This window comes from Bubalus bubalis, chromosome 2 (genome assembly GCF_019923935.1).
Source record: "Bubalus bubalis isolate 160015118507 breed Murrah chromosome 2, NDDB_SH_1, whole genome shotgun sequence".
In the NCBI taxonomy this organism is placed as follows: Eukaryota; Metazoa; Chordata; class Mammalia; order Artiodactyla; family Bovidae; genus Bubalus; species Bubalus bubalis.
This window is the reverse complement of record NC_059158.1, coordinates 24,269,436-24,331,858: the sequence shown is the minus strand read 5'-3', so window position 1 is coordinate 24,331,858 and position 62,423 is coordinate 24,269,436. Positions and strand designations below refer to the sequence as shown.

The 62,423-nt window shown below is 48.8% G+C and overlaps 2 protein-coding genes across 4 annotated transcripts; one reads left to right on the top strand and one right to left on the bottom strand.

The window, feature by feature from the left end:
* Nucleotides 1-1,807: 1,807 nt before the first annotated feature.
* DDR1 (discoidin domain receptor tyrosine kinase 1) lies at nt 1,808-16,012 on the bottom strand. 3 transcript variants are annotated; one of them, XM_025296511.3, is made up of 18 exons: nt 15,868-16,012; nt 12,963-13,089; nt 12,770-12,872; nt 12,329-12,557; nt 10,861-11,008; nt 10,490-10,598; nt 9,806-9,992; nt 9,348-9,594; nt 8,358-8,453; nt 8,084-8,235; nt 7,116-7,281; nt 6,251-6,361; nt 4,962-5,206; nt 4,676-4,803; nt 4,290-4,505; nt 3,607-3,841; nt 2,912-3,061; nt 1,808-2,799 (listed from the first exon to the last, which is right to left on the bottom strand). In XM_025296511.3, the coding sequence occupies exons 2-18, from the start codon at nt 13,045-13,047 to the stop codon at nt 2,659-2,661; spliced, it is 2,748 nt and encodes a 915-aa protein (XP_025152296.3). In that variant the 5' UTR covers nt 13,048-13,089; nt 15,868-16,012; the 3' UTR covers nt 1,808-2,658. The 3 variants fall into 3 exon arrangements, with proteins under 3 accessions (XP_025152296.3, XP_006052377.3, XP_044794260.2); XM_006052315.4 differs by lacking the exon at nt 15,868-16,012 and adding an exon at nt 13,597-13,752; XM_044938325.2 differs by lacking the exon at nt 6,251-6,361.
* On the top strand, nt 15,177-29,830 carry LOC102402119 (WAS/WASL-interacting protein family member 1-like). The gene is made up of 3 exons (XM_044925005.1): nt 15,177-15,193; nt 15,725-16,937; nt 25,134-29,830. Exons 1-2 carry the CDS (start codon nt 15,177-15,179, stop codon nt 16,608-16,610), a joined length of 903 nt encoding a protein of 300 aa, XP_044780940.1. The 3' UTR covers nt 16,611-16,937; nt 25,134-29,830.
* The last annotated feature ends 32,593 nt before the right edge of the window (nt 29,831-62,423 follow it).

Below are 62,423 nucleotides of genomic sequence, written 5' to 3'. Positions count from 1 at the left end.
GGCAAGTCAGGGAAGGTTACTGAAGAACAAGCAGGCGTTAACAAGGCAAAAACACTGGGGAAGTATGTTCCAGGTGGAGCAACAGCAAGCTGCAAATGCCATGTGGCAGGAAGGACTGTGTCCATTGGAGGGACTGAAAGAAGGCCAGTAGTGCACAAAGTAGGGGTAGGGGAGCAAACTTGCCCAAAATTTTGTTCTATTTTGAGGTCCATGGGAAGCCATTAAAGGGTTTGGAATAAAGGAGTGGGTTTAGATTTGCATGCCTAAAGATCACACTGGCTTAAACAAACCAGAGAGGAACAGAAACAGATCCTGGGAGCTTACTGGAGTGGTCCAGGCAAGATGGAGGTAGCATGTGCCCCGATGGGGATGGAAACAGAAATGATGTATTTAAGGGGAATTGGGGAAGCAAAGGCAACAGAGCTTCTTGGTAGACTGGACTTGGGAGATGAGAGTAGGGGAAAAGGGGTGTAAGGATGATCCCCAGTTTTCTGTCTTGTGCAGCTCTCAGAAAACCACAGACAAGCAGCAGGTTTGAACCTGCTGAGACTTAAATTCAAATGAACCCAAGGTGATTGCATAGGTGTAGAGCTTAAGACTTACAAGGTCAGAGGTTTGGGAGTTCTTCGTTCTGTCAGTGCTTATCTTAAATTGTGGGTCGTAGTGATCTGACCTGTGTAGTTTCCAGCAGGACTCAGATCTGTGACCTGGAACCCCAAGGGCCTATTAATACAACCTAAGATTAAATTATCTTTATTGTCACTCCATTATCCAGTTAACTCATTTTGTGAATGTCATCAACTGAGACCCAGGGTCTTTATTTCACATGAACTGCCATCAAGATGGGTCTGCCTTTTCCAATATTTGCAGTGAATTTTTTTGTTTTCATTCCAACCAAATTTGAACTCTTTGTTAAACATTTTCCTGGTGGCTGTGGCTCATTCTTCCAGGCCTCTGAGATCATTTATGCTCTTGGTTTGGCTCTCAAATAGTTCACACCTGTTGGGTTATTTGCACACTTGATCAGTCTAATCCAGGGATTCTCTACTTGTGGCTTCCAGACCCAGGGATCCAAGACGTGGGAGGGTTTCCTAGAATCTCGGCAAGAAAAAAATTACACCTCTATTTTTATTATCCTCTAACTGAAACTTAGCATTTCCTCCAAGTATGACTGAGCAAAAGCCCCAGTATATTAGCAGTACCTGTGACTTGTCACTGATAGACACCATGGCTATTTTCCTATCCCACTACAGCTGTAGAAATCTCAGAATATCATTTATGCTCATTACTTTTTTGAAAATGTCAGTAATTATTATACCTGCTGCTAGGTCTTCTTCTTAAGTATTTTTTAAAGCAGCAAACATTACTATATCTTTTATTAACATTTTGGTCAACTTTCAATTGCTTTCCTGTTTTATATACATGTAGTCATAATTGTATATGTGTATATATATTACATATATGTATGTACATATATATGTAATGTTTTTTAAACAGGTTTTAAAACATAATTCTGAGGAAGAATCAGTAGACCTCTCCAGACTGCCAAAGGGGTCCCTGGGTCAGACAAAGGGGTCCATGAGTCAGGCCTCCCTCTAGGCTTCCTGCAGACCTCCATATTCATGTGGGACCTTAGGTCCCACAGACAAGGGTCTGGCTTTTGAAGAAACAGAACACTCTGCTGGGCAAAACACGTTAGGAAATGGAATGGGGAGAAGAAGGAAAAAAGCAGGGAAGGAAGAAAGGAAATGGGTTGTGGGGGAGCGGGAGGCAGATTTTGACGAAACCCCAAGAAGCCACTCGCAGCTGTGGAAAACTCAACCTTTATTATTACCTGCCTAGTGCAGGGGATTAAAATAGCATTGAGCTAGATCCATATATTAGTGTAAAAATCTGTGTCTCTCCCCCCCAAAAATGTACAAACCCCAAGTGATTATAGAAAAACCAATGTGGCAGCTACGATAGAGATGTCCAACCCCAGGGCCACAGGCCGTTGTTCTCTGTTTCCCCGCTAATCCCAATACTTATTCCACAGAAACATACAGGCTTGGAGAAGTTCTAGCTACAACACGGCAGGTGGGAGGTGGGGAGGCGGAAAGGTGGGGGTAGGGATCACCCCCTAGTCCAGTGTTTCAGAGGATGGAGGAGGGAAAGACCAAAGCTGAGGGCAATTCCAGGAGGAGATACAAGGGAACCCCCTTCTCCCTTTCTTGTCCTCCTCACTTCCCAAATTCTCAGCCAGTGGGGTCCAGTGTGTGACGGAGAGAGAGAGGCTGGGGGCAGCAGCCTTCTCTCCAAGTACCAGTGTTGTCCAGTGGGGGCCCAGGTGCGCTAGTGGGCCAGGTCCAGTGTCTGCCCTATATCTTCTCCCAGCCTCCCCAAGGGATGGCTCAAGGAGGTCAGAGAGGATCCCATCCACAGGGCCAGCTGGGTGGGCGGCAGGGGCTTCTAGGAGAGGAGCAGGAAGGAGGCATGAGGGCGTGTCCGGGGAAGGGAGGGCATCAGCTCCCTGGCAGGCCCAGCCCACCTTCAGCCACACTGCCTCAGAGGTGAAGGGAGGTCGGGAGGGGGAATGGAGTGGGGGTGCCGTAAGCTCCTCTTGTTTAGTGCCACTGGCCTCCCCTGAATCCTCCCCGAGGGGGGTGGCTGGGTGTTGAGTCACACTGTGTTGACCGCATCTTCTGCCAGGAACCGATGCAACTGGGAAAAGGGTGGTCGCTGCTCAGGCTCCCGGCTCCAGCAGCGGAGCATCAGCTCATACAGGCTCAGCGGGCAGGCCGGAGGCTGGGACAGGTACACCTGCATTGTGGCAGCATGGATGAAAGGCAGGCAAATGGTCTTTAGTCCCTAAGATGACAGGCTCTGGCCCTCCTGGCGCCTCGGGCCCGCCTTCCCTCCCCTCTGCTCTCACCTGCCGGCCCTGGTCCCGGAAGAACTCCCCTGCATTCTCGATGACGTGCTCGTCGGTGAGCTGTCCAAAGGGCTGGGCCCTGCAGAGCATCAGCACCTCCCATAAGGTGACCCCAAAGGCCCACACGTCACTGGCGGTTGTGAACTTACCCTGGTGTGTGGTAAGGCAACAGAGGCAGAGAAAGCCATCAGATGACAGAGACCCTCCTCCTCTCCCCACTGGGACCCTGTCCACTCAGCATCACCACCCACCCCACTCACTCCCTCCCCGCCGACACTCCACCCTCCTTAGCTGGCCCTCTTTCCCACCAAGCCCACTCCTCTCCTCTGGCTCTGCCTTCCTTCTGCTGCTCTAGTCCTCGCCTCACCTCTTCCCGTTTCTATCCATCTTTCTTTCCATTTTCTGGCCCTGATTCCCAATCTGTCTCTAGCTTCTTTAGCTTCCTTTCTCTCTGCTACCCTGACTCCATCTCTCATACTTGATCTTGGCTCCTGGACTGCTCCCCATCACACCATAACTCCCTCTTCCTCAAGTCCCTTGAGACCTTGTAGAACATTAGCCCAAACCTTCACTTTAGTGATGAGGAAGACTGCAGTCCAGGGAAGGCAGGTGACTGAATGGATCCCAGGGCTCCTAGTGGCAGTCAGTGCTGCCCCCGCACCCCCTCCCTGCCCGCCTCTCTGAGGGTCTCTCACCATGAGGATGCACTCCCAGGCCATCCACCGGATGGGCAGCACCGCCCGGCCCTGCACGCGGTAATAGTCCCCAGCGTAGAGGTTCCGGCTCATGCCAAAGTCGGCGATTTTGATGGTGAAATTTTCCCCAACCAGGCAGTTCCTCGTGGCCAAGTCCCGATGCACAAAGTTGAGTGTGGCCAGATAGCGCATGCCCGAGGCGATCTGGGCCGCCACGTGCAGCAGCATCGGGTAGCTGGGTACGGGAGCCGACAACAGAAGGTCATGGGGCAGCCCTAGACTCGTGCCCACTTCACAGATTGCTGGGAGATGAAGGAGAGCCCGCTTCCCAGGACTGGGTTCTCCCTCCTCCTGGGGCGGAGATGGAAAGTCCAGGTGGAGGCCCACTCAACCTTTCTCTACGCTCATCTGACCCCAAAGAGATACCATGTTTATTATGCTCCCATCTGCACTCAGGGGCAGAGAGAGAGTGAGGGAGAGAGAGCACAGGGCAGTTCCTGACCTGCACCACCCTCACCGTCGTCATCTCCGGCCTTCCTGCCCCTCGAGTGCCAGATGAACATGGCCATGTGTGTCTCATCCCAGGCCCCCTCCTGGAACCTTGCCTGCCTGCCCACCCCGTGCTTCCCCTTTCTCTCTAAGCTGGGGCGAGGGGAGCAGATGAGACCCCCTTGTGTGTGTACCTTATGGTGGGCCCCTGGGCCGCCTCCCCATCCCCAGGCCCCTCCATCGCCTTGTCCTCTAGCTGGTGGGCACTGAGGAACTGGTTGAGGTCGCCGTTCTCCATGTAATCGGTTATCATGCAGAGCGGGTCATCCTGCACACACACGCCCAGCAGCCGGATGATGTTTGGGTCCTTCAGCCTCGACATGATCTTCACCTCCTTCAGGAAGTCATTCCTGGAGAAGCAGGGAGAAGGTGGCAGGTCACCGAGGGGCTGCCCTGCAGTTTCTAAACTAGCACCCCCGCATCGCGGCTCACTAGCCCCCAGCCACTCTCCCCACTGTTCCAGGTTTCCTCTCAATCACTTCTCACTCTTCCCCTTCCAGACGCCATCCCTGGTCCTCACCTGGCGTTCTTGGTGGCATCTGGCCGTAGGATCTTGACCGCTACCAACAAAGGGTGTCCCTTGTGCACATTGAGGGGGAAGTCCAGACTGACTAGATCCTGAGGGCTCTCTACCTCACACAGGTGCACCTAGAGGAAGAAGGCGATTTGCCAGGAGCCTCGAGGTTCACCAAGGTGACAGGGCCAACTGGGACAACACAGCCACGGAGGACAGGCTGCTGGCCAAGGGGAGGCCTGGCTGTGGCATGCAGCCCCGCTACCGACGGCTGGAAAGGAATCCTACTTACCTCCCCAAACTGGCCCTCGCCGAGCTTCTCCTTGAAGCGGAGCCTCGACCGAGGGAAATCCACTCTGGGGGGCCCATCCCCAGCCGCCCCTGGGGGCAGCGCGGGCACAGCATAGGTGTTGCCCCCGGTGACGCCCTGCAGGGTGACAATGTCAGCCTCGGCATAATGGGGGACGCTGTTCTGGGGAGGTGGGGGCAGAAGCGGGGCACCTGGCTTCTCAGGCTCCATATAGTCCCCACTGCAGGCTGGAGGGGTGAGGGAAAGAAGACAGAAAGAGGCATCAAGAACAGCCCCTGAGAGCCAAGGTTCTCCACATCCCCCGCCGCCCAGAGGCCCCATCCCCTGCCTCTCAGGTGGGCGAGAGATGGGGCCTACCCTCCACCTCCTGGTATTCCACCCAGCAGCCTCAAAACAGAGGAGGCGCTGGCACGGGATAAGAGCTTCTTCAGAGCTTTCAAGGCAGTGGAAATGGATAAGCAAAGAAGGCCATGAACTCACGTTCTCTAGGGATCCTAGCACAGTCCAGGACCATGAAAAAGTCTTGGCTGAAAGTGGAATTCCTCTACCCACCACTAGAAGGATGGTCCCAGCCATCTGGTGACTCTCCAATTTCCAAACCCTTGTCCCACTCACCACTGGCCACTGCCATTCACGTTGCTGGGCTACCCCCTGCTTTCATCCTTTCATCCTCTCTGCCATGGTTACCCAAACCCTCCCTGGCCCAACACACCAAGCTCAGAGACAAGGAGAGACAGGGGCACATGGAGGGAGAGAACAGTGCCTCCCAGCCCGCACAACATGGAGTCTACAGACAGGAGAGGAAGCAGAGCTGTCCCCGCTTAGCCCTGGGGAAGGGGCGACAAGAAGGCAACACAGGGGAGAGGAGGAGCAGACAGAAGGGCGGGGGCGGGAGCAGAGAGAGGACACGTGGGGGAGAGGGCCTCCTTGCGGCTCTAGAGAGGGGAGAGTGAAGGAGGGCTTACACAGAGCCTGGAGCCGCCGCAGCATCCTCCTCTCTGGCTCTGGGAGCTCAAGAGATGGGCGCGACAGGAGGAGGGGAACCGACCTGAGAACCAGGGAGCTTTCTACTCCTCAGCTCAAGGGGGTGGCCTTAAAAAGGACCAAGCAGCAGCAGAAGAGTGCTATGGGCATAAAAGCTTCCTCCTTGGGAGCTCAGGAGAGCAGAAGAGGCCACAGTCGGGAGAGGAGGGAGAGCAAGGTCTGAGGACTTTCCCTGCCCCAGTAGAGGTACCAGGAGCCTGGCAGAGCCTAGGGGTGGAGGGGCTTACCCTGGGTGTTGGTGGGTTTGGCCCAGGCGGGTGTGGGGGGGCCCGGGCCTCGAGGGGGGCGGGCGTAAGTGGCCAGAAGGAGACGGTAGGCTGGATTGGAGAGCAGCAACGCTGTCGGGAGAAGGAGAGGGGGAAACACGGGGAAGGGGTGAGACTCAAGGCTAGACAGAGGGCAGGCGGGGGGAGACAAGGGGAAGGGATGAGACTCAAGGTTAGACAGACAGGGAGACACAGAACAGGGCAAGACTAGGGTTGATGAGACCGAATGTACTGAAAGAGACGGTGTAAAACAAGGATCTGGAGGGTGCTGGATAACTGGATGGATAGGTGATGGATGGATGAATAGATGATGAATGGATGGGTAGATGGATGGATGAATATATGTGGATGGATGGAGAGTGAGTGCATGGATAAATGATGAAAAATGAATGTTAATGAATGGATGATGGATGGACAAATGGATGCATGAGTATATATGGATCGATGGACAAACAGATGGAAAAATGACAGAATGGGTATATAAATACAGATAGATGGACAGAATGAACATGGTGAGTCTAGGAGAGGAGAGGAGCCAGGAAGACACAATGAGAAGACACAACAGAGAAGAGAGTGGGGTGTGTGGGGGACACAGTAACAAGATGAGAGCACTGGGAACTGTAGGAAATTCCGGAGGGAAATTATACGGTAGGGACATGAGTAACGTAGAGGGCTGGGACCAGGGACACAGAAATAAGAAAATGAGTTGAAACTGGGAAAGACAGTTTGATAAAGGAAAAGAAAGGAATGGTAAAGGAGAGAGGAAAGGACACACTAGGAAGACAGGCAGAGGATGGAGGTGGGACTGGAAAAAGGCAGGTCTTACCCGAGCTGTTGGGGACACCGGGAGCAGAGTGGGGTGGATTCCCACGAGGCCGCGGCTCCTGATAAGGGGGTGGCTCTCGGGGGCCTGGGCGGTTGTTGATGAGGATGGTATCCCCGGGGACAGAGAGATGAACCGTCAGCTCCTCTTCTAATACCCTACGCTCGGCCTTGTCGTGGGGAACAGGAAACGTTAAGCGCAGCTACTGCTCGGCTGTTTGTTAAATGCTCTACACATGTGCCCTCCTTCAGTCCTCACTACAGGCCTGTATCGTGTCTACTATTACTCCATCTCACCGGCAAAAAAACAGGCTTCAGTGCATTTAAGTCTCACAATGTGGTTCCAACCCAAATCCTACCAGCTCGTAACTATCAACTTTAACGCGTTATCACCACCACTGGACTCTCGCCCTGAAGATGTGGGCAGGGGTGGTGGTGTGCCCCACTTCTTCCGGTCGCCCCCTAGCTCCACTCGCCACCTTTTCCCACTGGGCTTCTGCCCCAAGAGGTTGATGTGTGGGCCACATCAGCGGGCTGGGTCTGGGTTGGCCAGAGAGGGTCCCCAGCAGGAGTTTGGAGAACAGGCAGGAAGTGAGGTCAGGATGTTTAGCCTCCCAGCCTCGCCCCAAGGGATGGACCCAGGTGAGCTGCCTCCTGGCACCCATGTCCGTTGCCCGTCTCAGGCGCCCTCTCCGCACTCCTCCTAGATTCCTCCTGGGCTCCCCTCACTGCGTCTTCCTCTCACCCACAGGCCCAGGGATGGGGGCAGCACTGCAGGGAGCAGGCCCTGGGAACTGCACTGCTTCTCCTGATTTACATACCCCCTGCCCACGTCTCTCGATGTGGGCTTCTTACTAAGCCTCTCTCCAATTATTCTCATCTGACTGCGCTCTGTGGTCCCTGCTGGACCCCAAACTAACACGGTAGCCCCACTCTCCGCCCCCGCATCCCAGCCGTCCCCCCATCGCCCACCTTGCTGAGGAGGCGGCGCCAGTGCAGCCGCCACAGCATGAGGGCAATGATGAGCAGCAGCAGCAGGATGATGGCCACCAGGCAGCCGATGAGGATGGCGGTCGGGCTCCCCTCGGCCTTGGCCACAGGCTGCTGGCCCCTGGGCTCCAGCTCTGGCGGGGGGAACACAAGGGTCAGGACCATGAGAGACCCCCCCACCCATGCTGCGGGGGCCCCAGGGATGACTGGTGGCACAGGACCCACACGCCTTTAAGGGGGCCCGAGGGCGGCTCACCCAAGCTGCTGAAGTTTGTGGGAGGGGGGCCGGGTGGCCACCAGGGGGCTGGTGGGAAGGTGCCCCCCAAAGCCAGGGAGGAGTCATTCACAACATCTGGGGAGAAGGGAGAAAAAAGAGGGAGTCAGATAAGGGGGCAACCAAAGGGAGGCACACATGCACGAGAGCCAGGAATGATCTGCTGTTTGGTTAGAAGCAGGAGCAGGGCTTCCCTGGTGGCTCAGCAGTAAAGAATCCGCCTGCAATGCAGGAGACCAGGGTTTGATCCCTGGGTCAGGAAGATCCACTGGAGAAGGGAATGGCAACCCACTCCAGTATTCTTGCCTGGGAAATCCCATGGACAGAGGAGCCTGGTGGGCTACAGTCCACAGGGTCTCAAAAGAGTCAGACACGACTGAACAACTAAACAACAGGCAGTGGGGCTGATACTCAGTGTAAGCAGCAACCCACTGGGAAGCGTGGTAGAATAGGATCCTGGAGGATTGTGGCTGTGTAGGTGTTAACCTTTTAGTTGCTGGATTGTGGGGAGAAGCTGGACTCAGGGGGAGCCCAGGGTGGGGCTCAGGAGGCTCAGAGAAGAGGCTACTTCTCAAACAGCACAGAATATTTCAATATTTTAACAACCACAGTCGTACTGCTCACCATCAGTCAAGAGTGAGGAGCTCATAAAGGAAAGACTGAGATAGGCAGGGAGAAATGGGGAAGAGGGGTTCAAATTAGTTAGGGCCCCCTGCTGGGTTCAATCCCTGGGTTGGGAAGATCCCCTAGAGAAGAAGATGGCAACCCACTCCAGTGTTCTTGCCTGGAGAATCCCATGGACAGAGGAGCCTGGTGGGCTACAGTCCAAGGGGTCGCAAGGAGTTGGACTCGACTGGGTGACTAAGCACAGCCCTGCTTGGAAAGGCTCGTTGCTGCCAAGAATGACTATTTGGGGTCACTACGGGTTAGCAATCCCAGGGACCTGGAACTGGGCAGAGACCAGGGGCTTACCGGAAATGAAGGAGATTTCGCTGAAGAGTAGCCAGGGCCCCGCAAAGAGGAAGCGGCATTGCAGGAAGCGGCCCATGCGGCCGCCCAGGGGCACTGACACAGTCCGGGCTCTGGGGTCCCCCAGGCTGCCCCCCAGAGCATGGCGCACAGGCTCCCCCTCCCAGGCCATGGCCGGGCCCCTCTTGAAGCGACACTCCACCCCACCGGGCAGGCGGGCTCCCAGCGTGTGCATGTTGTTACAGTGGACCTGGGGGAAAGGGAGGAGGGACACAAGGTCAAGGCCAGGAGAGCCCGAGCGAGCACCCCGGGGCACCCAGCCTGGTCTCAGAGCCCTTCCTGGGAGCTGGCCACACCCACCTGCATGGCCTGGAAGGACCTCAGGCAAGGAGAGCCCAAGCGGGCACCCCAGGGAACCCAGCATGGTCTCAGAGCCTGCCCTGGGAGCTGGCCGCACCCACCTGCATGGCCTGGAAGGCCCTCAGCCGGTCAAACTCAAACTCCATCTCCACATAGCCACTGGGGAAGCTGTGGTTGCTCCAGCCCACATAGTCGTAGCCCGGCCAGACCCGTAGCTCCTGGCTCTTCCTAAAGTCATCCAGCCCCACCACACCATCTGCCAGTTGGCCCAGCCCTCCGTACTGCAGCCTGGCAAGCAGGGGGCCAAGAAAGAAGAGGTTGGAAGAGAAGAAAGTGTCACCTGTCTGGGTGCTCTACAACCCTGCCTCCCAGTGGTCTGGCCAGCCTGGCCCAGCAACACCCCCACCCCCGTCCCAACCTCACACAGCTCTCTCTTCTCCACACCTGGGGAGGAGGGTGGGGTGGAGCACCTTGCAGTCACATGCTACACCAAGGCTCCGCCTCTAAGGGACACCGCTCAACCCACAATGTGTGTATTTACTGTGACGATTTACAATGGAGCTAAGTGTCTTCACCTTTTCCTAATTCGCACCAAGTATCATATGAGCTAGTGGTCACCCTGCTACCCCTCAATCCTGGTCCTGTCCCTGGAGGCCCCACCCAAGCCATCCCTCTCTGCAGTTCCGCCCTCTCCCTGCCCAGACAGCTAACCACACCCCTGCCCCACGCACCCCGTCCACCCTCCCACCCCAGGCTCCGTGTCCTGCGGGGCCCGCTTCTTTCACCCGCCAACAGTGTGCGTGGTATATCCATCGTAGGTGGAGTCATTGAGGTGCACGGCCTCAGATAAGTACATCGTCTGCCCCACAGGGGCCGTGTAAGACAGGAGTCCATCTGGGGTGGGGGTAGGAGGGGCGTTAGGGGCACAGAACCTCTAGCCTCCCTCCCCCACCCGTGTCAGGCTTGGGTGGGTTTCAGGCCCCTCTCTCAAGTGCTGCCATAGGCCACTGGCATGGCAGAAGCAATGCTTGCCCCTCCCCTCCTCACTCATAGGGACAGCTTCCCAACAGGAGAGAGGATCCCGGACGCCTCGCTCCCCCGTCCCCGCTCCCCCATCCCCAGGACAGGAATGAATCCTCGGGGTCTGAACACTCACCCTTCCAGAGGCAGCCATAGAGCTCTACCCGCAGACACACGCTCATGACCCGGTCTGCCCGGGGATAGAAGCGAACTAGTCGGGCCACCATGGGGGGCCCAAGGTCCTTCAGCACCACTCCCCCAGGATCCTCATTACCTAAGATCACCTGTGGGCCAAGACATGGGATAGATGAGAGAAGAAGGCTCCAGATCAGATCTAACTTCCCAGCCCACAGCGGCCACAGAGAGACCCACAAAGGGTGGCACCAAGCACCCGGGGCCATGGAGTACAGCCGGGCCTTCAGTAAGGCAAGGGGCTGCAGCAGAGCCCTCTGACACCCCTCCCAGCCTGACCATCTGTCCTGACCTCCAGCGTCAGCTCTCCCATCCCTTCCTTGCCTGGCTCTGCTCATCCTGTTGTGCCAGGATTCCACCCAGGCCCTCGCAGCTCTGCACCCCTGCTCTGGCTTCCCTCTTCCTTCACCCCAATCCCTCTATTCACTCAGCAGCCACTGGCTGAGCACTCACTGTGCACCAGCCAGGCACAGCCTCAGGGAGTGAGCATCCATCCCTCCCCTGTAGGACTGAGAGTCCAGGAGGAGAGACAGCTGTACAAGCAAGAGGCAGCAGGAGGTGGGGAGTCCAAAAAGGCTCTGAGGAGGTGATATCTTGGGGGAGAACTGAATGGAGGGAGGAGAGCCTGGGCACAGCTGGGGAGGGAGAGCTTTCCAGGCACAGAGCCTGGCAAGTGAAGGTATCTTGAGACTGTGGGGTGAGCCCTAGAGTGTTCCAGGAACAGCAAGAAAATCAGCATGGCCTGTATGAACAGGGAGAGGACTAAGGGGTGTGGACAACAGCCAGCCTGGGCTGAGCTTCTGCACCCAGGAGGGAGCTCAGCTTTTGTGCTGGCGGGGAGGAAAGCCAGCAGAGGGAGTGAGCCAGGCATGAGGCATCTGCTTGGCATTTTCTCAGGCACCCTGGATGTAGCCTCCAGGTGAAGATGACTTCAGGAAAGAAAGAAGCAAGGAGAGCCATTTGGAGACTACTGCATTTGTCTAAGCAAGGGATGGGAGGGCCTAGCCTGGAGCAGTAGAGATGGAGGTGCTAAGAAGTGAGCAGATTTCAGGAAATATCATGGAGGCAGAACAGACTTGCCTTGCTGATGCTTTAAAGTAGGAGGTGGGAAGAAAAGAGGAATTGGGGATAGCATCTTAGCTTACAGTGGTACCATTTCCTGAGTTGGAGAATGCTGGGGGCGGAGCAGGTTTGGGGTGGGAATGGGGATCAAGTTCAGCCTGAGAAGTTTATGGTAAGTTTGAGAAGCCTATTATACATCTAGGTGGAAGTGGTCAGGTTTGCAACACTTGATGAAGCTCAGGGGAGATGCCCAGGCTAGAGACGGCATACACTGCAGAGTCATTAGTGTATAGCACACAGCTGGGGCACAGAGGGGACCTAGACTTCCGGGGCTATCCCCCCAGCCTCACCTCCTGGCCCCAGCGGTCCCTCCAGTCCATCCAGCGGTGGCCATCCCGGGAGTAACGCAGTCGGTAGCTGGGAGAGAACTCCTTGCCCAGGCCCCCTGCGTGCCGTCCCTGCGTGCCCACCAGTGCCACCAGGTGCAGCCGCCGCAGGTCCACCTGGAGGTATTCCTCCTCCTTGGGGAACACCGGCCCTGCAGGGCACCAGGCGCCATCTCCGTCGCTGCTTTCAAGCCTGGGAGGGGGCAGGAGGTCACAGGGGATACCTGGCCCTAGGTCTGCCTCTGTCTCCAGTATTTAATCCCCACCCGGACACTTGAAACTGGGCCAGGGGGTTGCCATTGGCATTGGCCCTCTCAGAAGCCTCTTGACTTGGTCAGAGGGCTGGAAGCACACGCAGCAGCCCCAGGGGTTTCCCTCCGGGACAGCCCCAGGTGTGCCAGGTACCTGCTGTGGCGAGCGGCTGTGGAGTCTGACCAGGAGCTGGAGGCAGAGATGTCACCATCTGGGATGGTCCGGTCCTGCATGCCCAGGGCATAGCGGCACTTGGCTGGGTGAACACAGGCATATGGAGGGTCAAGGCCACCGACTCAGTCTCCCAAGCCCCATCCATCAGGGACCCAACAGCCAGTCTCCTCACCAGGGTCAAAATGTCCCTTCATGTCAGCATCTCCAGTTGCCACCAAGAGCAGCAGCAGTAGAAATGAAAGGGCCCCTGGTCCCATTGCTCCAGATCCCTTGGGCCTATGGAGGCGGGGGCAGCATCACTGCAAGGGACATAAGGGTGGGGGGAAGGTTAGTGTAAGGGCAATCAGGGAGACTGGCTCACAGCCAACAGCATGGGAGAGACAGAATGGATTGCTCTGGGGATAACTGGAGCAAAATGACCACAACAGTCGCTGTTTAACAGCATCAGCGGTATTTTTAGAATGCTCCCCATATGCCAGACACAGAGCTAAACGCTGGTTTCCCTCCCCACTTAGGAGACCAGAATTCTCAAGCAAGTGGGGGACCCCAGCACCTCCCAATCTCAGTGCCCGCCACAGCCCTGCTGGCCCCTGACCCAGCAGCTTCAGCAACACCTGGGTGCTTGGCGAAATGCAGACTCTCAGACCCACACAATCAGAATCTGCATTTTAACGCAATCCCCAGGTGACCTGTGCCTGTTACAGTTCAAGAATCCTGGGTCTTCCTCACTGGGCCCCAGGCAGCTTGCCCCACCCCACCCCTGAAAACCATTTCAACTACAATTCCTTATGAACCCAGGTACCTACCCTCCCCAGCCTCAGTCCCAGGCCCAGAGCCAGGCCAAATTATCTTGACCTGTCTTCTTCCCAGCAGAGGTCAGCACTCAGTTCTCCAGGCTGTGGAATTCTTTGGGACTCCTAGTGCCACCCCTCCGACCTTTACCCTCTCTGCCATCAGGTCCCCTCTGCCTGCTCTGCCTTCCCTTCCTAAGATCTTGACATCCTATTCCCCCAGTTCCAGTTTCTGAAGAGGGCTGCCTCAGAAGGAAGAGCCCAGGGCAGAGGGAAAGGCTGAGTTGCCTTGGAGATGAGGGCGGTTCTAAAGACAGGGAAGCCAGGTCACCCCAGGAGGTAGGAGGAGTGGGGGGACACTCCCCCATCCCTTTGTCCTCCTCCAGCTGCTCCCACAATGCTCTAGGGCAGGAATGTAAGAGGCAGCTGAGACCCCACAGCTCTGCTGCAGCAGCAGCTGAGGGGCTACTGAGTTGTGGGGGGACCCAGCTATCAAAGGAGAGCTGGAACCAGAAGCATCACACCTGGTCCCTTGGGGGTCAGGGAGCCAACACCCAGAGCAGACTGCCGGAGCCCCAGGCAGGCAGCCTGGCGTTCCTGGGTGCTGCTCTCCACCCCCCACCTCCCCAGGGAACAGCGGGGCCCTTGTTCCCCTGAGTAACCTTCATGCCTACCCCAGATGAGTCATCGCAGCCAGACGGAGCAAGCAAGAGGAGCCTGGGGCAGAGATACAAAGACAGGCAGAGGAAAGAAGGCAGGGGGAGACAGGGCGAGAAACACAGAGCAAGAGGTAAACAGAGCAGGCTTCGAAGCGCAGGGCACAGAGCCAAGCAGAGAAATGCACAGAGGCGTCTGGGGCAATCTGTTCTCTGACACCCTGTCACCCCACTTCTCTCCACTGGGTCAGAAGCACCAAGGACAGGCCCAGAAGACCTTTCCCAACCCCATCACAACCAATTACAAGCCAGGGGATAGAACACTCTGCTGCAAGCCCATCACCCTCTTCTCCCAATTCCCAACCCCCACTCCAGACAACACCCACAGAGCTCTGTACACACACACACACACACACACACACACACACACACACACATACACACGTGGTCACTCAAACTTAGAGAGCCAGATGTAAACACTGGGGTTAGATGTAGGGTACACGCACACACATACACAAACCTCTGTCTCACAGACTTTCAGAGACAGTCTCATAAATCCATTACATACATAGACATCCCCCCAACCTGGGGCAAACACAGACACTTGTGCACACATCAGCTCCATCCACACCTCTGCATTCTTTCAAGTCCACTTAGTGACTAGCCATCCTCCAACACCTGTGAACCGGACATGATAAACACGTTCCTATGATCAGAGGACAGTGTGAGACACACATACTCGGGTCCTCGGGCACAGGATCCCAAGAGAACTGGAGCCCACCCACTAATACTCAAGGTGACCATAAGGAAGTCAAGAGAGTGGGGAACAGAAGGAAACTTGGGTGGCTGGAGTGACAATAAGAAAAAGCCATTTCTCTGCTTTCCCATAGGCTCAGCTTTCACCTGTCTCCACTGTACCACTCAATTCTGGGCACACCTATGTGCCAAAAGCAACAGTGAGTCTGGCTGGGGGTGGAGGTGCTGGAAAGGAATGTCCACCCAGCAGGGGACCTGTAGGGTGAAGGCTGGAGAGGAGGGAGTAGGGGAGGGACACTGAGGATGGTGCTTACTGGGCAATGACAGTATCTCCTGGCAGAACCAACTGACCATCCAGCGTGAATGAGCGCCTGTCGCTGGCAGGGTAGGGTGTCAGGCCCTCTCTCTGCTGGGCTGAGGCCAGGCTGCCCAACTGGGAGCTGGCTGGGTGAGCAGGCTTAACAGTGAGTAGATGCCCGCAGAGACTGGCCCAGTGGGAGGACAGGCCCACTTCTCCAGGAAGTTGGGAGATGATTGGGGGGGGGGGGGGGCGGTGTGTGGAACATATTAACACCTGTTTTCCTGGGGTGCAGTTCCTTCCAGACTGAGTTAGGGGGTCCTTCCTCAAGACTGGAACACACTTTCTCGGAGGTCAGGGGTCCCCCCACCCTCCGCCCGAATTTTCAGGCGGTAAGCCAGAGCGCTGGGGAGGCGGGCAGGGACTGACTTAGCAACGCTGGACAACCAAGTCCAGCCCGGGAACGTCCTGCCTCCCGGCCAGGCCCTCATCCTTGGGCCACCGTGCGCCCCCGGAGTCCCGGGCCGCCGCCCTCGCCCCTCCACCCCGCCGGCGTCCTCCCGCCGCTCTCCCTACCTCTCATCGCTCTTCGCCGCAGACCCGGGCGTCCGACCCCGAAGCGGGGCCTCCTCGGCGGCGGCGGCGGCGGCGGCGGCGGCGGCGGCGGGGCGCGGGGAGGGGGAGGCGGAGGGAGCCAAGAGCCGGGAGCGCGAGGCGCCGGCGGGGCTCGGGTGTCGGGAGGCGGCTCCCGCGAGCAGCTGTCGGGGGCCTGTTCCGGGGAGAGGAGCCAGGGCTGTGGCGGCTCGAGCCCAGGCGCCGCCTCCCCCTCCCCGCTCCCCCGCTTCGCCGGCTCTCCGCGCGCCCGGGCCGCGGCCCTCCCTTCCCCCGCCCGGGCAGGACCGTCCCCGCCCGCCGCTCCCACGCCCGGCGCCGCCCTCCGGGCCCCGCGCTCCCCTCCGCCCCGCCACGCCCACCCGCATTCCCCTGCGCGCCGCGGCCTCCCCCAGGTAACCAGCTCGGCGCGCCCACCCCCCTCCACCCGCCCACGGCCCACCCCCCGGAGCCCCACAAAGGAGGATCGCTGTAGCGAGGGCCAGCTGTGGACCGCTCAGGGCCTCCCTCTCTCCCTGCCTCCACGACGGGATGGCCCCCCGTTCCACCCACCCACCCCCCTTTTCTGGGCTCAGTTCCTAGAGAGGGAGGTGAAGGGGAGCAGCCCCAGGGCACAGGGAAGGAGCGCGTTCCCACAGGCCCGGCGCTGCGCCGGAGTTTGCATGGGGGAAGGGAGCGGGGCTCACCTGTCCAACCCGGCCTCCTAGACCTACTCTTTTCACATCACCAGGCTAGGCTTCTCTCTGACCGCTCTGAGTCTCCGGTCCTCTACACCCCAGCCCAGTCTGAGGCCTGGCTCCTCCTCTCCCAGCCCCTTCCTCGACTTCCACCCTCCAGTTCCTCCCCATAAGCCAGCAAGTCCCTTCCCAGTCTCTCTCAAGGACCCTAGCGTCCAGACTCCGAGGCCCTGGTTCCCCTGGCTACCTGCTCAAAGCCTCGGCGTCCTCCTCAGGACAGGGCCCCCTCAGGCCCAGGCAGCTCTGACCCTGGTGGGGTCGGAAGGTCTGATCGCTGGAAAGGACAGGCCCGGACAGGTGAGCTGCGGGGGGTGAGGAGGAGGACAGAGAGGCAAAGAGAAAATCACACAGTCAAAAAGGAGCGGTACAGAGAAGTTGGGTGCCAAGAGACTGAGTAAACAGATCCAGTGTGAGAGAAAGAGCAGAGAGCTGCTGGGTGAGGTGGGCAGGACACAAGAGCTGTGCGGGGAGGTGTTCCACCCCGTTCAGGGGCTACCAGGGGCCCACCACCTCTCTCCACACCCCACACCTGCCAATCACCTGCAGGGTAGGGTAGGGCCTCACGCCACTGCAGATCTCTGCCCCATTGCACCTCACAGCAGGTAGATAGAAACTCACCCTACGTGCAGACCCAGACAACAGTCCCATGAAAGAAACACGACGTCCCGGATAAGTACACAAGGGCACTACCAGGAAGAGACGGGCCCTTGGGAGAGGCGAAGGCACACATGGGCACGTACTGCAACCCCGGGTCAACCCACAAACCTTCGGGAACCCCAACTGCTAAGGGACTCACTAACAGACAGCCCCGTAGAATTGCCTCTCCGTCCCCTCCCACCGAAGCCCCAGGGTTCCCCGGCGTACTTTCCCCCTCCGCAGTCGGCCGCAGGGGAATCTGGGCCCGGAGAGGCCGGGCCGGGGGTGGGGCCCGCCGGGGGTGGGGCCAAGGTTTCCCGGGTAACCTCACCTGGGTGGACTCTCGGCCCCTCCTTCCCGGGGCTGTTGCTCCCGGGAAGCCCCAGGCGGGCAGCCGGGCTGAGCTGCCGCCAGATCCCTCAGGGAAGGAGCCACAGCCCTCACACCCCAGTGGGACATTCCACACCCCAGGCGCACGCTGACCCTGGCCAGGTGGCATGGCGGTGCCAGACCGAGCAGTCCATTGCAGAGAGTCAAAGAAACCATAGACTCCTGAAACCCTTGCTCCCTCTTGTCCCCCAGGAGACATTCCTAGTTGGTGATGCCCACCTCATCCCAGCCCAGAGCTAAAGGAGTGGGAGGGATGCGGGACTGGGGCCCAGTGGAGTCAAGTGACAGCGGAGAGGGGGCTGGAGCCGGCTGGAATGCAAGGCTCTGAGCCGAGACTCTCAGGGGCCAGAGAGGGAAGTCCCTGCCATCCAGGCCCCCAGCGTAGTACTCAAGACCGAGTGTATCCACACACCTAGTGTATCCACACAGCCGTCAGTGGTCCCCAGAGCCCGCCCACGTCTCCCAAATCACTCCCAACTCCAGTAGGCCCCCATGTCCTCCTGAGCCCCCAGAGGACCCTCTAACCCTCCTCCCTCCATGTCCTTCCATTCTGGGCTTCCCTCCCCTTCAAGCCAATGGCCTCCTGCTGCCCAGGAAAGAGGAGGAACAGCTGGGGAAAATGTGAGGAGAGGCATGTAGGAGAGAGCAGCTCCGGCCTGCAGACTACTGGGCCACTACAGGGAAGCCCAGCAGGACCAGTGAGAGACAGGATGGGCCCTCCACACAAGTCGCTGTCCCCTTCCTGGGAGAGGCAGCTGCCTCTGGGACAAGCAGGCTGGGTCAGCAGCTGGGGAGAGCGAGAATCCTCTGGGGGGTGGGGGGCAGGGTGAGGGGGTGGAGAAGGCCCCGGGTGTGAGAGCTTGATGCCAGCAAGTCCACTTGGGAAACTGAGGCCCGAGGGGAGGAGGAAGAGATGATGTAGCACAGGGAGAAAGATGAGACAGAACTCAGCTGTGGGCAGCCTGGGGGATGGAGAGAGATGAGGCCACGGTGAGAGAACTCTGAGAGCAGGGGATAAACTAGGCTGCGGTAGAGGGGAAGTGGGGATCAGAGAGAGGAAAGGGAGAATGAAGACAGAGGGTGCATAGCAGAAGATGGGAAGACCAAGACCGGAGTTTGGGGAGAAGGGCTGGGCAAGCAAGAGAACTGGAGTGGAGACAAGAAAGGGTGAAAGTGATGCTCAGAGAGGAGGACAGAGAAAAGAGGGGGCCTCAAAAGGGGAGCAGATACACCAAGGGGAAAAAAGGCGGCTGGAACCCAGAGATGGGAGAAGAGGAAGATGGAAAGATAGGGATTGAAAGGAAGGGACCTGGGAGAAGAGAAGAGTAAGGGGCTGAAATGGAAAGGGAAAACTAAGGGACAGACCAGGGGGACAGGGGCCCCAATTCCAAAGGTTGAAGCAAATCTGCCTCTGGGTGTCAGGGCACAAGGGTCCCAGAACTCCCCTTGGAAACAGCCTAGCCCTAGCCCATCTGCCACACCTCGGCCCCAACTCTGTTCTCCATCCTTTCCCTCCTCCCCACCCCGTGGGCTCAGCCGCACTCCCCTCCTCCCACCACACCTCCAGCCTGGACCGCCCGGTCGCTCCCTGAGAAGGGAGGGCCCAGCGCCAGTCCCCACTCCTGTCCTCCCGGTTGGGCTCTGGCTTCCTCCCTCTCACCTCCAGCTCAGGGTTCTCCTGGGTCGCAGTCCCCCCCTGCCTCAGGGCTTTGGGGTTCCGGCTCTGGGGCTGCCAAGGCCGCCTGGCTTTGTCCGCCCATCCGGAGCCCCAGGAGCAGCTGCCCGGGCCAGCTGCGGCAGGCTTCGATGTGACCATGGCAACCCAGCCCGCTCCCCTCGCCGAGCCTCCCGGCCCCCGCAGAGAGGGAGGGAGCAGCCAGGCCGGGGAGAAAGGGAGGGGAGGCCGAGGACTGTGGACCGCAGGGACCACAGACAAAGACCCCAGACAAAGGGAGGCGAAGGAAGGTCGCGAGGCAGCGAGGGAGAAAGCAGCCGTGGCAGCCTGAGGCTGAGAGCTTAGGCAACAGGCATTACGTCCTGCTGAAGGAGAGAATCCAGGCAAGACAGACAGACAGACAGGAGGTGTGAGAAGAGATTAACAGTGGTCCATCCAAGGCCGCCTCCTGGGTCCCTAGCAATTCATTTCCTTCCCTCAGGAATTCTCTCTTCCCTTCTGGGGAGAACAAGAATACCAGCATCCTAGTTGGCTACCCCCAAAGTATTATACGGTGAGTGCCCCCCACCAGTTACACCAAAGCATAAGAGGCACCCAGGCCCTATAGGCACACTCAGGTTTTCAAGAACAATCCCACTTTCAGACATATTCTGACCTATCATCTTTGAAGTACAAACATCAGCATCAGTGAACATGTACTCTTGACCTGTAAAATATGCTCCCCAAAGCCAAAGGGGCCTGATTAGCCCTGGAGGGAGTGGAACCAGGAGGGAGCAGTGATGAGGTCTCACGTGACAGGAAGCAAAGTACCAAAAGGGAAGGAGAGAAAGCCAGGCTTTGCTGCTGAGAAGCAAGGATCCAAACTGCCATCTGCCATCTAGCTCCTCTGGCTGAGTCCTACAGCCTCCCAGTCTCCTCATCAGAAAGATGGCATTAAGTACCCGCTCCCAGGGTCTGCTGGGATGATAATGTGGGATGGCATACAGGCCCCACTGATGGAGACAACCATCGAAACCCCACTAACAGGATCTCCATCTGTGGCTTTTCTTATGGGTCACTTGGGTCTCTGAGTTCCACCTCCCAATTCATCCCACAGTTATGAAAGGTTTGTGTAGGGCAGGGTTCTGACAGTAAGAGCTGCGAAGGATACATTGAGGAATACAACCCCCTCTGCATCCTCTGGGCATTTACAGTCTAGAGGGGGAGCCAGGCAAGTGTATACATGTGTAAAATATGTATTTATATATGTATGTGTGTGTGCTTGTATATGTACAGAATCACAGAAGACACCCTGATCGGTGCTATGGTCAGAGCTGGAAGGGGCTGTGGGAACCCAGGAGAGGGGCAGGCCAGGTCCTCCTGAGTTCTGGAGGAGGCAAGATCAAGGACAACATCATGGATGAGCTGGAGCTTGAAGTGGGTTTTAAATCAGACAAAGATCTGCAGAAACGAGTCCAGGCCATCCCTGGCCAAAGAGACTGCGGGAACAATAGCAGAGAGATGTAAAAGTGGGTTGTGTGAAAATGCAGCTGTAATTGGAAGACAGAATCTGCCCGTGTAAATCCAGAGAGGTAGAGTGAGGTGGGTAATCTCAGTAGCAGCTTGGTTGAGGAGGCAGGGCGTTGGGCTTCTGAGCTGGAACACCGCATGGCATGATTAGATGTGAGGTATGTCGTTTCTGGCAATAACATGTCGGATACACAGCGCGGAGTAATGGCTGCGGAGGAGGAAGGAGGAGTTAACACCTTTCTCTTGTCCACCTCCATTTGGGGTCTCCCCCCACCAGATCCCCAGCCAGGAATGCCATGCGCAAATGGTGAGATTCTACAGAAAAGCACATGCTAGGCACTCTTCCTGCGTCTCCACCGATCACTTGGTAGTCCCCTTGAGGCCTCTGAGGTGCATGGGGCAGAGCGCTTCATAAAAACGCAACCCGGCCCGGAGAGGTTGTAACTTGCCTTAAATCTGTGGTGAGTTGCTGCTTCTCACCCAGGATTTCTAGATTCCTCCGCCTCTCTCTTCCAAGAGCAGGCGGGGCGGGGGCCAGGAGAGAGGTGCCGAATGGCTCCCAGAGTAGCCCAGCTAGGCAAAGGCCGGAGCCGCTGGACTCCTGCCCGCCTTGGAAACCCCACCTTCCTTCAGTCTTCTGTGGACCTCACGGTCCCAGCAATGAACAGGAAAACCACGGGAGGGCGCTCGCCGCACAGGTGACCAACACTAGAATAATTGTGAAAGCCTGGAGGAAAGGAGTTTCAAGCCCGGGCGCGGAACCCGGCGGGGCCGAGCTCTGGAGAGGCAGCCAAGGAGGAGAAAAGACAAAGGCTGAGCGGAAGCTCAGCGTAGCTTGCGGGGCTCATTAGGGCGAAATATCTTCAAAGTCACATAGCAGAAATATTGTTATTTATACACCGAATCTTAGAATCTTCACTTTCTATTTGCTATCATCCTTTGCCAAAGCCTGTGGCATTCTCAGCAACCCCTGGCCTCTGCCTGATAAGAGCTGATTCCTGAGCCTTGCTAGGTGGGTGCCAGGCTCTGCCTTCAGCACCTGCCAGAATCATCTCTCTCTGCCCTCACCACAGCTGTGTGATGTGGCATTTTGAGATACTTCCAGTTTTACAGGGGCCGAAACAGGATCAGAGAAGTCAGGAACTTGCCCACAGACATATACATGGCAACTGGCTGCTGCTGCTACTGCTGCTAAGTAGCTTCAGTCGTGTCCGACTCTGTGTGACCCCAGAGACGGCAGCCCACCAGGCTCCCCTGTCCCTGGGATTCCCCAGGCAAGAACATTGGAGTGGGTTGCCATTTCCTTCTCCAATGCATGAAAGTGAAAAGTGAAAGTGAAGTCGCTCAGTAGTGTCCGGGACTCTTGACAACCCCATGGACTGCAGCCTACCAGGCTCCTCCGTCCATGGGATTTTCCAGGCAAGAGTACTGGAGTGGGGTGCCATTGCCTTCTCCAGGCAACTGGCAGATCTAGAGTTCAAACCCAAGTCCTTTTGATTACAAAGTCAAAGTTGGATTGGAGTGTCTCAGCTATCATTATTGGTTCAACTCTAGGGATCTGTCATAAACCCTCACCCCTTCCTTTATCACCCTTGAAGACCCTGGGACATTGTCCTTAACTCCTCTATAACTTTCTTCGTCTCCCAAGAATGTTTCTATTCTTGGGGCCCAAATTATTCTCATTTGTGCACAAACAGTGTGCAGAGATTGAACAATGGCTAACAATTTGCTCAAGGTCATACTTGAAGTCAAGGTCAGCCGTAGGATAATGTTTCTCAAACTGAGATCCCATGAATTGTCTGTGAAGATTATTAAATCCCATGTTTTCGTCTCATTGGTAATTCTGGGGAAAGTGTTTCAAGCATGTCTGGATACTACGTAACTCATCCAGGGCCCTGCGTGCTAGTACCTGCATTCCTGTTGTGTGTTTACCTGCTGATGGTCAAGTTAGCACTTCTTTAATTGTCTGGGTTGCATTTGTACCAAGTGAAGTCCAGGGGGCATGTACTGACAAAATTTTCTTAGTTATTTGAATAGACACAAGTTGGGGGAGAACTGAGTCATGCTGGGCACACAGTGGAATATCATGTCAGCTGCAAAAGAACCAGTTAGGCTGTACCTGTACGAGTTCATGTTGCCAACAGCAACTTCATTTCAGAAAAACACCGTTCATCACATCAAATTGCTATGCTGTGCTTAGTCGCTCAGTCACTTCTGACTCTTTGCGACCCCATAGACTGTAGTCCACCAGGCTCCTCTGTCCATGGAATTCTCCAGGCAAGATACTGGAGTGGTAGCTGTTCCCATCTCCAGGGGATCTTCCCAACCCAGGGATTGAACCAGGGTCTCTTGCATTGCAGACAGATTCTTTACCATCTGAGCTACCAGGGAAGTCCCCATCACATCAAATTACTTTTATTTTAATTTATCTTTCTACTGGTGTTTGTATTTATTGCAGCTTTGTTTTGAGTTTATGACTGTTTAAGTCCTGAAGCATGAAGGGTTCATAGTTAGCTGCATTTGCACATAATTGTAATAAAAATAACTTAAGTTCATGAGAATTATATTTCTTCCCAAAAGGTCCCTCAGAGCAGGGCTAAACCTGGCCCTTCAGGAGTCTCCAAAGGAAAGCTATAGCTTTGGAATCTCTGTTAAAGTCCAAACCCTCCCCTCCCCTGAAGATCCAGTGCAAGGAAGTTAGAGCCTGGGACCTCTGGACTTCTGAGAATTGGGGGGAGAACATGAAGGTGTGACAGAGACCACCACAGGCTTTAAGTAGAAGGAAAGGTGAATCGTGAAAGATGATGCTGGGTAAACAAAAAAAAAAAAAAGAAACAAAAGGCTCTGAGTTAAAAAGTTTCCCAGAGAAAAGAGCTCTCAGTTAATGTAGTGGCTTTCTAGTATCATCAAGGACCAGCTTTTTTCCAGCTATCTGCTTTCCCATCCTCAGTGTGTCAGGGCTCAGCATCATAGACTTTGGTTACCCCCCTCAACTGTAGATACTGCATCCTCAACAATGTCCAGAGGGCTTCCCTGGTGGTCCAATGGTTAAGAATCCACGTGCCAATGCAGGGGACACAGGTTCGATTCCTGGTCTGGGCAGATCCCACGTGCTGAGGACCAACTAAGTCCTCAAGTCGCAACTACTGAGCCCGCTTCCTTAGAGCCTGTGCTCCACAAGAGAAGCCATTGCGGTGAGAAACCCATGCACTTCAATTAAGCGTAGCTCCTGCTTGCTGCAGCTAGAGAAAGCTTACTTGCAGCAACAAAGACCTAGCACAGCCAAAAAAATTTAACAATTAAAATTAAGAAAAAAAGAGTGTCCAGAGGCATAAAATCTTTCCTGGAAGTGCCCCAGCCAACTCCCCACTGAATACCCACCATGTCAACCTGGGTCCAGAACCCTGCACCTAAATCCATTGTGGCAAGAGGAATGGCGTGGCTGGACAGCCATCATAGTAATATAGCTCTTTTGGCTGTGAAGAGACCACCTTCTCTGAATATATGAAAGGACAACACTGAACCAGTAAATAAAATTTCTGAAAGGTTTGCCAGCAAGAAATTAGGGTGGCCGTTTTGTGAGTGCCAAAATTGTCCTCTGCGAAACGTGTTCATGAGATTGGACAGGCTTTCTTGAAAGGACTTGCCCACCACACCTAGAGATTTGGATCTTATCCAGTAGGTTCTGAAAAGCGTTTTTAAGAGTTGAGTCTGGACATGATCAGATTCGCATAATGATAAGTTGCTTCAGTCGTGTCTGACTCTTTGTGACCCTATGAGCTGTAGACCACCAAGTTCCTCTGTCCATGGGATTCTCCAGGCAAGAATACTGGAGTGGGTTGCCATGTCCTCCTCCAGGGGATCTTTCTGACCCAGGGATCGAACTCGTGTCTCTCATGTCTCCTGCATTGGCACACAGGTTCTTGACCACTAGTGCCAGCTGGTGAAGCCCCCACTGCATAATGTTATAAAGAATAAAGGGACTTCCCAGGTGGTGCAATTGGTAAAGAACTTGCCTGCTGATGTAAAAGATGAAGTTTCGATCCCTGGGTCAGGAGAAGGAAATGGCAGCCCACTCCAGTATTCTTGCCTGGGAAATCCTATGGACAGAGAAGCTGGGCAGGCTACAATCCATAGAGTCAAAAAGAGTCAGATATGACTGAAGCGACTTAGCATGCATGCGTTAAGAATAAAATAAAGGCAAAGTGGAATTAGAGGCAGAATTGCCAGTGATAAGGCTATTTTTTTTATGTGCTTCTAATTCTAAATTATACACATACCAGGAAACAAGAACTGGCAGATGGATGGATAGCTCATCATGCCCTCTGGATCATAAGGGCAGCAAAAACTGCGCCTGTTGGAGACCTTCCACCGTGAACTTCACAACTCTTCAGCCATGCGAGGGGCTAAGCTAAGTACAAACAGTAGACTCTTAGTGCCTGACTAGGACCCAGAACCACACTGTGTGTGTGGAGTCAATCAGAGGTTGGGGTGGGAGGGAGCCTGTAATGTTTTAATCAAAGGAGGCTCACACAAGTGCTAAATTGTGCCACTATGCTCCTGAAACAGACCACTGTGTCCCATTGAGGGTGCTAAAAGTGATACCCTGAGATTCCAAACTGTCTAATTTTAAGCATCATGCCATAAACTACACTCCCATCTGTGACATATTCATGGGTGGGAGAAGCAGTGTCCAAGGGGCATCTCATGCCCCTATCACCTAGATTCCAGAGAGCCCACTGGCAAGGGCTTCATAATGACCTGAGCCCTGAATGGAGGGCAAGTAGTGGTATAGACAAAGAGGCCTATGTCATCCTCTGGGCTGGCTGACTCCCTCCGTTCATCAGATAAATAGTCTGCCTCCACCACACAACCACGTGACCATCAGCTGAAGCTTGAAGTTCACATAGCTCTGGAAAATAGCATTCAAACTTTGCCTGTCCACTTGCCACTGCCTAGAACCGGCGGCCAGATGCAGTGTGTTAGTCACCTTCTGGAGGCTTCCTCCAGCCTCAGCACGGCTCCCACCTGGAGTGAGGCTTGTGCTTCCTGAAAAACCCCAGTCTGAGGAGTTTGGAGGTGGGAGGTGGAGGAAGAAACTTTTCTGCAGCGATCTATCCTCCCCATCATGGAATCAACCTTTTAATTTATTGAACTGATGTTATAACATCAGTTCTAGAATATTCTACTTGCCGACAGAGTGAAAACTTTCAAAATGTGAAAGAATCTCACACTCGATAAAAGAATCATGGGATCCCATTAAGTGGTATCTTTTCTTGATGTTTCCATAGTGTGTGTTTTCTCATCTATAGACACGTCACAGAGGGAGGGACTGAAAGTTTCTGTATTCCAAGCAACAGAACAATTAGAAAGTAAGCAAATGAAAATGAAAATCTGAAATTCTAATTGTTAAAAAAAAAAAAAAAATTTATGTAGCTGGTTTTCCTGGACAGGAAGCTAAATTCCGGGGCTGGTATTCGACTCTGGATGACCTTCAAATGCAGCAGGAACCTCAGCTGGGTGTCTCTGAGATGCACAGCTGGAGGGGGCTGAGCAGTGGGGTAGGCCCAGGACAGGATAAGAGACAGGCAAGGGGCTGGGTCTTGCTGTGTGCTTGCTGGCGTGTCCTTTCCTCACCTAGGCAAGTGGGGCAAGAACACAGTTCCTTTAGGTGTCATTTGGGAGCTGAGGAGACTCTTCACCTTCACAGAAAACCCTGAGGAAAGATGGTTCTGAAGGTTTTTAAGGCCAGATCCAAACAGTACAAGTCTCTGGGGTTTGTACCCACTGCCCAGGCCTTGGGGCTATCTCTGTTCTAAGTGACAGATGATATTCTATGGTTTTCTCACCATCAAGATACAGACAAATCCCCTTCTTTCTTTTTTTCCAAATCCCTTTCTTCATCTTAAAATTCCTAAAATGGGCTTCCTAATCCTATTTAGTCCTGGATTTTCTTCCCTGTTTGTGTATAGAAAGCTCCAGGAGTAAGAATTGGAAATGGGTTGACTATACCTGCATCTGACATTTACTTTCCTTTGCTATGAACTCCTCACTATTGAGCCATTGAATCTCCAAGTGGGTGAAGAGATCAATGAGGAATTAATGCTAATCTTAACATTACTGGACTAAAACATGTATCCCACCTGTGAAGAGAAGTCCTGAGAGTCCTGCCGGAGTCTGAGGATGAGTACATTTGATCCCTGAGTGTTAGGCTGTCCCTGCTGGTTGCATCTGGGTATGACTTGGTGCTTGTGGAGTCCGAGGTAAGGGGTCCCTAAGAGTCTGCTGTGGGTCTTTGAGGCTGAGCAGGTGGGAGGAGGAGGGGGCGTGAGAGCGGTTATGACAAGAGGGAACTGAGAAAGTAAAAGCATGCAGTGCTTGTTTTGTGCTTCTGTACACTTTCGACCCTGGGGAATCTTCAAGGACTTTTTCTAATATTTATCTTAGATAGATGGAGTCACTCACTCAATAAATATCCCAAACACTGTGTAGGGGTTGGGAATAAACAGTAAATGAGATGAAGCTCCAGCCTTCAAGGGGCTTTCTAAGTTAGTTTTTTAGCCCCCCAAGGACAAGATTGAAATCCCAAGAGAAGAGGTTTCATTGAGGTCCCAGGGACCACCTAACATCCAGATGTGTGGATGGAGACCCAGCTCCAGCCAAAGCAAAATTCCTTTAAAACTCTGCTGATTGTGAGCAGTAAGTCAAAATAGGAAACCTGCAGGATAACATCCTAACTCATTTATTTCTTCTTTTTTTCATTTCATTTTTGCCTTGATGCACAGCTTGCAGGATCTCAATTCCCCAACCAGGGATTGAACCCAGCACAGCAGTAAAAGTGCACAATCCTAACCACCAGGAAACTCCCACTGGATCACTTCTTATACAAAGGAAATCATTGAGTGTTTGCTGAAGAAAGGAGACAGTAACACAATGGGAACCACGTGGAAAAAATGTAAATTGCTCCCTGGTGATTGCTAATATCTTGATGATCTGATAAAATGGTGTATAAGGCAGAGCAACCACACCCTTGCGATAAAGCCGGAAATTTCATCCACAGTGAAAGATGCTAGAGGCAGTGCCAGGGTGGGTTGGAGAAAATCAAGACTGGTGTCTGGAAAAATAGTTGAGAGGCTATTGAAACTGTCTCAGTGAGCAGTGTTGAACGCTTGAGTAAAGACAGCCGCCAAAGGCAGGTGGGGACAGATGGGAGACAGACTTCCAGGCAGGAAGGACCTCTGTAGGGGAGACAGAGGAAGAGGATTACAGAGAACACCTAAGGCCCGTGTTCTTTCCTCACATACCACGTTGTCTTGTTATGGAATGAGGACCCGACTTCAGTCCAACTTTTCCACTTTATAACAAAAGGAGGACATTAAAACCCAGGAAATGGAAACTCTCATCTATGGCTGAACTGCAGGTTGAGGGAGGGGTCCCAGTGGAAGCCAGGTCTCCTTTCCTGATCCCACCCCTTCTGCAGGTGCCCTTTAGAGCCAGCCGGGCCCTCTTTCCACACCCCTCCAACAAATCGGAATTCCAGGGCTGGGACCACGGACTACCCCAGGGCAGTGCACAAGCTTCTCTTCTACTGCGGTGACCTTGATACTGCATTCTGCCTGGACCACACTCTCTCTGTTTCATAACTGCAATACATGATTGCAATACATTACATGTTCCTACTGATAATTAGAAAGGCGCTGAGTGTTTGGATGAAGAACTGTATGCAAACAAAATCCTTCTTTGTAGGCCCATTAGCAGTAATAAACTGGAATTAATTTGCAAACATCTCATCGAAACTGCAGGAGAGGGAGGAACTTGGAGGCCGCCCTCCAATAAGGGAGGGTTAATGGACAATCGTTGTTTGGTAGCAGTTACTCTGGTAAAAGTTGTAATCTTTTATCAGCTTATTTTAGTAAAAATAAAGAATGCTTTTTAAACATAAAAAAATAAAATCTTAAAAAATTTAAACTGTGGTAAAATACACATAACATGAAATTTACCACCTTCACCATTTTTAAATGTAGTGTTAGTTCTGTTCACATTGCTGTAGACCATCATCACACCATTTTCCAGAACTCTTTTCATCTTTCATGACAGGTTCTGTACCCGTGAAACAACCCCTCATTCCCCACTTCCCCTAGTACCCACCATCCTACTTTCTGTCTCTACAAATTTGACTACTTCTTATAAGTGGAATCTTAAGTATTCGTCTTTTAGAGGCAGCTTATTTCACTGAACATAATGTCCTCAAGGTTCATCCATGTTGTAGCATATGTGTTAGAATTTCTTTTTCTTTTAAGGTTGAATAATATTCTACTTTATGTACAAACCACATTCTGATTATTCATTCATTCACTGATGCACTCAGGCTGCTTTCATCTTTTGGCTATTGTAAATAATACTGCTATGAATATGGGTGTGTAAATATCTCTCTGAGACTCTGCTTTCAATTATTTTGGGTATATCCCCAGAAGTGGAATTGCTGGATCGTATGGTAATTCTGTTTTAATTACTTAAGGAAGCACTACTCTGTTTTCCACAGCGGCTCCATGATTTTACATTCCCACCAACAGTGCACAAAGGTTCTAATTGCTTCATATGTTCATCAGCACTTATTATTTCCGTTTTAATAGTAGCCATCCTAATGGTGAAGTAGCATAAAGCCCTTTCAGGACATAGGTTTACTAAAGATGTTGATCTCTCCTATCCCAACTTTGCATAAAATCCTAAATTCTTTAATCACAATGTTTTCATTCAAGGAGATTTTTAGGAACATAACCCTCATGGTTAGAGAAGGAATACTGTATTGTCATCTTAAAGTCTTTATCAACTAGAAAGGTAAAATTTGAATTCTAATTTTCTTTCATTATTTAGTGAAGTTGAACTTTTCACTAAATTGTTAGTTATGGTTTCTATGTTGTGAATTGTTTGTGTCTGAATTTCTTACATGGTGCAAAATAAAATGGAAATAGCTATTGGATGCTATGTGATAGCTTCTGTTCTAAGAGCTTCACACGTAGTAACTGAGTAGTTATTGGGTCAGTTAATCTGACCCACCATGAGGCAGCTGTAATTATTACTTAATGGAGGAAACAGAAGCACAGAGAGGTCAATGAACTTGCCCAAGGTCCTACCCAGGAAGTCTGCATTCAGAGACTGTGTCCTTACTTATAACATGGCCAGTATTTTCTTAAGTTATTTGTTTGCTTTTGATTTTTTTCCATAAACTATAAAAATGAAAACAAAATTGTGGTTAAATTTATCACTATACTCCTTTTTTTTTTAAACTGGACCATTTAATTCTTTTAGCCAGCTTAGAACATCCTCTCCTTTTCAGATAATAGAAAATATTGGGATTTTTGGTATATTAGATGTTTCACATATGTATGTATTTTTCCAAATAATCATTTCTCCCCAAATAGTTGTTGAATTATATTTTTTCTTCCATTGTTTTGTAATGGTACTTTTCTGCTAGTCTTTATTTCCTAATTGCTGTGTTTTTTTTTTCTAATGAACGTTATATGTTCAATCATTTCTTTGAGGATACTGAAGTCTCTTTCTGGTTGTTCTGCTCTTTTCATCTGGCATGAATCTGTCTCTGGAGTGTTGATGTTGCTGGCTGCCTTCCTCAGTGTTAGTCTTCATGTATTCTGGAATTTTAGTTTACAAGTTCATTTCCAGGTTTTCTCTCTCCCTTCTCTGGTTCCCTAGACCAGCAGAAAATAGGCCTCCAGACTGCCCTCAGCTTCTCCCATACCTCCTTCTTCAACCTGACCCCTCTCTCTGTACAAATTCCCCTTCATTTACCTTCTCTCAAGGTCTTACACCTCCCCGTGCCTGGTCTGCGCTGACTTGACTCCTCTTACCGCAGGATTAGAAAATCTCTGGCCTCCTTTTATATTTTTGAAGTTATCACAGTGGCCTGGCCAGTCTCTTAAGCAGTTTTACTGCAGGGAGTGGAGAGTTTCAGATACTTACAGCACAGTAAGGGTTAACCTCCAGCGCTGGGCCCCAGGGGATTCCTGTGGCAGCCGGTGAGGAGGAGTGCTGAGGCCCTTAGGTAAGCCGCTGTCAGCCTCTATTTGCTTGAGGGTTAACAGGCTGCATGCACAGAACTCACCCAAGCAGAAGCAACAGCCAAGTACAATGAACTTGACCCAATAAAAGCAAAATCTTGAACATTACATTTTAAGTGCTTTTTTTTGAGGGGTAGGGGGTGTTTGGTTTTCAGTTTTGCATCAGGCTGAAAGCTCCTTGGTTTCAGAGACCACATTTATCTTATTCACCATGTGACTAGCTCAGACAAGAAATTCAGGAAATTTCTGGTGACTAAGAGAGTCAGTGGATGTTTGACAGCATCCCTGGTCCAGTCCTGCCTGCATCCCAGGCAGAAAGAAGGCTGAATGGCAACCTGGAAGCTGTAGTCCTACAAGCTCTGCAAGATGAAGTGGATCACAAAAGAGAGGAAAAGCATCTTCCCTCTAGGCACAGACACCCCCACCTCCTGCAGATTTGACGTCTTAAGGGCTCCAGTTCAGAGAGTGATGCTCAGCGGGAGATGGAGACAGTTACCATATACTGGATGACTAGATTTGTGAGACCTGTGAGACCTCACTCAGACCCCCAGAAATACTTAGAGAAGGGGACTTTGCAAGGGTTGAAAAGAGAAGCTAAAATTTGGCTTATTATTTTAAGATGACCCTATTTGCATATCCCAGGTGACTCAGTGGTAAAGAATCCATCTGCCAATGCAGAAGACATGGGTTTGGTCCCTGGGTCAGGAAGATCCCCTCGATGAGGAAATGGTAGCTCACTCCAGTATTCTTGCCTGGACAATCCCATGGACAGAGGAGCCTGGTGGGCTACAGTCCATGGAGTCACAAAGAGTCAAACACGACTAAGTAACTGAACACGCACCCACCCATAGGCTAGTGAGACCCAGGGAAACTCAGGCTACATGTTTTAACTCAACCTTGAAATACTGCTTGCACCACAGACTAGTGACTACCACTGGGGTGAGAGAGTCCCTTGTTCTGTCAGGGACAGTGGCAGTGGCAGAGTCCTGCTGCAGGCGGCCTTGGATAAGGTGGGCTGGAAGTTCAAACAGAAGGAGAACAGAATGCAGTTTCACTAGAGCTTCTGGACATGTTCATTTGTCAATGATGCCCTGGAAGATAAGAGGTAAGTGGGTGGGGTTGGTGTTTGGAAAACAAGACAAATGAGCTCTTATTCAAGACAAATGAGCTTCAAAACAAAAAAATTTGAATCTTTTCCACAATAAGAAAGGTATCTTGAGGAAGGGGCCAGAGCCTCTTTACAGTGCCGAGCCGGAAATGGCCCCATAAAGCTGGGACTATAGGTGGGAGAAGAAAGGGGGTAGCTCTTCAGCTTCTTGAGGAAATCTGAGACAGGCCTTTCCTTCCCTTCAAGCCCAGGGAAAGGGGCTTCATAGTATCCTTCAGAGAGTTCACTGCGTGTTCCCTGCAGTGTGGAGGACAGGGTGAACTGGTGGCTGGCTCAGTCTGAAAATCATAAAAAAACAGACTGGCAAGCTGCCCTGATGGTGGAACAAGAGAGGTTACTGGGCTGAGAAGCTGCCAGCCTTCCCAGATTCCAGCACTGAATTTATGATGTTTCCTGTGGACCAGATGTGAAGCCTGATGCAGAGAGATGTTAGATCCTGTCCAAAAGCATTACCCGGAGGGATTTGGTGAGCCTGATGTCCCCCTTTTCATTATAGGGGACTGGAATGCAAAAGTAGGAAATCAGGAAACACCTGGAGTAACAGGCAAATTTGGCCTTGGCATACAGAATGAAGCAGGGCAAAGGCTAATAGAGTTTTGCCAAGAAAATGCACTGGTCATAGCAAACACCCTCTTCCAACAACACAAGAGAAGACTCTACACATGGACATCATCAGATGGTCAACACTGAAATCAGATTGATTATATTCTTTGCAGCCAAAGATGGAGAAGCTGTATACAGTCAGCAAAAACAAGACTGGGAACTGACTGTGGCTCAGATCATGAACTCCTTATTGCCAAATTCAGACTTCAATTGAAGAAAGTAGGGAAAACCACTAGACCATTCAGGTATGACATAAATCAAATCCCTTATGATTATACAGTGGAAGTGAGAAATAGATTTAAGGGACTAGATCTGATAGAGTGCCTGATGAACTATGGACGGAGGTTTGTGACATTGTACAGGAGACAGGGATTAAGACCATCCCCATGGAAAAGAAATGCAAAAAAGCAAAATGGCTGTCTGAGGAGACCTTACAAATAGCTGTGAAAAGAAAAGAAGTGAAAAGCGAAAGAGAAAAGGAAAAATATTCCCATCTGAATGCAGAGTTCCAAAGAATAGCAAGGAGAGATAAGAAAGCCTTCCTCAGCGATCAATGCAAAGAAATAGAGGAAAACAACAGAATGGGAAAGACTAGAGATCTCTTCAAGAAAATTAGAGATACCAAGGGAACATTTCATGCAAAGATGGGCTCGATAAAGGACAGAAATGGTATGGACCTAACAGAAACAGAAGATACTAAGAAGAGGTGGCAAGAATACACAGAACTGTACAAAAAAGATCTTCTTGACCCAGATAATCATGATGGTATGATCACTCACCTAGAGCCAGACATCCTGGAATGTGAGGCAAGTGGGCCTTAGAAAGCATCACTATGAACAAAGCTAGTGGAGGTGATGGAATTCCAGTGGAGCTATTTCAAATCCTGGAAGATGATGCTGTGAAAGTGCTGCACTCAATATGCCAGCAAATTTGGAAAACTCAGCAGTGGCCACAGGACTGGAAAAGGTCAGTTTTCATTCCAATCCCAAAGAAAGGCAATGCCAAAGAATGCTCAAACTACTGCACAATTGCACTCACCTCACACGCTAGTAAAGTAATGCTCAAAATTCTCCAAGCCAGGCTTCAGCGATACATGAGCCGTGAACTTCCAGATGTTCAAGCTGGTTTTAGAAAAGGCAGAGGAACCAGAGATCAAATTGCCAACATCCGCTGGATCATAGAAAAAGAGAGTTCCAGAAAAACATCTATTTCTGCTTTACTGACTATGCCAAAGCCTTTGATTGTGTGGATCACAATAAACTGTGGAAAATTCTTCAAGAGATGGGAATACCAGACCAGCTGACCTGCCTCTTGAGAAACCTGTATGCAGGTCAGGAAGCAACAGTTAGAACTGGACATGGAACAACAGACTAGTTCCAAATAGGAAAAGGAGTACATCAAGGCTGTATATTGTCACCCTGTTTATTTAACTTATATGCAGAGTACATTACAAGAAACACTGGGCTGGAAGAAGCACAAGCTGGAATCAAGATTGCTGGGAGAAATATCAATAACCTCAGATATGCAGACGACACCACCTTATGGCAGAAAGTAAAGAGGAACTAAAAAGCCTCTTGATGAAAGTGAAGGAGGAGAGTGAAACAGTTGGCTTAAAGCTCAACATTTTGAAAATGAAGATCATGGCATCTGGTTCCATCACTTCATGGCAAATAGATGGGGAAACAGTGTCATAATCTATTTTTGGGGGGCTCCAAAATCACTGCGGATGGTGATTGCAGCCATGAAATTAAAAGACGCTTACTCCTTGGAAGGAAAGTTATGACCAACGAAGATAGCATATTGAAAAGCAGAGACATTACTTTGCCAACAAAGGTCCGTCTAGCCAAGGCTATGGTTTTTCCAGTAGTCATACATGGATGTGAAAGTTGGACGGTGAAGAAAGCTGAGCACCGAAGAATTGATGCTTTTGAACTGTGGTGTTGGAGAAGACTCTTGAGAGTCCCTTGGACTGCAAGGAGATCCAACAAGTCCATCCTAAAGGAGATCAGTCCTGGGTGTTCATTGGAAGGACTGATGTTGAAACTGAAACTCCAGTACTTTGGCGACCTCATGCGAAGAGTTGACTCATTGGAAAAGACCCTAGTGCTGGGAAGGAATGGGGGCAGGAGGAGAAGGGGATGACAGAGTATGAGATAGCTGGATGGCATCACTGACTCGATGGACATGGGTTTGGTTAGATTCCGGGAGTTGGTGATGGGCAGGGAGGCCTGGCATGCTGCCATTCACGGGGTCGCAAAGAGTCAGACACGACTGAGCGACTGAACTGAAATGAACTGATGGAGTTCTGCCCAACTCCTAGAGACTGGAGAAAGAAATATAGTTTACTAGCCTGAGCAGGGCACTTGCCCACATTGAACAATCACCGGAGTGAGAAATCCTAGCACAGGGAGGGAGTTGTCTCTGAAAGAATCCACAGAAGTGCCTGATGAAAGGAAGGATCAGCTTTGCCTAAAAACTTAGGCTATCTCACGGGAGTTCTAGTCAAATAAGTCCCCTCCTGGTCCCTTTCAGCCTCTCCCTCTCACACTCAACCCTGTTGGGGTCCAAGGTAAGCTAGCAAGATGATGCAGGAAAGACAGAAGCATGCATCCAGGATGAACTGAATAGTTCATATACAAGTGCAGCTGCTGGGGGCAAAAGCTTCTGTTAGAGACAAAAGTTGAAGTATTTTTCATGGAATGTTTCTGACATGAGGACTCCTGGGCTGCATATGTTAATTGCACCAGGTTGAGGACGGTGGATCCTTCTATCTGGCTGTTCTGCCATTCGCTAGAATGCTATTCTTACCTGAAAGGTTGAAATGACCGATCACCACATCTGCTGGGTCTTTGTCCCAGCCAGTGGGACGAGGGAAAGGGGAAGGGGAGCACCACCCCCACTGCAGTCCAAAGCATTACCAAAAAGTTCCTCACGCAGTTTATGTGCTTATGTGCTTGGTCACTCAGTCATATTTGACTCTGCGACCCCATGCATTGTAGCCCTCCAGGCTCCTCTGTCCATGGGGATTCTCCAGGCAAGAATACTGGAGTGGGTTGCTATGCCCTCCTCAAGGGGTTCTTCCCATCACTCACTTTACTCAGACCCTTTTGCCCAGAAGTTAGTCACGCGGTCATGCCTAGCCTCAAGGGGTGCTGGGAAATGTAGTCTTTATTCAGGGTGGCTACAAGTCCACCAAAAATTTGGGAGTCTTAGTAGTAAGGAAGAAGAAGTGAATGCACATTGAGGGACAATAGCAGTTTCTGCCGCAAAGCAAGAAACAGGAAACGAGAGATCACCACACACTTGGTGATCCAGGTGACAGCAGCTGGTCTGTTTGTGGCACAAAGAGAGGAAGAAGCCTTGAATTTAAACAAAGTTTGAAGTTTTTACTATTACATGAAACCAGACCATTTAATTACCGGATTTTGGGGGAAATTAAACCAAGTGACCTTTGATTACATATGTGGAATCTGTTTGTTTCTTTTTTAAGTTTTTTTTTTTTTTTTGCTGTGCTGGGTGTTTGTTGCTGTCCACAGGCTTTCTCTAGTTGCAGCAAGCGGGGGCTGCTCTCTAGTTAAAAGGCGCAGGCTTCTCACTGTGGTGGCTTCTCTTGTTGGAAAGCACAGGCTCTAGGCACTCAGGCTTCAGTAGTTGTGGCACATGGGCTTAGTTACTTCACAGCCTGTGGGATCTTCCTGGACCAGGGATCGAACAGGTGTCCCCTGCATTGATAGGCAGATTCTTAACCACTAGACCACCAGGGAAGCCTGGAACCTGTTTTAAATGTCCATCAAGGAGCAGAAGTAGAATGAGTCCCCCCAAATGGGTTTCAAGGGACAAAGAAAAATGAAAATAGTTTGTCATTCTCCCTTCTATTAGTTAGAATAGACTAGGCTGTGGTATTAAAAAAAAAATCACTTAATATAATACAAGTTTTTCCTTATATAACAGTCTTGAGAAGGTTTGCAGTCCAAGAGCAGCTGCCCTCCTCATGGTCTATCAGGCACTTGGACTGATAGTGGCTCTGCCAATTTCAACTTACGGTCACCTTGGTGTCAAGCTCCCAGTCAGCCATAAGGGGGAAGAGAAAGGAGGAGAATGTGGGCGATTTTTTAACAGAGCAGGCCTGGAGGTTGGTATGTATACTTCTGCTCACATTCCATTGGAGATAACTTGGTCTCCATTGGTGATATCTTGATCATGTAACAAACTTGTTTGGAAGGGTGTCTGGGAAATGTAGTCTGTGTACCCCACGAAGAGAGGAGTTTGTTGTGTAGCTGATGGTCTCCACCTTTATGCCCCGTGAATTTTCTTACCTAGTGTATAGTTGTAACAATGTAAATGGTTATCACGAGTCACCAAAAATCCAAAGCCTTTGGACCAAAGATGATTTCTGGTTGTAGTATGCCAGGTCTAGAGAATAAAGCATTTAATATTCTGGCTAGAACTTTCCTCTAAGACACTGGAGGAGTAGCACAGTCATAGGAGAAAGAGAAGGGGACTGATACAAAGCTTATGGGTGCTGCACCAACAGTATCCGTGGGCTCAGGGGCAGGATGCTTGGGGGGGCACCTACACAAGGCTTAGAATTGTGGACAGCTCCAGAAGCATGCCAGTAAATTTCACAGAAAATGTTGGAATGGAAAGGAGAATATCATGTGTAGGTGTTAGAGACCTCTTGACAGAGAGAGGGGAAAAAGGAACCCTTGGAAAGTTCCCTGGTGGCCTGGTGATTAGGATTCCAGGCTTTTAGTGCCATTTGCCCAAGCTCAATCCCTGGCAAGAGAACTGAGATTCTACAAGCTGAACAGCCAAAAAGAATAAAAGAAGGGACCCACCCATGAAAAGATGGCAGTTCTGGCTCACCCCCTCAAATCAGGAACAGTGGGCAAGACCCACTCCTATGATTAGTGACGCCAAAGAAGAGAGAACGAAAAGAGGAAGCCTAAAACATTTGCAAGGGTGGCCAGGAACTTGAGCCAGGGGTATAGTGTAAAGCCGAGGACCCAATGCCTCAGATTGACATCCAGGCAGTGACTTTAAAGTCCGCCACTGCTAGTGGGGCACCAGGCCCACTAGGGGAGCACTGGACCCACCGTCTAATTACTGCTGTGGTCAGGCTTGCCTTTTCCTGGCAAAGTATAACGATGCCATGAACAACTCCCAGTGACTGAGAAAATCCTGCTTCTCATTGTGATGGCTTCTCTTGTTGCAGAGCACGGGCTCTAGAGCGTGTGGGCTTCGGTAGTTGTGGCATGAGGTCTCGGTAGTTGCGGTGCATTGTTAAGTTTTTGCTGGAGTATGTAACCTTGAACATCACTCCCTCCCTCCAGTTCTTATCAAAAACTCAGTTAAGGGAAACAAAATTCATGTAGGGTTCCTCAAAGAGTACACAGTCCCTCTAGTTCTGTGGACTGTGCAATTACAGACGTTCATTGCACTATGAATTTGGATTGCATTGTTACAAACCTTTACAGAATCCCTTATAATGAATTTTGGTTTGGCATGATGCTGTCAGCTTCTAGGGATGCAATACAAGTTGGGCATAATATTGAAGAATTTATAGATGAAATGCTGTGACGTTTGAAATTTGTTTTAAAAGATCCCTGGGTGGGGTTGGGGCAGGGGGAAGTAGTATGGGTGGATTAAGTGAGTATGACCAAATTTTGACAGTTGTTGAAGCTTTGGGAAGGATACGAGACTCACTGTGCTCTTACTATTTTTGTGTAGGTTTGAAAATTATCATCAAAAGCAGAGTGTTTTTTTTAAACATGGCTTGTCTCAGGACTTAATGAAGCTCAGGTTCTTTATGTTTTATATTCCTTCAGCACAGAAGGAATCCAGTGAGAGGCAAAATGATAGGTAAGTAGATTTAGTAATATTTTTTATAAAGGGGTTGCAGGAAAATGGGGCACAAGAGGATGGTCATGTCCCAGGTCTCCGGCAAGTTCCTGGGATGAGCCACCATGTGAGGGTCTTTGGCTTCGAGCAGGAAAAATTCAAGATCAGAGCCACAGAAAAGTGAAAGCAGAGATGCACAGTCCATAGAGTGTGGTCTGTCTCAGAAGGTACATGTGACCTCTAAATACGGGGTGGTTAGTTTTTATGGGCTGGATAATTTCATTGGCTAATAAGTGGAAGGATTATTTCAATTGTTTTAAGGGAAGAGGCAGAAAGTCTCAAGCCCACTTTTTGGCTTTTGATGATCAGCCTCGGAACTGTCATGGCAACTGTGGGTATCACTGTGTTACTGAAAGTAGGTTTCAGCCAGGCTGCTCGTCTCTCTAAAGACAACACTAGAGGGGCAAGGTTGGTGGGAAGTTTGCTTTATTTTGGAGGCCAGCAATGGGGGGAGTGGGGAGAGGGGAAGGCGGCAGGCAGATGCCTGTCCTTGAGGAGAAACTAAAGGTCCTTGACTTTGCTTAATGACTAAACTGTCATTGCTTTGTCCAGTTTGACTACTTTGCTTTGCTTTCTTACTTCTCTGATTAAACTTATGCTTTGGCTAAAGTTTAACAAAAGGCAGACTGAGGACACGGGGTGGGGACTGGGGTAGGGAAGAACCCTGTTTTACAATGAGCGTGTAATGAAGCGCAAGGTCTACCGGAAGTTGAATCTTGCCGCCATCTTGGTCCTAACAGGTTCTAACCAGATTCTGTCATAGCCTCCGTGGCTATGGCATTCTTTTCAAGGTTGTGCCCCGCCTCCTTCCCTCCCGTCTCAACTATAGTATACGTTTGATGAGAAACTAAGGGCAATTTTAAGTTTTAGATAAAATAATATTTATCTTAATCCAATGCCTAGCACTGAGTAATCACTTAGCAAACAACAGTTGTTTGTTGTATGATGATTTTATCAGAATTGATTTGTATTAATAGCTTGACCTACTTGGAATTTGGAGATTTCCTTTGATATTGGATGAAGAACAAAGAGGAAAAATATCTTCTTTCTGAGAGGTTAGTCATAGAAGGTTTTCTGGGAGCTGACTGGATATATAGAATTTCTGGAAGAAATTTTAAAGTTTCCAGAGTCTCGATCCAGAAGATGAAATTTTAGTATGAGATTATTTTAACCAAAAATGCAAAGATAGCTTAATATTTTAAAATATATACAAATTTATCATATCTGTAAGCCAAAGGAGATAAACCACAGGATCATCTAGACTATTGATAGCTAATAAAACTGAACAATTAATACTATAAGTATACAAAAAAGAATTCTTAGAACCTATAAATAAAAAGACATTTTTTAAAATCATGCTAAAGAATCAACAACTCAGATAATATATACTGAAACATTCCTATAATTACATAAATTTCCCACTATAGCCACTATCATTAGCTATTGTTTACATTTCCTAGACAAACATATCCAAAACAATAAGATAATATAAAATTAAAGAGCTTGAATGTATGTTGGATATACAGGAAAGGATGAAAAAATCAAAGTATTCTTACTTGCAGCCTTGATTATATTCCTAGAAAATCAGAGTATCAACTGTAAAACTAAATACAGATATGTGGACAATTGCAAAATAATATATAAAAGCAATAGATTTTCTATTTATCAGCAACAACCTGTTGGAAAATATAATTCAGAAAATTCTTATTCACAATATTTATATATAAAATACGTAAGAAACACTCAAGAGAAACGCATCCATTCACATCCCAGGAAAGAAGATTAAACATTTTTGAAGGACCATAAACATTAATATGAATATCCCAAGTTCTTGAATGTGAATCCCGTATATTGTAAATACATCAATTTTCCCCAAGTTATCTTTGAATATAAGATAAATACAACAGTAAGAGGACTTTTAATGTAATAAATTTTCAAGAGATTTTGAGGAAAAAAAAAAAGAAGGAATGAAAGGGTGTCATTCACTAGATGTTAAAATACACTGGAAAGACCTGATAGTTAAAATCAAGTCTTGCTGGTACTAAAACGCTTAACCAATGAAGCTGACTAAAGCCCACAAAGAGATCTAAGTTGTATGTAAAAATTTGGAATATCGGGACTTCCCTAGTTGCCCAATGGTTAAGAATCCACCCTGCAATGCAGGGGACACAGGTTCAATCCCTGGTCTGGGAAGATCCTATATGCTGCAGGGCAACTAAGTCCATGTGACACAATTACCGAGCCTGTGCTCTAGAGCCAGCAAGACAGAACTACTGAACCTACACACCCTAGAGCCTGTGCTTCCCAGCAAGAGAAGTCATCACAGTGAAAAGCCCGCACAACGCAACTAGAGAGTAGGCCCCACTCACGGCAACTAGAGTAGGCCTGTGCAGCAATGAAGACCCAGTGCGGTCAATAAATAAATTAATTAATTAAAATTTTTAAAAATAGAATTTGATATATAAAAATTGATAAATGGAAACCTCAATTAAAATAGTCAAGAGGCCAGAAGGGGGAGCTCTCACACCCCATGACAATAGTAAAGCCCAACAGGAAGAAGAAAGACTTCCTCTTCTTCCTGGTAAGAGTTCAGCCAATGAGAGGCTGTCACAACTCAGCCAATGTCAAGCCTCTAAACTCTGAACTCTCAATTTCTCCAGTGGACTCTCTATTTACTACAGCCCCCTCCCTCAACTTCCTTTTCCCCTTTTAAAAAGAGTTTTCCTCTCCTTCCTGCTCAAGGACTTGCATTCGGCTTGCTGTGGTTACAGGCTCTGAATTGCAATTTTTTGCTGATCCAGAGTAAACTTACCTTTGCTAGGGAAGTAATTGGCAGTTTATTTGTTTTAGGTCAACAGGTATATGGTAAAATATACATTTTAAACTAGTGGGAAAGAACAGTTTTATTATATTACATAACAAATGGTATTTTGTTTCTAACCATATGAAATACATTAACGATTAGGATTTCCTCTCTGTACTCAAAATCAATTCCATATGAATGAAAATGTGGAATTGTATAAGGGAGGAAGCCAACTGTACTATATGCTTCCTGGGTTAATCTTTAATCTTGTTCCATCCCTAAGAGAAGGCAAAGAATAAGTAAATTGTGACACTCTTTCATGTTTGTATCTTGACATAGTCCTCAGTCTCCCTCATCTTTCAGAATACTAGTTCCCTTACAATGGCTGGACCTTTATTACATCCAGTTTCAATTCCTACAATAACTGGAAGCTTGGATCCTATGCTTCAACCACTTGCACTTGGTTGATTTCTTTTCATAATGCATTTACTAAACACTCAAGTTTTTGTGATAGACTTCTCAAAATATGTCAGCATCTCTCATCTCTATTTTATAATGGAGTCATACCACAGCAGCTGCAGGGCGTTGGTTCTAGTACCCACAAGGGGTCCCAAAATCTGATGATGCTTAAGTCCCGTAGCCAGCTCTCTGTATTTGCCAGTTCCACATCCACAGATTCAACCAACCTCTGGGGGTAAACATATCATGTGATCCACAGTTGGTTGAATCTGCGGATGCAGAAACTGAAGTTATGGAGGACCAGCTATATTACTATACGGCCTATGTGTGTGCTAAGTCACTTCAGTCGTATCTGACTCTTTTCGACCTCATGGACTACTATAGCCCACCAGGCTCCTCTGTCCATGGGATTCTCCAGGCAAGAGTACTGGAGTGGGTTGCCACTGCCTTCTCCAGGGGATCTTCCCAACCCAGGGATTGAACCTGGGGTCTCCTGCATTGCAGGCAGATTCTTTACTGTTTAAGCCAAGGTTGGGGACACCAATGGAATAGTGTCCAAAAACCAGAGGAAGAGTTTTATGTGCTCTGACATGGAAAGATACCCAGAGGAAGTAGTTAAAATTTTTAAAAAGAAGGAGAAGGCTATATATAATATGCTTTTTGTGTGTAAGAAAGAAGAAAACAGGGCTTTCTTGGTGGCTCAGTGGTAAAGAATCTGTCTGCCAGTATAGGAGACACAGGTTTGATCTCTGGTCCAGGAGGATCCCATGTGCTTCGGAGCCAGTGCTCCACAACCATTGAGCCTGTGCTCTAGAGCCTGTGAGCCACAGCTGCTGAACCCATAGGCCACAACTGTTGAAGCCCGCACACCCTAGAGTCCGTGCTCCACAGCAAGAGAAGCCACCACTGTGAGAAGCTCACACACCACAACTAGAGTAGCCCCTAGAGAAAAGCCTTTGCAGCAGCAAAGCCCCAGCACAGCCAAAAATAAGTATTTAAAAAAAGAAAGAAAGAAAAAAGTACATTTGCATAAAGAAACTTTGGAAGGGTAAAAAAGTCACTATCATATTAAAAATGGTTACTTACAGGGCAAAGTGATGGAAAACAGAGAGAAGGACCTAAATGGGAGTGATATTTCTCATGTACCTTTTGATATGTGTTTCATTTTAAACTGCATAAATGTAATCTCTTTAAGAAGATTGGAAATGTAAGAAATCCATACATGATTTGTTAAAAGCAAAGAATCCAGAGACCAGAAGTTCAGTAAGTGAAAAGCAAAGGACACGCATCAAAAATATTTGGGTTTTACTTTTCTGAGCAAGCCCCTCCTCTGTTTCCATGCCCTTTTTATTTAAATAATTAAATAAATCCAAACCTTGGAGACGTTTCACGAAAATCCTGCCAAGGAAAATACCAAGAATTCAATGGCCAGAGGAGCCCTCAATGCAATAAAGGAAAAGCCATGAAATGTTCCAGATGGCTTGAGAAGCATGTTACATTTATCATTTTTGGTTACAAAGTGTGCATGAAGTATCACATTCCTCATTTTTTTCTCAATTAAATGGAATCTGCTCTGTGTCCCAAACTGCCAGACTGCAAGGAAATTCAACCCTAGTCATTAGTGGGGCTCCCTCCTCCCTTCAGGAGACTGTAAAACATCAGGGGTTTAAGCAGTGCCAGAAGAGCTGAGAGCAAGTCCTTGGACTTGCTAACTAGGGTAGCTGGCAGCTCAGGCTGCTGCAACAAAATACCACAGACAAGGGGGCTTAAAGAACACACGTCTCTTTCTCACAGTTCTAGAGGCTGGGGAGTCCAGGTGCTGGAAGCCTCAGTGTCTGGTAAGAGTTCTCTTCCTGGTTTGCAGATGGCCACATTCTCACTGTGTCCTCACATGACATAGTTTTGAGGGGAGGCGTGCTCTGATCGCTTCCTCTTTTTATATGAGCTCCACCCTCATGACCTCATCTAGACCTGATTATCTCCCACCCATTACAATACCATCACACTGGGGATAGGGCTTTAACACATGACTCTGGGGATGACACAAACATTCAGTCCATAGCAGCAGCCATTGTTTCTGTTGTTCTCTCTGATTTCAAAGGTTGCTGTCAACCCTGGAGCCCCCTGCGTCAGGCCCAGCATTGCCCCTTACAGATGCCCATATCACTGACTGCAGAGTCTCCCCTGGGGACCCTGGCCTATGTGCTCCAGTCTGGGAGAAACCATTTCTGTCCTCTCTGAGCATTCCCCAGCTATTGTCCAGTCTGGGTGTGCTCTGGGCACAATTAGGGATCTAGGACTCCACTACTCATTTCGGGGAGGGCACTACTCTTCCAGATCCCAGAGATTCTCAGCCTCTGCTACTCAGCACATACCCACAGCCCACTTCTGTCTCTCTCAGCCTAGGTGTTTGCACATAATCCAAATGCCAACACCTACCCACTCTCTCTATACCCAAAACAGAAGCTCAGAATTGAGAGCAAAAGCTTCATAACTTTCTCAGTGGGGGAAACATACATAGCATAATAAGAACAGAACAAAAAATAATTTCACAATAAATTATTCTGCCACAAGCCTGGCAACAAAAAAGAATTCTAATAGACTGAAGAGTTGGCAAGTTCTGTAGTATCCACATTGGCAAAGTGAGTCAAGGAGATGGATTCTTACAGAACCAAGGATGTGGAGGCTCTGGTCCAGATAGCAATTCAGATGTTTCAGTTACCTATTGTTGCATAACTGCTCCAAACCTAGTGACTTAAAACAGCCTCGCTCATGATTTTACCTGTCATTTCAGCAATTCTACTCCTATCAGTGTGGACTGGGATCACTCTCAGTTGGCAGACGGCCTAGTCCAAAGTGTTCAAGACAGCTTCCCTCACATTTCTGTCTCCTTGAGGGGACAACTGGGCTCTTCTGGTGTGACCATGGTGCTGGGCATGGCTGCTCCAGCATGCAGCCTCAGGGAGTCTGAACTTCCTGCATGGTGGCTTGGGCTCCCAGAGAGTGTTCCAAGAGACCGGAAATGGAGGTTGCCTAGGTCTGAAAAGTGGCTCAGCATCGCCTCCACCAAATTCTGTTGATCAAAAATCCCAGAACCCACTCAGATTCAAGAAGACCCCATTTCTCAATGGGGAAGTGGCCAAAAGCATTTGTGGCCATCTTTAATTGCCAGCAGTGGATAGAATTAGTCCCCTTCCTCCAGGTGAATCCAGGTGAGTTGAGACTTGCCTGCAGTAATGAAACTGAGCGCGTTGGAGACGATACCAGGAGACCAGGAAATGATATCAAGGAGACCTCCAGCTTAATCAACAGTGTCTGCCTGCTTGATGTGAGTAGCCCACCGGTCATGCTGCTGGAATTACAGATGCAGATGCTCTTATACTGGACGTCCGGCTAGTATTTTATGAAGGAGGAAGCAAATTGCAGGCTCACAATAACACAAACCCCATTTTATCCATTTTAGTTTTCTCATGAGCTGAAAAATGCATGAGATCAATTCAGGATGCCATTAAACAGTTGGTCAAATATATATATATATTGATTCACAGAAGATGTCAAAAATGAAGAGTAAAAGTCCTTCACGATTTAAATTCTGCGCTGCCTCCCCTCCTCTTGATAAGATGGGAGCAAAGATCCTATGAAGAGGGCTTGGAGCACAATGGGTACTGAAATAATAGAAAAGTGTTCCCACCTCCTCACTCCATTCTGGAGTCTCATGTTTTTGCAGTTAAAATAAAAAAAAAATGTTTTACACAAATATAACATCTGTATAGAAAGGCACACAAATCCCAGTGAACTTTCACACACCGAGCAAGCACATCTATGCAACCAGCACCTAGACTAAGGAATAGAACATTCCCCAAATGCCAGGGGCCTCCCTCAGGCCTCCTTTTAGTCACTCCCCTCCCCCGAGGGTAACCATTCTTCTGGCCTCTACAATTTCGTCTGGATTTGAGCTTTTTATAAATCGAATCATACACTATGTGCCCTTTCAGATCTGGCTTCTTCCATTCGATTTTTTGTCTGCAGATTCACTGCTTTGTCACATGGGGCTATAGGATGATATGCTGTCTTCACTGAGAAGTATCCACTGCACAAATCTGCTACAACTTTCCTTCCCATACTCCCTGGGGAACACGGCGCTCTTGTGTGGGGAGCCGCTCTCCTGCCTCTAGCTGGGGCCAAGGGCTCTGCTGTGAGGCAGCTGAGGTTCTGCCCTGTGGGCAGCTCCACATGCTGCTTCCTCCTCAGCGACTGCAGGCTCCAAGAAGCCAGACTGAGGTCTCCCTGCTGTTACAGACCTTTCTGCCATCTCTGCCCCTTTCCCAGGGCTCAGCCCAAAGACCCTCATCCTCTAGGACCCACAATGTCCACAGCCTCATAGAATCCCCTCACTCTCACTCCAAGGGAATCCCTTCCCTTTGGGAGTGGGGGGGTGGCTCTTAGTCTCTGAGTGCTGGGCTTATGTCCTGAATCCATTCATTTCCCTCAGGGGGACTAGTGTTTGAAACATAGGAGCCAGAGAGGATCAGCAGGCCCTACCTTCTGCCTCCTCTCTCCATCTCAATCTCTCCCTCCTCCTACCATCTCTTACCTACAACATGGGCAGGACTATGTTGGACATGTTTCTTTTTCTAGAAGGGCCTGTCCTTTTCTCAGCCTGCACCAGAGAATAATAAGGCCCCAAAGACCCTGAAATTCCTTCAGACTTACTCGATGGCTTCTAACAGCACCACCCTTCAGTGTTGTGACCCAGCCAGGGAGCGTGAGGTGCTTTACAGGGAGCCAGAATCCCATTGTGGCGTTCATGTTGGAAAGGTCCCTTGGCTCCATCTTGCCCTGCAGAGCCCTTCTTTTCAGCTCCCTCCCCAGTGACCCTCCTATACACCTGAAGCTGGCTCAGCCACTGCCCTCCTCAGATACAGCCACACTCTCTTCTCACCCAGGCAGATTCTTCCCTGAGCCTCCTTGAACCACTCGTGGCCCCACCTGCAGTCTCTAGAGCATCCAAAAAGAGCAGGAAGGATTTGCCAGCAGCCAGGGCTCTCCATCCTAGCAAAGCTGCCTGCTGGAGGGTCGTGCAGCAAATCTAGGCACCCTCCCTACACTGATGTCCCTCTCCATCTGCTGCTGGGGCCACTATAGCTTCAGGATGATCTCAAGACCTTGGTTGCCAGGTGAGGTAGACCAGGGGCGGGGGGCATTTGGGGAGTGAAGGCACATGCAACCCCTCTTGTTTCTCTCCAAGCCCACACTGTGATGTGTGATTTCAACATTACATAACTACATCGAAGTAAGTTAGAACCTGAACCGTGGCAGGAGACGAGCTTGACTACATAAATTAGGAAAATGGAGGCATGATTCAACATGGTCATCGTGTAGAAACTCAGGTGTGCACACACCAGCACATCTAAGATGTGGAAAGGGCTCCCCCTGGTGGCCCTCCCAGAGGTTCCCCGCTGCAAGTCCCGGCTCAGGCCCAAAGCCCAAGCCCAGCAACCTGCAGACTAGCCAACTTCACTTGCCACAAGGCCAAGTTATGACTCCTGATATTCTCTGTCCTGAGATGACACCCAGTTCCAGGAAGAACGTGTTTCTGGGGCAGACTTGCACAGGCATCTCAAGAGATAGTCTGACCAGGCAGAGAGCCCTGTGTGTCTGGTACTGGGGGAGCCTGCCCCGTGTCTGCACCTCTGTAAGCCCCACTGGGCCTGATCGTAGGCCAAGTGGCAGAAAGGGAGCCAGGGCCTCTGGGTGGGGCAGAGGCTGCTGCTCCCTGCCCCTGAATTCATAGCCGTGAGGGCCCTCAAGCTGAAGATCTGGTTCTATTTATGCTGCAAAAGAGGCACCACTTTGTATGCAGCTCTGTGTTTCAATCACCTTGCCTATGGCATGAGAAATATTCTGGTGCAGCAGGAGAGGGGGACGGACCCGGGGCCATGGATGTGCCCTGCCTCCAGTGTGGAATGTTGGACAATTTACTCAAGGGGTCCTAAGGACATGGTGCACAGTGCCTCAGGTACATCCTGGCTGCTGTATACACCATTATTTTCTGCAGGAATCCCTCAGATTTTAAACTTCTGGTTGTCCATCTAGAAACCATGTCAAGCCACCAATGTTCACTCTGCTATACTCCCTGGTGCTGGATCTAGTCTGGTTGGAGACCGCTGGTGACGTGTTGGCATGGAACTCCCAAGGAGAAACCTTTCTGCTGTTTCAGAAGAGCAATCCCAGGGCTCCACTGATGCGTCCTCACATTGGGTCGGGGGACAGCACCATTTCCTCCTCTCTCATGTCAGATTACTGCTGTAAAGCTTCCTGCCTGATCTAGACTGGAGAAAGTGACCAGGACATGATTGGAGGAACTTGTGAGACAGGCTCCTTAACTCATAGCAGAGAGCTACAATGAAAACCTAAGAGAGATAAAGCAACAATAAATGCTTGTACATAAAGACACAGACACACGAGTGAGACAGAATAGAGAACCCAAGGCTTCCAGTACAAAGCAATGGTCGATAAACTGTAAGATAAAATAAAAAATCCATTTTTAACAAGGGGAGACTATCCTCATTGGTATTCCCAGAATTGAATATAAAAGTGCAAAAGATGAACAAGGCTGATGCTGTAGCTTTTTGGAGTCTGGATACAGTCAAGGGGAGCTGGTAATTCAAGTCCTGTTGAGTAATGACAAAGAATTGAATTGCCCACTTGAGCTGGGGGACCAGAGTAGTCAATTCATATAAAAAATTCAGGAACTGTGATTGGTCTCTTCCCATCATCTCCAAAAAAAAAAATAGATTGAAATAAGTTGCTACTGACTTTGCCTAGGACTATGGCCTACAGAGCATACAGTGCTGCACACGCTGTAACCCAGCCTCCTTTGGCTGTGGGGCTGGACCTGAGTCATCGGCAGGTCAGGCCAGGGCAGTAGCTCTGGCTGCCATAGAAGACTTCACACTGGTCAGGGCCCTGGGGAGGGCAACTGCTCAGTCACTGGACAAGGAGGAGTGAGGAACCGGAGAAGAAAGATGGAAAACCTGGAAATGACCTGGAAACTAAAATTCCACAATACACAGAAACTCATACTAAGAAAAGCAACCAGCAGCATCAATACTCCAGAGGCAGATGAAGTGAAAAAAACAGAATGACCAGAAGGAGACGTCAGGATCCTCAAAGAGATGACTGAACATATAACGTTTACTAAACAAACAGCGATTAGGAGATAAAGACCAGCAGAAAGGTACCATCACGAAATGATGGAACAAAAAGTGTAATTCAATAAATGGTTTCAGAGAGAGGATTCTTTGGAAAAGACATACAGGGGCTTCCTTGGCAGTCCAGCGATTAAGACTTTACCTTCCAATGCAGGGGGTGGGAGTTCGAACCTTGGTTGGGGAGCTGAGATCTCACATGCTTCAAGGCCAAAAAAAGAACCAAAACTTAAAACAGAAACAATATTGTAACAAATTAAAGACTTTAAAAATGGTTTGCATAATAGTCTGCATAAAAATGAAAAAGAAAGGATAGAAAATACATATTAATACATATATAAACATCTGATATAAAATTTTTTCTATTATCTGAAAAGGACAGAATGTTCTAGAATGGCTGAAAGAAAAAGAAATGTACTGGGAATTCCCTGGCGGTCCAGTGGTTAGGACTCTGCTTTCACTGCCAAGGGCATGGCCCCAAAAAAAGTGGTAACAAAAGAAAGGAATAGGCTGATAATTATTTTTTAATTTTATAGTTAATAGAAAAAAAAATCAAGCAGGTTAGGAAAATATTGGCCACTCTGTAGCTAAGGGCACAGACTCTGAATCCAGGCTTCCTGGGTAGGGCCTTGGACAAGTTCCCTGACCTCTCCATTCTTCCGTTTCCTCCATAAAAATGAGATTAATCGTTGCACCTGCCTCATGGTGGGTCGGGATTAACTGCGCTACTACATGCGGAATTCTTAGAACAGTAGCTGGCGCACAGAAAACATTCAGTAATTATTTCTGCTTTATATTGTACCATGTAAGAAATTCAGACCCAATTCACAGCAGAGAAATCATAATTAACAATTACAGGGAAAAGTTCAACTTCATTCGTAATGAAAGAAAATTAGAGTAGAATTCAAATTTTTACCTTTATATTTGGTAAAGACTGTTCAAATGACATAGACTATCCTTTCTCTAACCATGGCGGGTATCATTTCTTAAAAATATTCTTGAATAAAAACATTGTGATTAGGGAATTTAGGACTTTATGCAAAGTTAGGAGTTTGGGAGATCAAAATTATCAGAAAACCTGTGTTTAAAAAGGTTTCATGCCACCTCACCATTAGGATGGCTACTATCAAAATAGAAAATAACAAGTGTTGGTGAGGATATGAAGCAATTAAAACGCTTATGCACTGTTGGTAGGAATGTAAAATCATGGAGCCGCTGTGGAAAACAGAGTAGTGGTTCCTTAAGAAATTAAAAACAGAATTACCATATGATCCAACAATTCCACTTCTGGGGACATACCCAAAATAACCAAAAGCAGAATTTCAAAGAGATATTTATATACCCACGTTCATAGCAGCACTATTCACAACAGCTAAAAGGTGAAAGGTGAAAGCAATCCAAGTGTCCATCAGTGAATAAATGAGTAAACAAAACATGGTCTACAATATGATGGAATGTTACTCAACTTTAAAAGAAAACAACTACTGAGCCTGTGCTCTAGAGCCCACGCTCGGCAACAAAAGCAGCTCCACAGTGAGAAGCCCGCTCATCGCAACTGGAGAGTAGCCCCCGCTGGACACAACCAGAGAAAGCCCCTGGGTGTAGCGGGGACACCCGCCACAGGCGAAATAAGTAATTAAAAATAATAAAGGAAGAAAGAAATGGAAGTCCTAACACATGCTACCATGTGGATGCACCTTGAGGATATACTTTCAGTGAAATAAACCGGCCACAAAAAGACAAACACTGTAAGATTCCACTTATAAGAAGTAGTCACATTTGTAGAGACAGAAAGTAAGGTGGTGGTTGCCAGGGGCTAGAGGAAGTGCGGAATGAGAAGTTGTTTCGTGGGTACAGAGCCTGTCATAAGAGATGAAAAGAGTTCTGGAGAGGATGGTGGTGATGGGCCCACAGCAAAGTGCGATGTATTAGCCTGTTGAGCAGTGAACAGTAGGAGCTTGGACTCACGATCTTTTTTTCTTAAATTGAAGTATAGTTGATTTACAATGTAGTGTCAATCTCTGTTGTACAGCAAAGTGACTCAGTTATACACATGTAGACTTTTTTTATATTCATTTCCATTATGGTTTATCACAGGATATTGAATAGAGTTCCCTGTGTTACACAGTCTGACCTTGTTTATTAAGCCTTTCTTTTTTATATTCTTTTCCATTATGGTTTATCATAGGATTTTGACTATAGCTCCCTGTGCTGTACAGTAGAACCTTGTTTATACTCGGTAACAGACTTGATTTCCTCCAGTTGTCTTTGGCAAAATCTTTGACTGTAGACAAAATTTCTGGCTTTAACACAAGGGTGTGTTTGCTCTGCCTTTTGTGCCATTTTATCAGATCATCAAGATCTTAGCAATCACCAGGGATCAATTTACATTTTTGCAGCATGGTTATGCTGCTTTCTCTTGCTTTCTTCAGCAAACACTCAATGTTTTCCTTTATATAAGAAATGATTTTGGGTATTTTCCTGAAGGTTTGCCATTTTGACTTATTCCTCGCATTCAGCAGTTTTCAAGAAAATCTGCTTTTGCTGGGAGCTGTGTCTCCATCCACACATCTGGACCCTGGATGTTTCCTGGGGTGTCAAAACACCTCTCCTGGGATTTCCATGCTGTTCTTATGGGGCTAAAAACAAACTTAGGAAGCTCCTTGAAGGGAAATTCCCTGGCAGTCCAGTGGTTAGGACTAGGGGCTTTCACTGCTGGGGCCCAGGGTTCAATCCCTGGTTGGGGAACTAAGATTCCAGATGTTGCTCAGCACAGCCACACTGAAGGGAAAAAAAAGCTCCCTGAAGCCTGGAACTCTGCAGCATTTACTGTTTATTACCAACTGCTACATAGTGCCTGGGATATGTATCAAATGAATGACTCCATCCATCTAAGATAAATATTAGAAAAAGTCCTTTAAAATTCCCCAGGGTCAAAAGTGTACAGAAACACAAAACAAACCCTCCATGTTTTTACTTTTCTCAGTTCCCTCTTGCCATAACCGCTCTCATGCTCCCTCCTCCTCCCAACTCCTCAGCCTCAAAGACCCACAACAGACTCCGGCACCCCCTACCTCAGACTCCAAACCCCGCAAGCACCAAGTCATACCCAGATGCAACCAGCAGGGACAGCCTAACACTCAGGGATCAACTGAGGGAAGTCCTCAGACTCCCATAGGACTCAGCCTTCTCTTCACAGGTGGGATTCATGTTTTAGTCCAATGATCTTAAGGTTAGCACTAATTCCTCCTTGATCTCTTCACCTACTTGGAGATTCAATGGCTCAATAATGAGGCATTTATAGCAATGGGAAGTACATGTCAGATGCGGTATAGGCAACCCATTCTTGCTCTCAGGGGGCTTTCTACACACACACACGCATGCGCACACACACACACGCACACATGCGTGCACACATGCACACGCATGCACACACACACATGGGAGGGGAAGAAAATTCAGGAGGCCCATCTTAGGAATTTTAAGGTTAAGATGTCCTCATGGAGAGGAAACCATATCAAAATATCAACTTAGAATAGACACTTGGAATGTGCTTTCTTGTGGACATTTTCAGCAATGATTATCTAATAGTGTTTTGTTGGGATTGTTTAGGGTGGCAGCCTTCCCCCTTCCTTAAAAAAATGCACTCAGTTTGCCCTCTGGTGGACAAATAAATTAGAAACTACACGGTGAGCTGGGGCACGGCCTTTGCAGCTGCTGGAAAAAAAAGTATGCATGCATCGTTTTAGAGTAATTCCCTTTTGTCTTTTACTTTCCTCCCATATTCCCGTTAGAATTATCATTCACTCTGTTAAATGGCAGGGTGTTGAACTTGATGGTGTCCAGATCACTGCAGGAAATGATAAGGAATTTTGCTCTTGGTAGGAGGGGAAGCTGGTTCCAACAAAGGGAAAAAGGACATGCTAGGAGTTAGTCCCTTTGCTGGCCAAATGTGTCAAGTTTTCAGATGATAGAGGAAGAGCAGAATCTTTTTAGTGCATCCAGCTTCTCAGTTAGAAGCATGGTGTTAGAATAGAAGAGGGTAGAAAAACATGGTAAGCAGGACTCAGAAACAAACACCTAAGAAAGAACGTAAGAGAAAATATAGCTGTTCTAAATGTGTTCAAACTTGCTAGTCTGGATGGATTCCACTCCAGAGCTCTCAAAATAAAAAAAAAAAGGAATTAACTCTGAGTGTCACCAACACACTGCCAACAGTCTTTGAGGAATCACAGACAGGCAGAGAGAGGCTACAGAGAATACAACTGATTTCCTAAGATGGAAAGAAGATGAATGTTAAAAACTACTCGTAAGTGACCTTGAAAATGACCTTTGAGTCATTTGGGGGAAAATCCTCAAATGAGATACAAAAAGGTGTTTTGTGAGCCTTTAGGAGAAGCAAACGAGGCTGCTAGGGCCTCATGGGGGCTCAGCGAGGGCAGGTGATGCTAGACTCTCCTCACGTCATGTTCTTTTGTCAGGATTATAGACCAATAGAATGAGGGCAGTATAACAGACCACAGTCTGCATTTGATTAAGGTTATCTCATGATATCTCAAATCACATCCTTCTGGAATAGGCAATTGTACAGTTAGGAGAAATTGGAGCTGATTAAGTGATAGTAACCCAAGGTAAAGAACCTTCCTGCCAATGCAGGAGACAAGAGATGTGGGTTCAATCCCTGTGTCCGAAAGATCCCCTGGAGAAGGAAATGGCAACCCATTCCAGTATTCTTGCCTGGAAAATTCCTTGGATAAAGGAACCCGGAGGGCTACAGTCCATGGGGTCGCAAAGAGTCAGATATGACTGAGCACACACAGCACTACCTAAGGTGCTGGAAAGTTCTCACCACAATCCTGCCCTGTTCAATATTTGTGTCATGTCTTGTGTGTTATGTAAAACACAAAAGTGTGTGTTTAGCAAATATGTGGATGGAGCAGAGTTTTAAGACATAGAAAACTCATTGGACTTCAGAATCAGTACCCAAAATCCATCTGGACAGGCCAAACAGATTCTCATGGGATGAAGTGGATCGTTCCTCTCTGTCCCAGATGACATTCTCTTGTTTAATGAGTTTTGCCCAAGGTTTTTCCTCTGTTTACAGCTGTGCTAAAATCTGCCTCCCCCAGATCCTCTCTCACTGTGGGGGAAGGCATCTCATCCACTTTAACCTCAAGGATTCCTCCTTTCATCTCTCCAGTACAGAGTCATCACCCAGTGCTGAAACGAAAGTCATTGGCAGTGTGTTCCTTGACCAACTCCCAAATGCTCAACATCAACTCATCAGCATGTCCTCAGCCTCAGTCTCAGGGCCTGGGCAACAAGTCCCTCTTATTCTGGGCCAATCACTTTTTAGCCTTAAAGTCTATGCTCCCTCTTCTCCCCAAGACCTTGCTCGGTCAGCCCTCCTGTCTCTTGCCAGTGTCTTCAGGCAATTCTTCTCCCCTGGATCCTTCCTACTCTTAAGACAAGTGAACAGAAAGGGGAAAAAAGAAACCTTCATTTTTGCTTTTACTCTCTTCTTTTACCTTCCTGCCGGGGTCCAGCCCTGGCTGATCCAGGGTATTCGAAGGAGAGACGGCGTAGGCGACCTATTTATTTATTTATTTATCAGAGATATAAAGAGTAATAGAATGAGGGTAGCTCAGTAGGAAAATTCAGTGGAGGAAAGAAGCTGAGTAGCTTGGTTTACGCGGAAAATCAATATAACCCGTGACACCAGGTTAGCTCTGACCACGGAGGCCGCAGGCGCCCTCTCGAATAGTGGAAGGTGCCCCACCTTAGACACCTTCTCGAGTGGGTCTTAGAAGCCCAGGCAAATAAATGGTAGCAGAGGATATCCGCGCTCCAGATGGAGACTCAGCTGGAGGTTAAGGGGAAGAAAGACATGGGGAGACCAAGCGTTGGTGAGCAAGGCCCTAGCTTTATTTTCAACAGGGGCTTATATACCCTAAGTTACACATAGAGGATAATAGGGGATGTAAAGTCAGCAGTTTTTGATCCTTATCAAAAACCAGGGTTTCTTTCCTGCAAATTTATCATATACAAATGGTTTAGGTGATTTACATCATCTTCTGGCCAGAAGGCCTATTAACATTTTATGACTCTTGACAAGGACTTATCAACAAAGACTTATTTTCTCTAAGAGTAATTATTTTAAGGTTTGGCGCCATCTTCCGAAGATAAAATTACGTTCCTATAGGGCAGATGTGTAATGGGTTTACAACAAAGGAAAGAATTTATTACCTTAAGGGTCTAAAGTTACTAACACCAAGGCCACTACTTTTTTTTCTACATACCAACTATATTAATTAATACACATTCAAGGATACAATACAGGGGATGTGAAAACTTGGCAGCAAGCATTGGCTCATCAATGAAATCTTTTAGTAGTTTTATTCTGACAGTTTCTAACTCTCTGAGAGGCTCTAAGCTATTTGAATATCTTAAGCTTCCCGTGCCTCTCAAGGCTGGGAGACTGTAAACAATCGTATGCATAGCTGTAGGAGTCCGGGTAAACTTGTCAGGCGAGTTAGAGAGCCATCTGAGGGGTTTGGATTTAAACACTCCTAGTTGCCCAGGAACTTTATTAATTGGAGCTGTAAATTAACTCTTTGTCAGAGAGAGCAAGATGGTGGTGGGGGACAGCCCCCAGTAAAGTCAGAGGTGAGAGCACAAAGCAATAAAGTAGGCAGACTCTGGTTTTCTTGGGGGGTAGATGCTTGAGAATATCTGGGGGGACTCCCGAGGCTCGATCCCGCCTTTGCGTATGCCGAGCCTCCTTCCTCATGACCTTTGTCACGAGTGGAATGTCTCTTGCCGGCTCCCGGCACCTTCCCTTGTTTCCATCATGCTCTGTGGGCAGTTGGACACTCCGGAAACAGAAGCCAAGGTGGAGTTTGGGATGCAAGATATCATTTAAGGAACAATACCAGTGAAAGCAGAACAGGGCAGAGGGAGGAGAGAAACCAAGCTTCGGTCTCAGCAATGCTTCCTCGGATAACTCGGTGGAGTGCTTGGAGCAGGTATTCCCAATTGGAGCAAACCAAAATAGGCTGAAACAGCCAGGCCTTTCCGCCTCGGGCCTGCTCAGTCACCACGTGGGGCTGCTGGAAGAAGGAGGAGACTAGGAGCAGACAGTTAGTGACCTCTATGTCTGCCACGCTCTCCTTATTTCTTGTTCCTCTCGGCACCTGGAAAATTCACCTCCTGTCTCCACTTTTGTTCCCCTCATCTCACCCTTGGCCCCACTCCAAATCCAATGGACACAGTTTGATTCTTACAGCAGGAAGTCTGTGCTGCATCTACTGGGGCTGATTCTCTCTTTTTCCCTCCCTCCTCAGTCTTGACTTCCTTGGCTTCCATAACTCCCTCCCTCATTTCTTCCTAGCATCTCTGCCATCCCTTCCTGGCCTCCTCAGGGGTTTTGTCCTCCTCTCACTGTCTGGGTGTTGGGACTCCATCCTCAGTCCACCCTCCTCCTCTCACCCTCCCAGGGTGACCTTGTCCACTATCAGCTCTTTAATTCCCATTGACATGCCAGTGACTCTGAAATCTATTCTCCAGCCTGTTGTCTCTCTCCCACTGGTCCCATCCGGTGCTAACACTGTCAGAACAGGGAGGTCCTGCTTCTCCTTTCCTACTGTGTTCCCACCCTGGAGAAAGCTTTTTTTTCCAGTGCAAGGATTGGGGGATCCTTTGAACCTGCTCCATCACATTCCTTTTCTAGACAGCTAACCCTGGTCAGTCCTGTTTGGGCATGTGTATGAAACTACTTTGAACAATATCAAGAATTCTACATATGGAGACTTGCATCACTGATATATAAATAGCTGATGCTGGGTGCAGAAACTAAAAAAAAAAATAATCATTTCTTCCCTGACCACACCCAGGACTTACCTAATCAGGTGTGAACCTCTGACTCAACAGGTCCCCAGAAAAGAGTTATTCAGAATTTATTACAGGAAATGAGAGGTGGTAGTGATTTATTTTATAGCTTGTATTTCTCCTGAAGAAAAGAGTTCTGCGAGCAGGTGATTTCTAGCCAAGCTTTTTATTTCCTGTCCTATATCTGAGTGGCAGGGGTTTCCCTGGTGGAACAGTAAAAGAATCTGCTTGCCAATGCCAGAGGCACAAAAGACATGGGTTTGATCCCTGGGTCAGGAAGATCCCCTGGAGTAGGAAATGGTAACCCACTCCAGTATTCTTGCCTGGAGAATCGCATGGACTAAGGAGCCTGGCAGACTACAGTCCATGGGGTGGCAGAGAGTTGGACATGACTGAGTTACTGAGCATATATACACTTGTGTGGCAGAGGTATACAAAGGAGACCTTTCTCAAGAAAAAGTGGGAAATGGTCTCTTCTTTCTTTCAATGTGTCATGCTTGCTGTATGTCTGTCCTTTCTTCCCAAACTGGAACTTCCGGCTGAACTTAACAAAACTTCTCAAGCAAGTACACTGTGCCAAGGGCAGGCCTCTGTACAAGACAATTCCTGCCTTAAGGAATCTGAAGGGTGGTGCAGGCAATAAGTCTAATGCAAGCACATGCCAGTTTGCTGATGATCTCAGAAGACATGGAAACTAAGGGCTATGGGGTTCCGGAGAACGGAAGCGTCTCTATCCAAGTGGCCTCATAAAGGCATCCAAGACAAACCCTGAAGGAGAGATCACATTTTGGGAGTGAGCACGTAACAAAAATAAGCACGAAAAAATTATGACATCCGGGAATAGGTAGAAAACAGTGACAAATGACAAAAGGCTATTAGAAGAATACCTTCAGAGAATTGCAAGATAAACAATAGTAAGGAGGTTGTCTCAACTTGTCTCATGTTGTGGTTTAGTGACTCTTGCGGCCTCATGTACTGTAGCCCACTAGGCTCCTCTGTCCATGGGATTTTCCCCGTAAGAATACTGGAGTGGGTTGCCATTTCCTTCTCCAGGGAATCTTCCCAACTCAGGATCCAACCTGCGTCTCCTGCTTTGGCAAGCAGATTCTTTACCACTGAACCACCAGAGAAGCAAGTTGTCTCATATCTAAGGCCCAAAACTGAGACTATAGACATACCCTGGGAGATAGAGAGAGGCAAGGGCATGGGAGGAAGATTATGAAAATATTGTTATTAAAAGAGGTGAACAGGAGAGGCAAAACCACTGTCCATTACCCTTCATAGGTCCCCACTCAGCCCAACCTCTTTGGAACTTCCCTTTCTCACCGTCATAGGTTTATGGGTGTTAGTGGCTCCACCTCCATCGAGCTCCCCAAGGAGGACAGCCCTCACTAAGCAAGAGATCACTGCTGTATCGCCCCGTCTCTCCTGGTTTGGAAGAACGTTGTCCGTAGTACCGCCCCAGGCCCACCTATTCCATGTGTAACTCAGTGAGAATACTCTAGTTCTCGATCTATTTTTTTTAAATCTGTCTGGCTGTGTTGGGTCTTAGTTGCCGCAAGTGAGCTCCAGAGCATGTGGGCTCAGTAGTTGTGGCACAGGGGCTCAGTTGCTCCTAGGCATATGGGATCTAAGTTCCCCAATCAGGGATCAAATCCATGTTCCCTACATTGCAAGGTGGATTCTTAACCCCTGAACCACCAGGGAAGTCCCTAGTTCTCAATCTTGAATGAAGGATGTGAAACTTCACAAAGGCAGAATGATCCGGGCCTGGCCACCTCCCAAGGTGAACTTGGCAGCAAATGTTCCCAACTCCCTTTGGAAAGACCCTGAAAAAACTGCAGAGGAGGGAAGACTACTGATAGTGGTTATAATTGCTAATGAGGTTGGGGCTTTTAACACACTAGGCCGGTTAAGTAGTTACCAATTCCTCAGTTTATAGAGGAGGAAACTGAAACTTAAAAATGCTATGTCGAGGACTTCCCTGGTGGTCCAGTGATTAAGAATTCACTTGCCAATGCAGGGAACATGGGTTCAATCCCTGGTTTGAAAAGATTACACATGCCATGGGGCAACTAAGGCCCTACACCACAACTAGGGAAAGTGTGTGGCAAGGAAGACCCAAGGAAGCCAATTTTTTTTTTTTTAATGCTATGTCCTATCCCCCTACGGAGAAGCAGAGTCTGAGTCTGTTTCCCCAGGGGCCTTGGCAGCTCCTGAGGGAGTTGGTAACTTGGGCATCTCTTGAATATATTTATGGATTTTGCATCTGGGAAGCATCACTGAAAGGCAGGAACACATCAGACACTGTTTACTCTAGCTCCAAACAAAACTACGTAGGGAGAGGGTATCCTGGTTAAAGTTATATTCGGCTTAATCAAATAGGAGTTTATTTTTCTTATATAATATTCAAGAAGACTGGAACAGACAGTCCAAAGCTGATGCAGCTGCTCAAAGAAGTTACCAAGAGAAAAATAAATGACCCAATCAAAAAATGGACCAAAGAACTAAACAGAAATTTCTCCAAAGAAGACATACAGATGGTTAACAAATACATGAAAAGATGTTCAACATCACTCATTATCAGTTCAGTTCAGTTCAGTCGCTCAGTCGTGTCTCTTTGTGACCCCATGGACTGCAGTACACCAGGCTTCTCTGTCCATCACCAACTCCCAGAGCTTACTCAAACTCATGTCCTTTGAGTCAGTGATGCCATCCAACCATCTCATTCTCTGTCACCCCCTTCTCCTCCCACCTTCAATCTTTCCCAGCATCAGGGTCTTTTCAAATGAGTCAGTTCTTCACATCAGGTGGCCAAAGTATTGGAGTTTCAGCTTCAGCATCAGTCCTTCCAATGAATATTCAGGACTGATTTCCTTTAGGATGGACTGGTTGGATCTCCTTGCAGTCCAAGGGACTCTCAAGAGTCTTCTCCAACACCACAGTTCAAAAGCATCAATGCTTCGGCACCCAGCTTTCTTTACAGTCCAACTCTCACATCCATACATGACAATGGGGAAATCAAAGCTTTAAGGAGATGGACTTTTGGTGGCAAAGTAATATCTCTGCCTTTTAATACGCTGTCTATGTTGGTCATAACTTTTCTTCCAAGAAGCAAATGTCTTTTAACTTCATGGCTGCAGTGGCCATCTGCAGCAATTTTGGAGCCCAAAAAAGTAAAATCTGACACTGTTTCCATTGTTTCCCCATCTATTTGCCATGAAGTAATGGGACCAGATGCCATGATCTTAGTTTTCTGAGTGTTGAGTTTCAAACCAACCTTTTCACTATTCTCTTTCACTTTCATCAAGAGGCTCTTTAGTTCTTCGCTTTCTGCCATAAGTGTGGGGTCATCTGCATATCTGAGGTTATTGATATTTCTCCTGGCAATCTTGATTCCAGCTTGTGCTTCATCCAGCCCAGCATTTTGCATGATGTACTCTGCATATAAGTTAAATAAGCAGGGTGACAATATACAGCCTTGATGTATTCCTTTCCCGATTTGGTACCAGTCTGTTGTACCATGTCCAGTTCTAGCTGTTGCTTCTTGACCTGCATACAGATTTCTCAGGAGGCAGGTCAGGTGGTCTGGTATTCCCATCTCTTTAAGAATTTTCCACAGTTTGCTGTGATCCACACAGTCAAAGGCTTTGACATAGTCAATAAAGCAGAAATTTTTCTGGAATTCTCTTGCTTTTTTGATGATTCAATGGGTGTTGGCAATTTGATCTCTGATTCCTCTGCCTTTTCTAAATCCAGCTTGAACATCTGGAAGTTCACGGTTCACCTACTGTTGAAACCTGGCTTGGAGAATTTTGAGCATTACTTTGCTAGCATGTGAGATGAGTGCAATTGTGCGGTAGTTTGAGCGTTCTTTGGCATTGCCTTTTTTTGGGATTGGAGTGAAAATTCATTATTAGATAATCACTCATTATCAGAGAAATGCAAATCAAAACCACAATGAGGTACCATCTCACACCAGTCAGAATGGCTGCCATTAAAAAGTCTACAAACAATAAATGCTGGAGAGGGTATGGAGAAAAGGAAACCCTCTTACACTGTTGGTGGGAATGCAAACTAGTACAGCCCCTATGGAGAACACTGTGGAGATTTCTTAAAAAACTGGAAATAGGGGTACTCTTTCTGCCCCCTTCTGATGCCTATGTCAGAAGCTTTCTCTATCTCCTTTATACTTTAATAAAACTTTATAACACAAGAGCTCTGAGCAATCAAGCCTTGTCTCTGGCCCCGGATTGAATTCTTCTCCTCCGGGAGCCAAGAATCCTGGTGTATTCGCGTGATTCAACAACAACCTTTCATCTTGGGGGCTCGTCCGGGATCCTTCAGGACAAGGTAAGGATGCTTGGAGCTTTAGTTCTTTGTTCTCTTAGCGAACACGTTTTCTGCTGTGTTTTACTAACTCTACCGTGTGCTTGTGTAAATGAATGGCAGGCCCTGCGTGAAGCAAGTAAGGGGCCCTGCTCTGCGGTTCCACAGTGATCTCATACGGCTTATGGCAGAAACCTGTCGGGGCGTTATACCAACCTGCCAATGCCAAGAGGCACCCAATGTCTCCTTCAGGAACCGACCAGAAATGGGCAAAGCGTGTGGACCGAACTCTCCTTTCTCGGTCAAACTTTTCGGTCTCTTTGACCATTTCATAACTCCTTGGTAATTAGAAGTACTAACCTAATCTATCGGATCATAGACTTTCAAGAGACTTGTGATCTATATTGTTACTGTATACTGTGGCTTAGGTCCCAAACTTGGATTGGTAGTCAAGAAAGTGTCTAGCCTCGCTAGGAATCAAAAGTTTGGAAGCTAGATGGAGCTCTAGCTCCCAGAACATCTCTGAGGTTAAAGGTTACTCAGATTGGGACTGTGATGGGTTTTTTCCTTTGTTAACGCCGGCTCTTAGTGGATCAGAGGAGGCTGTTATACTGGTGTGGTGATGCTTGGAAAGAATATCTGTTTTATGTTCGCGTCGGTCTTATTGTGGTCAGGAAATACTCAGGGTCGTGCAAAGGCACTCAATATACTAACGCATATATATGGAATTTAGAAAGATGGTAACAATAACCCTGTGTACGAGACAGCAAAAGAGACACTGATGTATAGAACAGTCTTATGGACTCGGTGGGAGAGGGAGAGGGTGGGAAGATTTGGGAGAATGGCATTGAAACATGTAAAATATCATGTATGAAATGAGTTGCCAGTCCAGGTTCGATGCACGATACTGGATGCTTGGGGCTGGTGCACTGGGACGACCCAGAGGGATGGAATGGGGAGGGGGGAGGGAGGAGGGTTCGGGATGGGGAACACATGTGTACCTGTGGCGGATTCATTTTGATATTTGGCAAATCTAATACAGTTATGTAAAGTTTAAAAATAAAATAAAATTAAAAAAAAAAAAAGATAAAAAAAAAAAAAACTGGAAATAGAACTGCCTTATGACCCAGCAATCC

Bases quoted from the DNA above. Each gene is read 5' to 3' on its own strand.
- DDR1 (XM_025296511.3), bottom strand. From the start codon at position 13,047: ATGGGACCAGGGGCCCTTTCATTTCTACTGCTGCTGCTCTTGGTGGCA. The intron at 7,282-8,083 runs GTGGGCGATGGG...CCCCACGACAAG, and splicing joins GGCGCCGCCTCCTCAGCAAG to GCCGAGCGTAGGGTATTAGA. The intron at 5,207-6,250 runs GTAAGCCCCTCC...TCACCCCTCCAG, and splicing joins CAAACCCACCAACACCCAGG to CCTGCAGTGGGGACTATATG.